The sequence below is a fragment of the Equus asinus genome, chromosome 12 (genome assembly GCF_041296235.1).
Source record: "Equus asinus isolate D_3611 breed Donkey chromosome 12, EquAss-T2T_v2, whole genome shotgun sequence".
Classification (NCBI taxonomy): Eukaryota; Metazoa; Chordata; class Mammalia; order Perissodactyla; family Equidae; genus Equus; species Equus asinus.
Window position 1 is genome coordinate 63003868 of NC_091801.1, and position 72089 is coordinate 63075956.

Genomic DNA, 72089 nt, shown 5'->3' on the forward strand with positions numbered 1-72089 from the left:
CTACTGTGTTCACGAAGCAATTAACTGTTGTCTTTTACACCCTCAGTTCATCTACTTTGTGTTTGGGAAAAATTTGAGGCCAACTCAGGGCTAGAATTCTTTGGGAGGGAGTCCATGTGCCTCTGTTCAATCTTCATAATTTAGACTGAGCTTGCAAACAAGAAAGAAAAGAAGACTCCTGGTCAATGCCAGGGCTCTGGCTGCTAGGGTAGCCTTCTCCATTTGCCACATCACTTTGGTCAAAGAGGAAGCAAAGGGGAATGTTAGGAGAATATATTCTCTTAAGAATTATTCTACCATCTTACCCTGAACACCCATGCTGCTGTTCTTCCTTCCTCTGTGCTGTAACCTCCCTGCCTCCCACTCCTCTATCACATTGTCTGGTCATAAGGGTGGTCATTAAGCATAAGTTTCATACTGCCTGGCTAATATCATGTAACACCCCATCCTTAAAATGCTCTCAGGAAGCCGAGAGTCTTGAGAGGTGGTAGAAGCTGTAGTACTGGGAAGGTTCAGTGCTATATTAACAAAAAATGTAAGACGTTCCTACAGTATCATCTATGGTGTGTGGAATTTTACTAAAATGGAAACCAGGGTATTAGAGTGGTCATTTACCTTTGACACTGCTTTATTGGGTGTTTACACTCAAGCTAATTACTTATTAGTAACTAAGGCTTAGAAGCAGTGAGAAGATTGACTTTCGTATGGCATGTAGACTCACTCTAATTGATCTATAGGAGGATCTTATGTGGGAAAGAAGTCAAGAGACCTATTTGCAGCTGCAAATGTTAGGCCCTGGCATCCTTTAAGAACAGGCAACATGTCTTGAAAATCTTTGGAGGTTTAGGCAATATTCTAAGCACTGTTCAAGCATTATCTCATTTAAAAATCACAACGACCCAATAAATTAGATGCTATTATAATCATCGACCTTTTACACATAAGGAAACATTAAATGCTTTCCCAAAGTTACCTACTTCATAAATGACAGAGCTGGGATTCAGACCCAGATTTTCTGCTCTTGGGGTTCATTCCCTTAACCACTGCCATAGAGCCTCTCCTTGTCTGTACTGATCACAACTTCCAACAGCTGGGCTCACCATCTACGAGGACTTCATCTGAGGGCTGACATCCTCTGGGAGCCCCAGGTGAAGCCATGGTTGAGGCAGGCAATTTTACACATTCTCATACTCTCATTTAGTAGGACTTGGTATTAGGTTTCACCCCACACTTGAGCTCTCGGTTTTCCACGGAAGACCTCTGGGCTGCCTGATCACTCACTGAAGCCTAAGTCTCCTTTCTGACAAGTGAGGACCAGAGAGCCTTGCAGTATCCTTTGCATCCCTATTGATGGCCACACTCTGTCTTTACTCCAGAGAGGACCTCAGTCTCCATTCTCCTCCAGGGGTTTCTGCTCCTTTGTACAGAAATCCTTGAGCTTATTGCTCTTAAAATCATGACTGAGTTTGTCACAGTTTTTGACATTAGACCTTTAGAATATGGACTTGGTCATCATTGCAGTATCAGCATTGAGCACATTGCTGGCATAGAGTAGGCATGCAATAAACATTTCTTGAATGAATGAATGGGAAGTTTCTGCATCTTATGTTTCAATTTAGACGGCAGACCTGAGGCCAGGATCAAGCTCCCGCACCTTCACTACTTGGTCTTTGCCACTAGGAAATTAACCATCTTCTCCTGGTTCTAAGTTTTAACACATGACAATAAACAGTATGTGCCAACATTTAAACTGTCCCACTTACTCAGATAACACAGACACTGAAGGTCTACTCCCCTGACCAGAACCCTTCATGTTTTAAAAATGTGATCTACCTGATTTTATGTAATGTGTGAACAGACATAAGAATGAGACTAATGATGACATTGGCATAAATAGGCTATCAATATTAAAATAACATGATGGACTCGTTAAAATGTAACATTAATTAGAAACCTGAACTAATTTCATTGTTAGCCATTAATACTCTGGGGACATAATCATACTTCTTGAAATACTGAAATGAAAGTTTATGGTATCTTTTTTGTGCAGAGTAATATGAAAATTTCATAACATAAAGTCATACTTGATTTTTAAAAACATACTTTATTTAAAGCAATCATGTTTCACTTTATTTTAACAGTTTTTTGAGTTATAACTTATCTACCATAAAATTCAAGTTTTATGTATACATTTCAAGGATTTTTAGTAAATTTACACAGTTGTGCAATATTATCACATTCTAGTTTAAGAACACATCCTCCTTAATGTACCTCACATACAAGACAGTTGCTCAATTTTAATTTCTCAACTTATCTTCAGACGTGGTGGTACAAACCACAGAAAAGACTCTGAAGACATTGGGAACTATTGATGAAGAAACTGAGCAAAGAATCAGCATTGAGTATTGGCTAGTACACCTGGTATATTGAGCTCCTTTGGGGAAACTCCCTTCTCTCACCTTTTTGTTTGCACTTGAGAAGCGCCTGGTTAGTTTCAACTTGACAAGCTCTTGATGGGTAACATCCAAGGCAGAGGCAAAGCTGGGGAGAAGAGTGGAGGGGCAGAAGGATCAAGTGATTACTATGAGCAAATTCTCCAAAAGTGGTGCCTTTTCAGGCCATGAGACTCAGAGAGAACATTTTCAAAGTGTAGAACCTGTTTTAAGTGCTCATTCCTCTGATAGTAAAATCTTATATAAGGGGATGCAATCTTTTGCCATAGGGAGAGGAGAACAAAGAGTTGTGTGAAGCCTTTGTGATAAGAATACCATATTAGTCAGAAGAGGATAGATTATGCTGCAAAAACAAACAAGCCACAGAGCTCAGATGCTTACAGCAACAAAGATTTGTTTTTCCTCATGTTACGAGTCTGACTACGTGAAAGTAATTCATGTGACTTTAACCCTCAATCTATTGGGAAATAGCAAGATGACCACATCCAATTTCAAGGGGGCAGAGATGTCCTCCCCCATGTCCAGAGAGAGAGAGCAATTGAAAATCAGTGAATGGTAGTAAAGATTGCCACATATATAGGGATATTTAATGAAATGAGGGGAAAAAAGGTCAAGATATAAAAACTTTAGCACCAAAACTCTTTTTAGTGAAAGAGTTCTTCTCATTTGGGAGACTATCTTGATAAACATCTCAAAGTGAGGGTAGAGAAGCCTTTGACCAACTAAATAACTTGCCTGGTAACTAACCAGGCAACAGAAGATTATCCCTGAATTACCCTGAAAGTGATGTTAAGAATTTGCTATGATTCCAAGAGGAAGAGAAAAGAACAGAAAAAAGATGAAGAGACAGAAGTCATCTAAAAAGACTGAGACAAAGAGAATGAACAACTGGAGAAAACAAACCTCTTAGTAAAATGACCGAATTATCCTTTCAGAACAGTGATGTGCACAGTTCCATTTCAGATTTTTCACATGGCTGCAATTTAATTTCCTCCTTCATCTTCATCCTCAATCTTTAGTAAGTCTGCTACGTCCATCAATGCACTATGTGCATAGATTTCTTCTGTGAAAAAATGAAGGAGGGTTTCTTTTCTGGTTTAATGCATTGCTAAATGAAGATGGCTTACATGGAAGCAGAGCTTGGAGGCAGACACCGTCCTCCTCCTTGTACTCTTTCTGTTCCCTAAGAAAGTTGCCAAAATATCAGAAAGACTTTGGATTTCCGTAGATCGTGGAACTTGGGGTTGAAGCCAATTATCTCAAGGAGCCAGGAGCTCCCCATTTGTTTATATCAGCGTATATCCAGAATTTTTAACAGGGTAAGAAATTTGAGTCTTAAAGAAAGTTTTTGTTGTGTTTATTGAGATTCTTGAATCTAGTCACCAAATTTGGAAATGTAACATTGTCTTATGGGTTTTGATTCTTTCCTTTACAATTTTTCCTTTCTCTTGTACTTTTCATCATTCCTTCTCCATTTCACATGAAGAAACACCAGCCCCGGTTTGCATAACTCTAATACAGTCAGTGGAGGAACCAGGAGTTTATGCCACCAATTTTCATTCCTACTTCTGGAGCCTTAGATTACACATATATTTTAGAAATTTCTTTTCAGCTGAAGGAAAAAATTCACCAAATACTGTGAATGGAGATGGGCATGGGAAAGTGGTGCATCAAGGGGGTGGCATTGCGCAGAGTAAGGGACCTCTGTCAGCAATGGCTCTTGAGGCTTAGAAAATCAACGTGGCTAGGATGCTTGAAAACGCAAAGGTTCCAGCTCCAGATTTTGCCACGTGGTTGTGCCCTTTTCTAATTTAAGCTGTGAATATAAGGATGATAAAATGGAAAAATAAATATTTGTGCAATGACTGAGAAGAGCCAATTAGTTTTGCACCAGTGAGAAATAATGCAGAACTCCTCATGTCTTGTAATAAACTGGCTCTCTACACGTATATTTTAAAATGAATATATACTGTCCAAAGGTACTTAAAAGTTTAAATAGCACTTGAATAAACATATTCTGCAACTTTTAGTAAAAGACATAAGCAATACAGTATCTGTATTTTGATAATAAAAAATAATTAAAATAGGATCTAGGTGTGTAATAATTTAACTAGTAAATGTCAGAGTTGTCTTTTTTTGCTTCCATAATGCATTGGCTTCCATGACTTTCTCCTCTCTCTTTATTTTCTCCCCTTCAAGGAAGCATAGATATAGCTAAGACGTGCCAGTTAACAGTGAAATTTCAAGCTTAACATCCTTGCCAGCTCCATTTGTTTTTTAAGGCAGGGAAGTCCAGTCTGTTATACCCTTTTCTCCATGTTAATTGACCTGACAACTAGATCTGAAAGTACTTTGAGATTTTTTTCATATTTGATCAGGCAGAATTGCCTATCTGATTACAGGTTGGTTTTATATATGAAGAGTTAATATGGATATCTTTTATTTATTGAGTAATTAGTATTAGCTTTATATGCGAAACGCATTTTATATAAATTATTGCATTTTACTCTTCCGCAATCCTTTGAGAAAAATCTAATTATCACTATTTTGTAGTTAGGAAAACAGGTTCAGGAAGGTTATGACAACCCAGCTGGTGAGTAGAGCGATACTCAAGTCTACATGAGTTCAAAAGGTTTCTCTGAATTGCTGTGTAATATTTTCTCACCAGTATGTTCCATCCATCCTTCCATCTATCAATTTAGTCATTCCTTCCTTCCTTCATTTATTCCTAAATTGTATTATTCACCCATGATATACCAGATACCCTATACCAAGAAATTCGGGATACAAAAGTGTGAAATGGCAAAACCCCTACTTACCAAGAGCTTGCATTCTTGTAGGACTAGACAAGCCAAGAAACAAAAAAATAGAGTAACACAGATAGCGCTAAGGGCTCTGAAGGGAATGAGGAATGCAACGTGCAGGAGAGAAATTGTCTGTGGCTGAGGTCTCACTGCTTTCACAGGGATACCTGAGAAGTGCTCTCTGAGGAGGTAACATCTGAGCCGAGACCCTCAGGATGAGAAGGTGGCATCCACATGCACAGCCAGAAGGTGGAGTGTCCCAGGAAGAGGAGGCCGTCCTGGAGAGATGTCTAAGAGAGCTATTTCTAGGTAAAGGTAGCTTACTCTTTTGAGTGCCAATTTTAAAAACAAGGTAACTAGTTCGGTGGAAATTATCTATAATCATTTATATACCATGCTGCTCTCTAGAAGAGAGGCCACTGGACGTATCTTCTGGTTTTTGTTGATTACATTAAGGCAAGTATTACATCCTCAGGTGTTCATTTTAGATAAACAACTTTAAAGTCTATTTATTATATGCACCACATTTATTTTTGAAACCTAGCAAAAAGAAATCTCATGTGATAGTGCTTAGGGGAAAATGATAGGCAAGTCACACTTCTAATTAGTCTTTTCACATTACTTAATGTCTTAGTTAAATTACTTTTTTTGGTAGCTTTCCCATTTCCTCTCATCTACTGAATAATAAGTTTCTGAGTGTTTGTAAACACTATGCTGAACAGTAATAACTGAAACTCTTGGTAAAAGAGATCTGCAATGCAGAGCGACAAGGATGATTTTGCCCTGAGGCTGTTGGGAGAGATATTATTTCTTGTGCACTGTCATTACTTTCACAATTAGACTAAGCCAGAAAAGATTCACCTTCTTATGACATTTCCCTGAAAGACAGGAAAATATTTGCATTCATATGACAAAGTAAACGTTTCATTTTAAGTTGTCTAACTACTCAGAACAATGTTATAAGCTTCAGTGTCTATAATTTCAGGCTCTAGAGAGTGAGATTTCCTCTGTAGAGCCATGAGAAACTGTAAGATAACGTGCAATGTGTAATATTGTTTTGATTGACAGAGCCAGATCTAATAACCCAAGGGGCTACAATAGCAATTTCTAACTTCTAGTGTTGGCATTGAAGGTAACTGGGCTGGTGATAATCACTTTTCTCCTCTCTCTTTCTTCAGGTTTTGTGAATGAATGTTATATACTTTAAGTATAAATGTGTTGGCAGTACTGCTAGTTGGTGATTACTATGGTATGATACGCTGTACTGAATGAATTGCTTTTCAAAGACATTCTCTCTTAGATTATAAATTCTCAGAGGGCAGGAGTTGTGTCTGTCTAAATTACTAGAGCTCAGTGTGAGCTTACAGTTTAGCCATTCGCAGTAGGAATTTCATCAAGGCTTGGGAGGAAGAGGAGATGGGATGATGTGCCAGTTGTTGAGTTGAACAATGAGCTGAATTGCCTCCAAGGGCTTCTTGCTTTCTTCTTTCACTTTTCTCCCAATGAAAAACAACTTCTGTGAGCTTTGGCCTGTTCAGTTTGATAGTAAACAAGACGTGAGATGGGATGTGGAATTGTATGTACTGACTCATGGGGGAGTTATGGAACAGCGGCCACAACCATCAAATCTTCTTGGTCCAGTAGGTAGAGGACAGGCCTGGGAGTCTCCTAGCAAGAGCAAAAGGAAAGAAAATAGCTTTATTATCAATGCTACTTTAGGATTCACCAGACAGTAGCCTCATAAAAATCGGGCAAATTTGGTTTAAAAAGATGTGTGTGAAAGAGTTTTTAGGGCAGTGAAACTACTGTGTATGATACTATAATGGTGGATACTTGTCATTATACATTTGTCCAAACCCACAGAATGTATCACACTAAGAGTGAACCCTAATGTAAACTATGGACTCTGAGTGATTATGATGTGTCAGTGCAGGTTCATCAAGTGTAACAAATGTACCACTCTGGTGGGGGATGTCGATAATGAGAGAGTGCGAGCATGTGTGGGGGCAGGGAGCTTATACGAAATCTCTGTACCTTCCACTCAATTTTTCTGTGAACCTAAAACTGTTGTGGAAAATAAAGTCTATTAATAATTAAGAAATGACATGTAAATAATTAACTGTTGACAGGCTTATAAATCATTCCTAAAATACACATTAAGTTGGACAGCAAAAATAAACAAGAAAGTGTATATGTGCCCATAAATACACAAAGAATTCCATGAAGGTATTCGGGATATTCTTAAAATTGATTTGTTCCCTGGACCTTAGCCTAGGATCTTAGGTAGGAGGACTTATTGTCCATTGTCTACCTTCTTGAACTTTCAAGATATTTTGCTGTGTATATATGGTACTTTTTAAATTAAAAATAAATTAAAAGTTTAATTTAGGTGGTATCTACTTTATAGTACATTTTATTTGTTTTATCCATAAATGACTTCTCAGTATTTAATATGAATATTTTGCAATACTAAATACTTAGGAAGTATTTTGTCACCTCTGAAGGAGGAAGGGGGTTATTTTTACTCACAAAAGTCTTCTGAAGTGGCTCAGTACTGTCCTTCAAAATTTTATGGTTAGGAAATTGGGGCAGAAGGAAGCAAATTTATTCATTGACACACTGAAAATTGGTAAAAAGGACAGAATTAGAACTTGCAGCCCCCAGATTTACCGACTGGGTGCATTCAGCAGGACAGCATGGGCAATTCAGCAGTAGTATCAGTTAAAATAGGTGGTGGGCTGGATTCAGGTGTCTAATAAGCTAGCCCTAAGGAGAACTAGCCTCAGAGAAGAGTGTAACATGCAGAAGTATGCTATATTGTCTAAGCCATTGGGTAGAAATTAAATAATCACATCTACCCAGCAAAGAGTTTGACTTAGTAGCTAACGACTATGTGGATTAGAGTGGAATGCCCAAAGGCCTGTAATCTGGCCAGTCGACAGTGAGAGGGAGGTATCTGAGCAGACAATAATCCAGTGTGTTCAAACCTCAGGACTAATCAGTGTACCTGACTTTAGCTGGCGGCCTGGTCTTTATTAAAATGTTAAGGAGAAATGACTACATAGTATACAACAGATTAAAAAGAGCTATTCCCTGTTCACTGACAGCAACATCCATAATAATGATGGTTCTAAGAAGTGATGGAGAATTAGTATGCGTTGGGACATTACATTAATTAAAGAATTGATTTCTACTTATGTTTTCTTCAATAGAAAATAGCCAAGGGCATCTGGGTTTACTATTTACTAGCTTTCTTGGAAACTAACTGGTGACTAGAAAATGCAGGTTATGCCAAATCCCATTCTAACCAACTTCTGTCAAAAACTGTTCATATGGTTTTGTCATATTGATTTTTGTTGCATAAATAATACTTAAAATATGAGGATATTGTCAATGTCTGTGTCTTCGATATTATTTTTTGTAGCAGTTTAATCAGAACATTTATAATGTTTAAAATGAAACTTTTTTCTCTGTGAATGATGACATATCACAAGTCTAGTGAAGACTCAGAGAAAAATCTTAGTTTTAGATTTGGAAGGGAATGTTATTCTAGGTGCATAAGTCTTTTAAAAAATCTGTTGCCAACTCTAATATTTTCAATAATGCATTAAGTGTTTGCTCGTTAATAATTAAATAAATGTTTTTCTTCTCTTTTGGAGTTAGCTGATTGTGAAGGAAATGGAAGCTCCTATCATCTTCTCACTGACCAATATCAGGATGATGGAGAAGAGAGTTTAGGGTTTCAAAAGGTAATACGATGCCTCACTGGTTGGAGCTGGATGCAAATTCAAAGAACTCATCTTCTGATGGTGGTGATGAGATTTGCGACAATTGGATCAGCAGCATTTTAAAATGTAGACTCACTGGCTGCAAATTCATTAATACCAAAAGAAGAGATGAATTAATTGCAGTGCCTGGTGGTTGTGCTTCCAAGCAGAAAACCCAGCTGCCGTCCCTTGATGCATTTGGAGTTTGATGTGAAAAGCAATGGCTCAGTGTTTCAGGGGAAAGCTTCCAGGCAGCTTTTGTCTTGTCTCCTGGACTATCTCCTGAGAGGCAGTCTTGTCAGCCTCAAGTCAAATAAATCCAGGCTTCGAGATTCAGAGGAGAAGATGAGCTATGCCTTTGCTCTCTTGGCATTCATCTGGGGACTCGCTGTGAAAATCCTTCTCCTAAGACAAATTATCAGCCCCTCAAGACTTTCACTAAAAGAAAGTAAACTGTACTCATGAAAATTAAATGATAGCATTCCGGATAATGACAAGAGGACCCTCTCTTTTAAGTTCAAGAATTCAACGCTTTAGTTTTTAGTGATGCTCTGTGCATTTATAGACCAAGGAGCCAGAACATTAGAGAGTATGTTTTTGTCTATCCTTCTTATTCTAATGCCTTAAAATCATGGCATAGGTCCCTGGAACCCTCTCTAGCTTGCCAATGTAAATAAAATAAACAGAGACACATACACAGTTGTGGGAATGTGAAACCAGCAGAAAACGCCTTTGTAGTTTACAAGACACAGACAACCACATCTAGCTCAGAGGGTGAATTTAGGGGTTAACTAGTTTAAATTTGCAGAGCGGAAAGGAAGCATGGGACATGGAGACTAATCAATAAAATATACCCTTTGTAAACGCCTTAACCACCTAGCCCCAATATTTCCCCCCACCGCTAGTTTATATTTGTATTATTCATTTGAATCTATCAGGCTTAATAAAATATTTCTTTTATTGTTTCAGTATCAATATTTTATCAAGCCCTTCTTTTCTCAACAAATGCAAATTGCATTTGCGCTGGAACACTTCTACAGCTCGATCTCTTTAAAAATAAAAATGGCAAAAAAAAGAGAGAGTTATATAGTCCCAACTTATCAAGAAGAAAATAAAGTTCAGATGGCTTTCAGTCCATTTTCAAGTAAAGTATAAAATGTCAGGAGATGGTTTGTGTTTTATACATGTTTACTTTAGATTAAAATGAAATTTTCATAACATTCTTTAAAATGCAATCCAATTAAATTTCCAATGTCTTTGTTTTCACATTCCTGGGATGGAACTTTTGAAAAACTCACACTGTAATGATAACTATAAAACCACCTTGCTAAGGAAATGCTACCCAACTTAGAAATAATATCTTTATGGTCCATATGGGAATATGTAAGTCCAGAATCTTCAGCAGGTAATTAAACTGATTGAGTTTGCATTTCCTCTCCTGTTGCGTCAACAAAAAGGGAGAATTCTAAAAGGCACTCTACTGCTAAGCAGGTAGAATGAGGAAGGCACAAATCTATTATTTGAGAAGATTGAGTGCACAGAGTTGGAGGGATCTATCCAAAGTCGTGGAGCTGACGGCAGGTTCAAGGCTCCAGGTCTTCTTCCAACAACCTCTACTCTCTTGATGGATTCTTCCTTTCATGGGTAATTCTTAGTCTTCTGCTAACCCAGGGGCCAATTTCTCAGGGACAGCCAAGACATTTTACTCAGACACGGCCAAGTACAGAGCAACTCATATGTATATAAAATTGGTTATATGCCAGAGACTGTGCTAAGAACTTTTACACGCATTATCATTTTCACTCTTCAAAGAGCTCTGTAAGAAGGATTCTATTAATGCCAGAATTTTGCAGATGAGAAACGGAAAACTACAGAGGTCAGGTAACTTGTTCAAGGTCACACACGTAAGGAAGCGGTCAAACCAGAAACTGAAACTGTCTATCTAATTCGAAAGCCCATGCATTAAATTACGTTACTATACTGCCTTTCCACACACACAAGAAAGATATAAACAGGATGAAAATTCACGTTTATTTTTTAAAAACAAGCACATTTTCATATCTCTTTTTAAGGGATAGTTACATGCAAACAATGGCAACATGAAGCATTTCTGAAATATGAGCTTAAATTTTGGGAATGCAAATTGTGAGAACTCAGTACTTCAGTGATCACTGTGGTTTTGCATAAATACACACATCCTTTCTGCAAGTGAAATATCAGACAATGTGTAAGACACCTGTGTAAACTATTTTTGCACAAGTATTAACAACTGCTTGTAAAATCCTATTAAGAAATTTATCCCGGTAACAGTGAGCACTGGGGAGCTGAACCAGGTCTTTGGTTGTGTCAGTGATGTTCTGCCCTGACAGAATATCTATTCCCAGAGGTGACTGTTATAAATTGCATTTTGCTCCTTCAGTTGCTACAAGCTTGTGATGGAGAGTGGGCGGAGAGGACAACCTGTAATTCAGGATGATTTGGAAGCCGGTTGCCTAGGAAACTAGGATGAGCAGCATAATGCCCACCAAAACCGACTGTCAACAAGAGAGGGGATTTTCTTTTTAGATATGAGTTGCTTTCCAAATACATATTTTGTGACTCTTGTGGAGTCCGTTTAGGGCCATTAGCCCTTGGGTGGCAGTGCATGCCGAAGTGGCCAAAGGTTAGTCAAGGAGGATGGGAAATTTTTCATAAATGTTGTGCTGACAACATATTGGGGGCTGGGGAGGATTGTTTGGTTAAAATGAGTTTGTGAAACAATAAGGTGATCAACAGATGAATATTTTACACAGTGTATGCAATTATTCAGCTTAACTCATGTACATCTAAATATATAGCAGCAAAACATTTTTAGCACACAAGTTTTATTTGCTGTAATCCACTGTTCCGTGCTCTTATGCTACTTACATCAGAAGCTTTGGTTTATAGTAGTTATCTTCAAGGGTAGCACTTAGAAATTCACAAACATTTGTTGAAAACAGTACCTAATTTCCCAGTACTTTAAAAAAATGCACATTTAATTTTTAAAAGTATATGTACACATATACACTTTATAGGTATGTATATTTGTGTATATATATTTAAGTCAAATTATATGAAATTACTGATTGTAGACCATATTGGGTCTATAAAGTGGCAATTTTTTTAATGTTTTAATTTTTGAAACATTTTTTTCATTTTTATTTAGTTATTTATTTTTAATTGCAGTAACATTGGATTATAATGTTATATAGCTTTTGGATATACATTGTGATATATTTCAAATTCTGTGTAGATTACATCATGTTCACCACCCAAAACTAATTATAGTCCATCCCCTCACATGTGACCCTAATCACCCCTTTTGCCCTCCCCCCCTTCCCCCACGGTAACCACCAATCCAGTCTCCATTGCTATGCGTTTGTTTGTCATTGTTTTTATCTTCTACTTATGAGTGAGATCATACGGTATTTGACTTTCTCCCTCTGACTTATTTCACTCAGCATAATACCCTCAAGGTCCATCCATGTTGTCACAAATGGACGGATTTCATCATTTCTTACAACTTAGTAGTATTCCATTGTGTATAAATACCACATCTTCTTTATCCATTCATCCCTTGATGGGCACCTAGGTTGCTTCCAAGTCTTGGCTATTGTGTATAATGCTGCGATGAACATAGGGGTGCATGTATCTTTATGCCTTTGTGTTTTCAAGCTATCCCACTGCTGGGTATTTATCCAAAGAACTTGAAAAATGGCAATTTTATATAGTTCAACTTATAAATAAGCGGGAGAGATCATAGAATGCATTTTTCTGGCACAGTATTTTCTTTTTCTTTTTTGCTTGGGTCCCGAATCCCTCTTTTCCCATCTCTATCTTACCCTGTCCTATATCAGTCCTTCCCTACTCTTCTCATTTACCCTCACTCTATCCTTGCCTCACAGGAAATTCACATTAAAAAACTAGTGCATATCTCCATTCTCATAGAATCATAAAATAGACACCAGTATGTCTGTTCATCTATTAATGCATGCAATTGACAAAATTTGTGGTCCAGAATCTCAAACTTCCAGATTGTTTTCTTCCTGTTGATGTCTACAGCCAAATATTCTGTTTCCTGCATTTGAATATTGCTTATCCTTTCTTCTTTGCATTTATCCTTAATGGATTTCAGCCTGATTTTAGGTAGTTTCCTCGCTTTTTGACATTCATTCACTTCAATTCTATTTCTCTCATACATGCTAGGAACTACTCACAAATGATTCAAGCTATAAAGTGTGACAACGTGTCACACGGATGGATTAGGAATTCTTTTCTGGCTTCCTACTTTTGTATGCACAGAATAACCTATTATTTTGCAAAGCTAAGAGTAAAGATGTGTGAGAAGGAAATCCCTTGGTTTTTACTCTGCTAACGCAAGAACTAGAATTTCTCCTTCTAGGAAAGATAGCCTCTGAGAGCCATTTCTCTGGTTTCCATCAGTCGGAGCACAGCTGATGATCAGTTAGGCAAGGGGGTCACTTGAGAAGATTTTAGAATTTATGTTATAGATGAGAGTATTTGAAGTCTTAAAATAAACAAGAGGTACAGCTTCACCACAGACGTGACAGGAGATCCGACGTTCTCACTCTCAGCCAAAGGTGACGTCTCCCCTCACTACCTATTGCAATTGCCATTGAATCCCATTGTTCTTCTTGGGGGGCAATAATTATTTTATTAGGTTGTTGTGGGAGATCTCTGCTCAGCAAGATAGACAAATTCCCAAGGTGCTGAGCCACTGGGCTCTTCCAGGACCACACTACCCTGAGCTTTCTCACTAGGAAATTAGTGTCAACAGAGGGAGAAGGAAATGAGATCTCAGTGGTCTGGGGTTTATGCCCGCTTCCCAACTTTGTACTCACCCACCCTGCATGCATCTGTACAGGTCTTGAATGTTCTTTGGCCCCCATGCAAATGCCTGCCATTTGACCAGGCAGTTGCCCTTGGACTATAGTTTTGGAAAGGAAAGTGCTTTGTCATGAAATACAATGTCAATTCCTAGGAGTTTGGGGGCTGAAGCTTTCCCTGCAGCAACTCAGAAGGTTCCATTCCTAAGAATTGTGATTGGTTTGCCTGGTAGCGTTTCCTGGATGAGTCTTTTATCCTCAGCAGAGGGTACCCTGGCCAGGGAGAACAAAGGTCATTCTGGTTCTTGTGTGATTGAGGGCTGTTAGCTATTTAGAAGCTGAGTCTGCCCTTCTCCTGCCTGTCAAAAGGGTTTCAAAGCTGCCGGGCCAGGAACTGTTTCAGATTACAGACTTTGGGAACTAATGACCCATGTCCTTGCTTCAATGGCGAAATCCCAAAATGGTCCTAGGAGAGGAGAGGTAAATCCTGAAAGCTGCTTAGAGGTCATCTTAGAACTAAATCACAGGAGAAATGCGTTTAGGTTGAGAGAAAAACCCTCCCAAACAAGGAAAGAAAAAGAAAAGGAAAAAATGAGATTAGTGTACAGAAGGGTGAGTGTTTGCAGCTTACCCAGGTGTGCTCTGAAGGCCAAACCCCTACATCAGCAATTAGTGGGAAGCCTTGAGGTCCCCTACCTCTTAGAAAGCATAATAGAACCAGATAGCATGGGGAGTGTGTGTGCGCGCATGCACACACACGCACACACCCCCACACTTCATATGATCCGACCTACAGGTCTCCCTAGGAAAGGAGTTTCTGTGGGTGAGAGAATGAGGCCAGGTGAAATTCCAAGGAGGCTGTAATTTTAGCAGACCTACCAAGAACATTGATGTAGGAGGCTTGCTATTTTCAGTCTCGGAAACCTTCTTATTTTTTTTTTTGGAAAGTGTGTGAATAATTGTAATGCTGCTCTGCTTCCAAAACTGGACAGTGAGTTAAACAGCAGCAGTAGCAGCAGCAGAAACAACAACAACATCAAAGCTCTTATCCTGACCGCCATGGAGTTTCTTGAAAGAACGTATCTTGTGAATGACAAAGCCACCAAGATGTACGCCTTCACACTAGACAGGTAACAGACATCTGTTTCTGCTTCACAATTTTCTGTGTCTTGAATATTCAAAAAATCCCTAGATTCTATTGCTTTAGAATTGGAAACTTTTGCTGTGCAACTCGGGGGCATTTTGTAAAATTCTATAAACTGTTGACTGACGTGGATAATTCATATCCTGAAAAATGTAATACTCTATTTGGTTGATTTAGTTACTTAAGTATCCTAATTGCATGAAGGACATATTTTATTAATGTATTTTGCATCTGTAGATTTTCTTTCAGAAAACAGACATATACAATCTCTGCTTACCCTTCTTTTCCTCAATTATTCCCACTTTTAAGATAGATAGTAAATTTTACTAAATTATATTTAGATAGTAAATTTTTATTGAATTTATTAATTATATTCATTAAATTATACTTAGAAATTTTATTAAATTATATTAAATTATATTTTATTAAATTAAGGCTTTTCAACTATGTGGCAAATTGTGGTTACACTGATCTTAAAATTGATTGCTGTTTTCTTAAATCATATAATACCACTATCAAATATACACACTATATTAAAAATAGCTGAATTTAATGTTTTACATAGTTCTAGTTCCAGTATCTCCCACAGTCCCACGAGCAATATATATTCATTTTCCCTTTATTTGACAATTATTGATGGAGTACACCTGGATGTATAATGGAGAAGAAAACATTCCCAGTCCTAGATCTCTGTCCTCTTGAAACTTCGGGTCTCATGTGGAATGCATATAAGAAATAGGCAATTACACAATAGCACGTAAGCGTCACTCCGAGGGTGTTCAATGAGAGTACCTTGAGAGAACCTAGGTCTTAGCTGGACTTTGGGGGTCAGAGAAAGCTTTTATTTTTTCTGCTTTAGCTCCCCAACCTCCCTCCCACCCCCGTACACAGTTGCAGGTCCCCCTAGCTGTGGCATGTGGGGTGCCGCCTCAACGTGGCCTGACGAGTGGCGCAGTGTCGGCGCCCAGGATCCGAACCCTGGGCTGCCGCAGCGGAGCGCGCGAACACAACCATTCGGCCACGGAGCCCGCCCCCAGAGAAAGCTTTTAAGAAGTGATAGGCTGAGAACTGAAAAATAGAAAGGAGTTAGAGGAAGGTTAGGGAAACCCTACATGAGATGTAAGGTTAGGGAAAGTTTTTCAGGCTGAGATAACTGCCTGGTAAAGATGGAGGCAGCATATTTGAGAAGTTCAATCCAAGTGGGGAGCAAAGAGAAACACACTCAGTACATACGGATGAATGAATGAAAATCTGAAATGAAGTCCTGTTAGGAGCAGAATTGACGAGAATACTTACCCACTAATAATATACGTAACGTTGTTGTTTGTTTCATGGAACCAGATTAATATTCTACAGAGTAGCAACGTTATGTTTGATAGCATCAAATGTTTGAGCAACTGCAGAGAGACTTTTTCTCAGGATATTTATAACTTTGTTTTAAAAATGTATGACCAAGAATCTAGCACACCTATTATCTCACATTATAAGAATTTTTTTCCCCTAGAAAATAATATTAGATGTGATTTCTTGAGATCATAAACAACAGTCTCATTTTAGGTCAGGCAGAAATTTTGGACGACAAATCGTTAACACCATGGATGCTATTAAGAGAGCATCTCTACATTGTTAAAATAACGTATTTCCCTCCTCATTAAAATACATCATTAGTACTCTGTTATGCAAATAAAGCCAACTATTTTCAGTTACAGGGTCTCATCCACTTCATAAATGGGTATGGTTTTCAGGATACTGTGACGATAAAAATTGTCAAACTCATTTTTATTTTCTTTTCAAATTAAAACAATTAAACCTAGAAGAGATGATTCCTCCTGATCCCTCATTTTACCAGTTAGGAAACTGAATTCTATAGAGAATAAATGCCTTTGTTAAGGTCAGAGGTCTAATTCTGGCAGAGTTGGGGTCTGGACCCATGCCGCCTGTCTGTGAACTTGGTGTTCCCCTCCCTCCCCCCCCTTCCGCACACACACTCTCACCATGTGGCTTCCTGGATCCTTAATCTATTTCCTGGTGAGGTCACGTGTACCTTGATTTCCTCACCTATTCCCTTCCTTTTGTCACCTCCCCTAACCTCCTTTCTCATGTTTTGGTTCTCTCTCTATTTCTTAGATAACTTTGACCTCTGATATTCCTTCTCTTTTCTCCTTCCTTCTCTTTTTTTCTACTTATCATCAGCTTTCTATTTAAATTGTTACCAGCTGTTAAGAAACTTAACCTGAAGGAATCTTTATCATCTAATTCTACAAAAGGAGTATTTCATTTATCTATTGCTGTGCAACAAACTACCCCCAAAACTTGGTGGCTTAAATGACAATCATTTTATTACTGACAATTCCAAGGGTCAGGGTTTGGGCAGGGCTCCAGGTGGAGTCAGCTAAGTTCACTCATGAGGCTGCATTCTGCTGGTGTCTGGGCTGTGCTGGAAGGTCCAGGATGGCTTCACTCACATGTCTGAGGTCTTTGTGTTGGCTTTGACAGGTCTTTGTTCTCCTTCCCATGGCTTCTCTCTCTGTGTGGTGTCTCATTTTATCAGATTAGCCCGGACTTCGTTATGTAGTAGTTCAGGGTAGCAAGAGTACAATAGTGGAATCTGACAGTTCTCAGACAGCTTAAGCCCAGAACTGGCACGGCATCATTTTTATCTCATTTGATTGCTTAAAGCAAGTCCCAATTCCCAGATTTAATGGGTGGGACAATAGATTCCATCTCTTTATGGCATGTGCATATAGGATGACTAAAATTGTTGGATGTCATTTTTACAAACATTTTTACCACAGGAAGTAGTAATATTGGGCCCTCTAGGTGCCATGAACACTATTGTGTAGCCTCCTATGCTGTCCCCCCAAATTTGCATTTCAGTGATGTGATGCCATATGCTTTGGGCTCATGGTAACAAAGAGATACTTGTATAAAGTTGACCTACACAGTCAATATGGTTTTCTTGGTGCTGGATAGGAGGGATCAAGTTTCTCTTTTTCCCAAGTCACAAATTAAAGAAGTGCAAGAGATGTGAGGGCAGGGACAAATGGTGGGGACAAATTGCTAGAATCTTTTCGGTATGAAGCTTTAAAAGTCTGTGTGTGGGGGGAGGATGGTAGGACTTTTGGAATCATGTGTGAGGAGCTCAGTGGACCTCCTTCTGCAGTGAAACAACCATTTAACTGATAAAAATTATATTTGAAACAAAACCCAAACAATGTAAAGTCTTTGGAAATTGTCTTAAGGGCATAAGGACATACAGAAAACTGGGAACTGTGAAAATCTACTAAACCTCAGTAAGAAACAAGAGTCTGTGGCATTTGAGCCATGATCTTGAGTGTGATGGAAGCTCTACTCTGGGTGGGTATGACCAAAAGACAGGGATCCCTCTGCCCTCTGTTTCTAGTTGAGGGCTACAGTTCACTGCTACAGCAAAAGGCTGCTGAAATCTCCCATTGTCCCAGCTCCATTCAATGCAGACATGGCCAAGATGACTGGAGTCCCCTTCCTCTACCCAGTCCCTACTCATAGGACAAAAATCTCTAGTCCAGGAGCAGCAAGGTCGTGAACATCCCTGCCCTGGCATGCACTTCAGCACCCACTTATGGAGCAGAGGTGTCACTCCAGGAGAAGTAGGTCACTGCACCTTTTCCCAGTTCTGGTGCAGTGATGCAGAGGTTCTACCCATGGGAAGAGGCAGGACATAAGAACAGAGAGCTATACATCTTTCCGTTAGAGGACTGATGACACATTTGCTCAAAGTTATTTGGAACGGAACATGGAGAATTTCAAGCATAAGGGCACTGTTGAAAACAATGAAGATTTAGCTGGTAAGCAATCAAGTGTAGGCTGGTTGCTCCATGAGAGCAACAAGCTAAATGGTAGACTGGCTGGATGTTTAACAGAAACAGCCAGGGAAAGACAGAGATAAAAAGAGCCCTCCTGGAGTTGGCACAAGCCAATAAGATTGGCCTCAAAACTACCCCTGTAAAGGAAGCTGTTACAGACTGAATGTTTTTGTCACTCCCAAATTCATATGTTGAAGCCCTAACTCCCATGTGACTGTATTGGAGATAGGGCCTTTAAGGAGGTAATTAAGGTTAAATGAGGATATTAGGGTGGATTTCTGATATGATAGAATTGGCGTCTTTACAAAAGAGGAAGAGACACCAGAGATCTTTTCCTCTATCACTGGAGTACATAACGAGAAGACAGCCATCTACAAGCCAGGAAGAGATTTCGCACCAGACACCAAATTTTCCAGCATCTTAATCATGGACTTGTAACCTTTAGAACTATCAGAAAATAAATTTCTGTTGTTTAAGCTATCCAGTCTGTGGCATTTTGTTATAGCAGCTGGAGCAGACTAATACAAGGCCCAACTTCAATTGGACCTGAATGTGGAGCTATTTACGCCTCAGGGCATTGTTGAAAACAGTAGAGCAATCAGCGAGTGATTAAGGAGGCCAGCAGATGGGTGTGAAACCCATACAGCAGAGCAGCCAGAACCTTAACAGTGAGACCACGGAAAAAGATAGTCAAAGCAAACATGATTAAAGTGATCACCATCCCTGGGCAAAGGGGTGGGGGCAGCTAAGGATAACTGTGCACATGCCCAAGGCTGCACTCTCTGGGGAATGATAATAGAGGCTGCACATGCAGGGAAAGTCAGAGGAAATAGACTCCACTGAACTAGACAAGCCAAGTCACTGAGCATACAAAAAAGCAAACAAGTAATAGCAACAACAACAAGCCCATGGGGGATCAGTATCCAGAATTGCTACAATGTATTATCTAAAACATCCACTTTTCAGAAAAGTATCATAAGATGTACAACAAAACAGGAAAGAATAACCTATACACAGTAAAAAGATCATGTAATAAAAACTGCCTTTGGGAGGGCCAAGATATTGGACTTAGCATTCAAAGATTTTAAAGCAGCTATTATAAATATGTTCAAAGAATTAAAGAAAATCATGTTTAAAGAATTAAAGATAGGTATGATGACAATGTCTCATAAAATAGAGAATATCAATAAAAATAGATAAAAATTATAAAAATGAACTAAATGGAAATTCTGAAGTTGAAAAGTACAATAAATGGAATGAAAGCACTCAGCAGTTGATATGAACTGGCAGAAGAAATAATCAGTGGACTTGGTTTGCCTTCTAAACTGCCCAGGATAAGTTCTCTCTCCTGGTCACTTACCGCCTGGTTTTCTCTAGCCACAAAGTTCACGAAAAATATAAAATAAAGTAAACTTTCATATGACCGCAGTAAACCAGTGATCATATAAACAGGGCCAGAACACTTGGTGACCCTGTCTTGCTCATGCTGCCTTCTAAGCATAAGGAAAGAGGAAACCTCCACCAGGTTTTCTTATTAGTTGTCAGGCTCCTCTGAGTTGATGACCATTGATCACCCACACCGCTACATCATATGGTTGTTTGTTATCAGAGTATGTATCACACTACAAAAGCAAAAATTTATAGATATTGATACTCTGTGTGCCTCTTGCCAAATTGTTCTTCTTCCAATATGAATATTATTTGGAACTGCGCAAAATCTAGAGTGCTATTAACATCATCAGTACAAACATCTCAAAGCCAATTTGGGAATATACATCAAAATTCTTACAAATGTAGGTACTCTTTGACCAAGTAATTCCCCTTTTAGGACTACATTTTAAGGAAATAATAATGTATTGAGCAAGGATTAACTATAAGGATATGAATCACGGTGGTGCTTATATGAGCAAACAATTGGAAATCAATGAATTGTCTAATAATAGGAGATCAGTTAGTAACATTGGGACGTATCTATATTAAATGTAATGCTATCTGTATGTTAGAAATAACAATGTAGAATATTTAATAAATTGAGAAAATGTTAACAATATATACAGCTAAGAATAAGGTTCCAAAGCTGTGTCTTTGGTAGGATTTTATTGCGACACTGTCATTTCACCCACAATCGATTCTAGCCCATCTCCACTGAATTGCAGCTATGTGATGTGGTAGCATTGGCTCCACTCTCAGCTCTAGGAGTCAGCACGGTTGGGTTTAGCCAATCTTCTGACTGTAACAAAGTTTAAGCCAATTGGCCCATCCATTTTCCTCTGACTATAGAGATTGGCTCTCATTTGGTCAAATCATTATGCAACTCAGCCGCATAGGGAGGAGGCTGCGGAGGCCTCAGGGCAGCTGTGGAGGGGGCCCCCTTCCCTGGGAATCACAGGCCACAAATGGGCAGCCAGTGGATTTGGCCCCTAGACCTGTTTGATTTGGCCCTGAGTGGTTTTTGAAAATTATGAATTTGTAGGCAACATTTAGCAGCTGGGAAAAGGGACACTCTCCCTGTATAAGAAAAAGCAAGTAAGTAGCCCTGATTACCTTGGGCAACCATTCCACCACCATGAGGAAAACCAGGCTGAGGCTGAAGCATGGTTAGAACTGGAGAACAATGGACCAGCAGCCCTGATAAATGAGCCTAAATCCTGATAGCTCTAGATGTTTTCAGCTGCAGAACCAACAATTCCCATTTATTAATTAATTTAGCATGAGCTTTGTTTTCCGCACTTGCAATCAAAAACATCCTAATTAATATTGGCCTCTAATTATGTAAAAAAAAAGTATGTTTATATATTACAAAGCTAAATAACAAAATAATAATAGTTGTCTCTTGGAGGTAAGGTTACCAGTGATTTTTCCCTCTACTTAGTGCTTTTCTGTAATTCCAGATCTTCCATAATGAATATATGTTATTTTATTCAGAAAAAAAACAAATACAGTGATAACTAAAGTCATAATAATCAAACCCTCCAGGTCTTTAATTCCAGATGGTGATAAGACAAATGAAAATAGCTCCTCAAGTGGGGACTAATTTATTTCTGGTTTTATACCTTTCAAAGCCACAAATGCAAAGTTCTTAATTCTAAGAATCTTACTAATGTCTTCTAATAAGTTTAATTAAAAAATTAAAATTTGATTAGTTCAAGATCCGAGGACGTTGACACTTGCATCAGTAAAGACTGGTTTTGGGTAACTGATGTTCAGGTGCAGAGGCAGTGTGGGGCGTGCCGGAAAAAATACCAGGCATGGAATCCCAGCTCAGCCATTTCCTGACTATTTGAGCTCAGGCAATTACTTGACCTCTCTGAACCTTAAATTGCTTCAGCTAAGAAACTATGGGGTTAGACTAAATGTTATTTACAATCTTTTCATCTGTGAAAATCTCTAAATCTATAAAAGACTTTAATTCTTTATATTTGAACAGCACTGATATGCACTGCCTACTTTAGGGAGTATAAGGAGGTTTAACTCTCACTACAACTTTGATAGATTGGTAGAAATTGTCAGCAAAGCTGTGTTAAGAAGGTTTCTGCGGATCCACATGGACTCAGCAGGAAGAAATGCTGTGATCTATTAACAGTGTTGCCATGGAAAGAAAGGGAGGGTGATGGCATGCAATAGTGGGTATTTGAATCATCAGGCTGGCTTATATACACATATCTAACATTGACCCCAGTCCTTTTTTTTTGGTGGTACAATGTCCAAATTTTTTCAAAGGGAAGTAACAGGGAAGGAAATGCATCAAGGTGTATCTGTTTTTTTCTCCTGTTCCTTTGATATCTCTTAATCACTGGTGGTATAGACTGATGACCTTAACTGAATGAAAGCAAAACGTTTAGTAGTTGCGAATTCAAAAGGAAATTTCTCGCTTGTTCCTTACACTTGCTGTTTCTTGGAGAAGCAGCTATGAATTATAACTTCTAGCTCATTAGCAAATGTCCTAATAGTGGTTCCCAGAGTGGGTAGGGCTCAGTAAGGTGTTCGCGACCATGTTTACTTCGTGCTTCTGTCAAATTCATCCATAGTGTGGAACTCCAGCAGAAACCCTTGAATAAAGATCAATGTCCTGGAGAGAAGCCAGAGGAGCCGGAGTTGGGAGCCATCTATCACTGCCACAGCAACTCCAAGGCCACAGAGAACAGGGCAGACGAGCACGTCTACGCCAAGTGGAAACTCTGCGCTGCTTCGGGAATATGCTTTGTTTTCATGATTGCGGAGGTTGTGGGTGAGTGTTTCTCCAGAAGCCTTCTCTGATTAAATAAGCAAACAAACAAAACCCTGCATCATATGGGAGGGTTACCTAAGTCCTTCTTTTAAAAAAAGATTTAATATTTTCTGTAAATATAAAGTAACAATGTGCTGGTTGTAGATAAGTTGGAAAATAGAAGGAAACGAAATAAAATTCATCACTATCTCACTTTTCGGTGATAACCTCCAATGACATTATGGAGTATTTTTGTACAATATATTTTCTATTCATAGCTCACAGGTTGTTTTTTCTTTAAACATAACTGAGAGCATACTGAATGCTTCTGACCATGCCATGAACACTCTTCAAAAACATTTTATGCCTGAACAGTATTCTATAATATGCTCCACTGTGATTTACATAACCATCTCTCTATTGTTAGAAATTTAGGGAGTTTTTTCCTACTTATGGACAATGCTGCAATGAAAAATCTTGAATAAAACTCTGCCTGCTTTTCTCGTTAATCCCTTCAAAGAGCTTCCTCAAAGTGGAAACAATTGGTTGAAGGACATAAATATTTTTATTACTTCTTGATGCAAGCTGCCAAATGTTATCCAGAAAACTGGAAACAATTCATAGTCTGCCAGCTCTACATGAGAATGATTCTCTCTCCAAATCTTTACCAGGTCTTATTTTAATCTTTTAAAAATCTTTGTTAATGCAGAGTGACTATGCCTTATTTTAATATAAATGTCTTTAATTGTTACTCTTAGAATAGTTTTTGCATGCTTATTGGTGATCTGTATTTCCCTCTGTTAATGCATTTCCTGCTTGCCTATTATTGTCTGTTGCTCTTTTTTTAAAAGACAATTTGTAATTCTCTACATTGATCTCTGGGAGCTCTTTATATAGTTAGGATATTAAACTTTTTGTTACATTTGTTATAAGTACTATTCCAATATGTTGTTTGCTTTTTAATTTTTGGTTAATTTATGGTTTGACTTAAAGACGTCTCAAATTTTATATAGGCAATATCAAATATTTCATTTTGAACTGATTTCTTTTACTCCTCTTTCCCTATTTTAATGCTTTGTAAGCTTTTCCTATGTATTGAGAAGATAAGTATCATTTTGTTGTTCAATTTTTTGCATTTAATTTTAAATCAGTGTGAAATTAGATATTCTCTAAAGACTGAAAATTCTTTTTCTAAATAGCTAACAAAATTTCAGCATCATTTGTGGACTAATTAATTATTTCCTCCATTGATTTCCTCCATGTTTCTTTTCTCATTTATCAAATTTTTATAAATAATAGGGCTTGGTTCTGAGGTGTTTCATTGAGCTGTGTTTCTGGTATCTGTCAATAGTAACATATTTAACTAATGTAGATTTACATGTTATAATATCTTTTTTCCTCATTGTTCTTTGTTTAGCAGAAAAAAGGTAAAAGCTATTCATTTCTGCTTATTATTCTAATTAAACATGAAAATCATTTTGTTCAGTTCCCTCCAAATCTAATTATGATTTTATTGGTATATAAATTAATTTGAGAACACAAATCTCATTAAAATACTCAGTTTTCCCCTGCAGGAATATGGTGTGTTTCTCCATTTATCCAAATACTCTACGTCTCTCTTTAAGGTTTTGTGGTTTTAGTTAGTTTGTTTGTTTTAACACAGGGACAGCCTATTTCTTGCTAGACTTATTTATAGTTATTTTACATGTTTGTTTTATTTTTTCCAGAGGTGAGTGGTGGTTTCCTTTTCTCGTGTCCTGTTTTCTAAATGGTTCTCTTTGTATTCTGGAAAGTTGTCATTTTGTATATTCACTTTGTACTCAACAGTGTATTTGAATTATTGTCATTCTAAATCTATCTCAGTCCATTTTCTTTGTTCCCCTCTCATTCATCCTCCCCATCCTTGGAGATAACCTTCTCTTGTGCAAAAAACGTATTTCTCCTCATTTCTAATAGTTATATCTATTCTGCATGTTTCATTTTTTTATCGTGTTAAATAATATCTTATGCTAAATCAAATTGTATGTTCAACTGTTTAACTGTTAAGTAATATGTGTCCTAAGGGGTTAAGTATTTTTATTATGTTAATGAAGTGCTCTCCTTGCCCTAGCTTTTTAACGGTTAACAAATAATCAAGGATGAGTGTTGACTTTGATCAAATATCTCTTCTTTTAAATATATTCTTTTAAAAAACTTTTTGACCCATTATTGATGTGTATTATATTCGGACATTTCCTAATATAATATGATCTTTGTATTTCTGACATTATGATGACAACAGCTAATATTTAATGCTTACTATGTGCCAGGAACTCTGGTGAGTGCTTTCCATGTGTTGCCTTAGTTAGTCCTGATGAAATTCGTGAGAGGTAGATCCTATTATTAATTGCACTTCACAGACCAGAAACACGAAGCACAAAGAGTAGAGTACTCTTCTTCAGTAACACCCCTGGAAGTGGGCAGGCAGTCAGAACTCCAGAGCTCATGTTCTTAGGCTCTCATTATGGTGCCTCCCAGATTGATCGTGGTGGACGGTTCTTTCAATGCATTGGTCAATTGGAGTCACCAATACTTTTGTTTGGATTTTTACACCATTTTGATCATTGAAATTTAACTATAGTTTTCTGTTTGAGAGCTATTTTTCCAAATTTTTGAATCAGAGTTATGCATATTAAAATGGAAAGCTTAGTTTTAATAATTCCTTTTTTATTAAAAAATGGAAACAGTTTATACAACATTGTAATTATCTCTTCCTTTTTAAGAACTTCCTCATAAATTGTCTGGCTTTGGAGACATTCTTGGAAATAATTTTTTGATATGCTTTTTAACTTCTTCCTCACTCTTTGACATACTTAACATTTCTACACCTTGAGTAAATTTTGGACATTTATGTTTTTCCCAAGTCATTCATCTCATGGAAATTTTCAAATGTATTAATCATTCAATGGAACGTGATAGTCTCATATTGCCATTCTCTTATTTATTCTAGCTCCTTTTTCATTTTAATATTGTTTCATATTTTCTCTTCTGTTCCTTGGTTTAACTTGGTAGATGTCTATGTTATCCATATATGAATTCATTTTTGAATATATTATTATTTTAATTTTTCTTCTGTTTTTCTAATTCATAATTTTGGCTTTAAAATTATTTTTACTTCCTCCATCTTTCTTTTGTAAGGGTTGTATTCCTATTGTATATTTTAGTATCTTAAGTTATATCCTTATTTAATATATTTTCTCCTTTCTTTTTATTAATAATAAAGTTACATGCAGCTATGAGCTTACTCAGTCTAAAGATTTTGAAATGCAATATTGTCTTATTTATTATTGTTTTACCAAAAATAAAAAGCATATTACAAGCTATCTGGCATATAGTACCATAAAGTACAACCACTCTGTTACCACTATTACCTGCTACACTCTGTCACCAATATTTTAGCTTCATTCTCTCTAGTACCCAAAAAGAGGCCTAAATTAATCATAGTCTGAGATTGTAGGAAAATAGAATCAGCTAAGCTATCTTTTTGCACTGTAATAGCAAGCAATCAGAATTAATTGGTTTCTTCAAACTATAGAATCTTATAACCTATATACTCAGACTTCTACAGCTTTTGAAAACTGGAAAAGAACTTAGCCTCATCCAGTACAAGACAAACCCAGGGTTGGTAAATAACATTTCAGTCAAAGTTTATGAAAATAATTGATACAACATAATTGCTAGAGCCAGGGTAAGCCTTTTTAATGAACTGACTTAATAACTTGATGAAGTTGCAAAGAATTTACTTTTAGCAGTTCCAATCTGGAAAACTACCTTTGGAAATCCATTGACATCTATGCTAGAGGGGTATTCTTTTTTATTATTGAAATTCATAAGATTGTGGACAATATGCAATTCCTCATATAAGAGATCAACAAAATAGACTATCTAAAAAAAAAACAGAATCCATTTGAAACATGATTTGAAAAGGTGATGTTCTGGAAATTCATAGCTTTCCAAATAAAGTACTGGAACCACCCCATACAAACACAGCTTGGGAAGATGTATAAACTGGCTTATTTCCTCCAAGATTTTCTTCCTCTGCTTTTCCCTGAGTCCATGTGGATGTTGAGAATATACGGCATCTTCTCTCCAGCGGATGTCTAATCAATAGTTAGAAAAGAGATGGTCTCCCTATTCACAAAACTCACTTTTCTCCTGGTACCTTTCCTCATGCCCTGTTATTTTGCTTTTAAAATGACTTATATTTTTAGAGGTAAAATGGGGAGCTATTTAGTTGGAGTGAGCAATCAATCTTCTCCTTTCGCTCTCATTCCTAATAATTAGTCTATGAGTTCTAAATGGACTTTAGTTTAGAGTCAGAAGAAAGAGATGTTGTCAGTAAAGGAGTTAAATGGACACTGACAATCATTTGGAATTAGAGCTGTACTGATTTTGAGCTGATTGTCCTAAAACTTTACTCTCATCATGTTAATTCTGTCTTCAAAATTCTTCAATGGCTCCCCTTTGCCTGGTTCAGTGCTTCACCACCTTGTCCCCAGCACGGCAAACATAGGAAATTCTACTGAGTACTGGGGAAAACTGACAAGGGTGCTGGTAGCAGGAAGAGGCTGCTTCAGGCGCTCCTCTGTGCCAGGCCCCACTTGGTTGCTCCAAGTGAAAAAACACCACTATATTGGAAAGCTCTGGCATCCTGGACAAAATGAAAAATTCTTACTTTGGCTTTCAACTCATTCCACCATCTGACTGCCAAACTGATTATCAACCTTTTTCTTTTACTACTTTCCTGAAAGACTCTTCTGTTTCAGCTATTTATTCATTCTACACAAAATAATCACTCTACCTAAAGTCTCTGAGGCTTTTGCTTCTGCTTTTTTGTTTGAGTGGAGAAGCCCTCTCTTCATTCCCCACACTCACTCACCAAAACCCTGGCCATCAATTGCAACCCCAACCCATAGCTCCCCAAAGCCTTTTTTTTTTTTTTTTTTTCCATGGAGGAGAAAGTAATTATGATTCTCAGATCACTTTTGGGAATCTGGGAGGTCCTCCTGCAGGATGTGGGATTTGAGCAAGGCCTTGAAGGATGGTTAGGAATTGAGAGGCAGCTAAAAGGGAGATGAGAAGGGCTTTTCAGGTGGAGGGGCCTGAATGAGAAGTACCTGATGCACCTGGAAAAGACTTGGAAAGATTTTGACTGGGTAGGTCTGCATCAGGACAGGAAATCTGTGTTCTTAGAAAGCAGTTCAAGTGACTCTCATGTGTAGCCACATTTGGGTGCCACTGTTTGTAGTGGACTGGTACTGCCTGTTCAGTAAGCTTTCTCATACTCATTGTGTTGATTGCTGTTCTGGTCCTCCTGGCACAAGGCTGGGTATGAGATGCCAAGCTTGATTAATCAGAGTCTCTGGGTCTCTATATAAGGAGGCTGGAAAAAAGCTCTCTTTCCTCTAAAATGCTATGCTGAAATGATATAAACCTGGAGCTTCCACAGGCCCACCTTTCTTCCTGAGGGAGAGGAGGTCTGTCTTCAGTAGGACATTAAATAGCCATTGTTGGAGACAGAGCAGAGCACCAACAAAATTTTTTGAACCTTTGGATTAAGCTGCAGCTGACCCAATCCTATCCAGAATTGTTCTCAGTTATTTGAGCCTATAGATTTTCATTTTGTTGTTGTGTAAGCTAGTTTGAGCCAGGCATTTATGACTTACAACTGAAGGAACCTATCTAAGGCAGCGGTGTAGGGTAAAACACGGTTGGTGGAATGGTAGACAATTACCTAGAATGGTAGCTGGGGGTCAAGAAGGACCATGAGGCCTGACTGAGGAATCTGGATTCATTTTGTGGGCCTTGGGGAGTAGTTGACATTTAGAATAGGGAAGAATCAGGTTATAGAGTTGTGTTTAGTGAGATAACTGGACACAGGAGGCAGAGCAGATTGGAGGAAGAAATTAAAGAAAGCTATAAGTTTCAATCCTTCCGTTGTTAATGGGCCTTTGAACCTGGTGAATTGGGACTCTGTCTGATTTCTTGTGGAAATTCCTAATCATAGAAAGTTCATAAGGAGGAGTTACATTGTAGATGTAAACATGTATCTCTATTTAAAAAGATAGACATAGGGGCTGGCCCTGTGGCCAAGTGGGTAAAGTTCCATGTGCTCCCCTTCAGTGGCCAGGTTCGTGGGTTCAGATCCTGGGCACGGACCTACTCCATTCATCAGCCATGCTGTGGAGGCATCCCACGTACAAAGTGGCGGAAGATTGGCACAGATGTTAGCTCAGGGTAATCAAAAAAAAAAAAAAAAAAGAGGAAAATTGGCAACAGGGTAACTCTTCCCCACCAAAAAAAGATAGACATACACTCAGAAGAATAAGCTCAAGTATGAACATTACTGGAAGAAATAGAGAGTGGTCAGAGAAAGGCATCTTGAAGCAAGACCCTTTAGAGTCAAGCAAGGATGGAGAAAACACCAGATTGATAGACAGGAATATAGAGCTGGGAGCAGCTCCCTCTTGGGGGCAGACAGGATTTTTTTTTTTTTTTTAAATCTCTCTTAGTAAGAGAAAGCTATAGCTGGGTAGTGTGATAACCACAAGCTTTATTGATAAGGGAACTGACTTTGTGCCAGAGCCAGGGTGTCTCAGTGGCTTAGGCTACTCATATTTTTGAAGTTACTGGAATTAAAAATTTAAGAAATGTCAAAACATGCCTATGCAAATTGGGGTGTATTTTAAATATTTGTTCAATAATAACTCCATGAGTTTTTGATGTAATATGGTGTAGAGTATAATAATGCTATTCCAAAGACAGGTGGTGTGGTCCACTAAGGGGACACAAGGCTAATGTTGTGAGATGAACATTTACTTCTTTCAATCCTGTCAGTATGCCCTATTCTCTATGGAAAATCTCATGTGCACTTAACACCAACTCTCTAAATCTGAGGTGAATACAAGATCCAGGACGAATGGTTCCCCTGCTTTCCTACGGTTATCTTCACCCCACAGGCCCTAAGAAGAGTCTGTTTCCAGGACTTTGTCCTTAGTTCCTCTCCTATCTTGTTATAAGTGCGTTGCTTTCTACATCTTGCCAAGTAATCCAGAAATACAACTGCTACAGCCTCCTTCACAGGTTTATCATAATTTCCTCTGGTTATTACTATTGTGCCTTAACTTCCAGCTTCTCCTCCCTCCAAGTCAGCCTCCATATTTCTGGCAAAGATCTCTCTCTTAAATATTGATCTGAACATGTGAGAGCCTTGCCTCAAAACCATAAGTTGATCCCTTTAAGCCAAAGGATAACATTCAAATTCTTTGGCATGACACATAATATCCCTCACAAGGGTCCCCAACCCACCTTTCCAGTCTCATTTCTCATTATTCCTCCAACACGCCATATTTCTTGCTTTTCCATAAGGTGCCACGTTCTTTCTTTTCTCTCTGTTTTTGTTCCTGCTTTTGTCTCTTCCTGAAAAACCCTTTTCCTCTAGCTAATTCTTACCCCTCTCTCCTGTGAAAAGCTGTTCAGTGGTCCCAGTGAGAGTGGCTTTCTGATCCCCTAGTCCATTTACGCGTGTCTCAGGACAGTGAGTGATAGACAGTGATATCATTAAAGACAGGGACGGTGAATTGTTTAACTTTGTTTATCTGTGTATGCCCTATCCCTGTACTGTGCACAGTAAGGGCTCAATAAATACCGGCTGGACGATTGAATTAATTGTCAATAATACCTCATGCTTTCAGAAGCAAATGCAGGTTCAGTGACAAACTACCTCTTGCAAACAACTTGCTCCATAGGATTTAGCATGATTGCCCACAGTTTTCTGGATTGTTCCTATAAGTACCTCTGAGGTTGCAAAATTGTTCTCAGTTACCTGGGCCTCCATATTAAGACGCTTCTTCCAAAGCAAGCCCTTTTCCTTCCTCAGTTGCCTCCTGACTCAGCTGAGCTTGTTGAAGAAACCCTAGACGACTTCGTTTCCTTGATGTAGGCTACAATTTTAGCCCAGCACATAGAATCATCGCCCTCGCTCATTGCTGAGACTGTGGCATGCTGCTTATCTGCATGTAGTCAATTCTCTAGGCAAGAAATAATGCATTATTAACACAGTTTTATTATCAGGCCCAAGTTTGGCACATAGAGCAACATTGGAGGATAATTGGAAGGACAGCTGATTTGTTAGCAAAATGTTGCTTTTTGGCTAATGAATCATTCTGATTTTTGTACTGACAGCTCAGTAACAAGCTTGAAGACTACTTTGCTTCAGACCATTAAACTTTGACAAACCAGTTATTAACTACAGCTAGAGCCAGCAGTCTGTGGGGATTATTGCAATTAGGAGCCATATATGTAATTTTTTTAAATCATTAGCTGAGACAAGGTGAGTCTAATGATGGAGGGGCTGATGACTGACAGTCTCCATCACTTTGTAGTACACAAGGCAATAAACAGCTGCTGGGAGCACTAATCAGTCAGCAAAAGCTCTTTGCTGGGAAGCTATAGTAAGAGCAACAGAGGTTATTGCTTTCAAACTACAAGCCCTGTTTGGGAAGGAAAAGATAAGGTTTTCCTTTGACTTCTATTTTGGAGGCTGGAGGTCTTTCCTCAAATGATAAGAAGAGGGAAGTAGAGGGCGGACATCCGATGGAGCCATGGCTTGGGTTCTCTTTCAGGCTTTATTGGATTGCTGTTGCGCTCAAGAACCCCACTGGAGAGTGCCTGCCCCTTCTCCTTATGGCTCACCACTATTCATAACAGGGGTCTCGAACTCAGGTGGATAATATAAATGGGTAGAGCAGAAGGAAGTGGTAAATACTATGGTAAAATTACAAGTCAAATAAAAACACATCACTGGGCCAGATTGTGGTATCTAGACTACAGACAAAAGTCCAGGTCCTCAGTCTGGACGAGTGTGAGACTCTTTGAATATGGCCTACACCTCTCCAGATGCATCCTTTTGTATTCCTCTTTTGAATCCTTATGCCCTGGTCTAAATGAGATGTTCTCTAAATGTGCCCCACACTTTCCAGTCTCTGTACCTTCGCCCCCCTATGAATGGCCTCCCCCTTGAAATTCATTTCAACATGTTCAAATCCCCCCCACTCTCTGGGTCTCAGTTTCTTTACTTGTCATATTGGGAAGAAGAGTTGGATTAAGTCAACATACAGACCCTATCTCTTCTAAAGTTCTGTGAGTCTGTGGCATTTTCACCAACTATGATTAGTATGCATATGAATCTCCTTGCCCTCCGGGGCCCTAACCCTGTGTAATATTCTGCAACCCCTAGGTGGGCACATTGCTGGGAGTCTTGCTGTCATCACAGACGCTGCCCACCTCTTAATTGATCTGACCAGTTTCCTGCTAAGTCTCTTCTCCTTGTGGTTGTCATCGAAGCCCCCCTCCAAGCGGCTAACATTTGGATGGCATCGAGCAGGTACAGTACACCATCGAGCATCGACACAGAGCAGTGCTGCAGAGTCAAACCAAGGATAAAAATGGAAGGGACAAAGAAAAGCCTTGTTCGAAAATCCCTTAGAGGCACATCTGTGGCACACTGAGTAAAATAGATGTGTATATGAGAATGTGTGTTCTCAATGTTAATTCAGTTAACAGCCAGATTAAAGGTGCTACCTCTACTCCGATGGGACAACAGGAACACAGGTATCACTTTAGCAATCACCCCAGCCCAAGGATGTCAGTGTGTGGTAAGAGCCATGATATTATTCATTACATCACTCTGCATCTTGGAGAGAGGATGGGGTAAAGCTTGTACCATTTGGCAAAGTAGGGCACAGACAGCCCATGAGAGTTGGAGAAACTGAACAACTTCTCATAGGGGAGTTGGCAATAGAACATGGGCTTTCAGTGAATGGCTCAGCTGAACATCTTGCTCATTCAATCATCAACAGTAACAACAAAAATAGAAGAAGGAGGAGGAGGAGGTAGAGGAGGGAATGAAATATGACTTGTCTTGCTTTCTTAGAAATGGTTCTTCCTCTGAGTAATTGCTTGTTCCTCTCTAGGAAGTGGCCCAGGTCATGATGAGGGTTTATTATCTGGTAAATTTTTACTTTTTTTTTACAATCCACTCTTCTCCCCAACACACACATTGCCTCTCCACTTCTCCTCTTCTGTGTTATTCCTTATATCAACTGGAAGAGCTTCTGGCTGAATGTTTTGTGCAAATCATGTGAATCAATAGTCACAATTCTGTATTTGCACACTGGTTGAGAAAATCAATGTGAAGGAGATCTGAGGGCAGAGCACGTGTGGTCAACATGCTAACATGGCCAGCCTTCACCGAAAGGTGCCACTAGACACAGAAACGATTCGTAGACTGACAATTGTGGACTGTGGTTTTTCAAGTGTAGAATGATAGGAAGTTCTAATTTCGTACCCAGCAATTTATCATCACAAGTGTTTTGAATTGCCTTTCCTTTAACATTCAGAGAAAGATGAGGCAATAAAGAGAGTTTGTGACAATGTGATCTGAGGATGCTTTTTCAGTCCCTGAACAGAGCTGTACTTGGAAAATATGTACCTTTGGCTGAGCACCCGTCATTGGTCTGTATACGTTTTTATTGCTGTACCCTTTCTGCTACCATTCATCAAAGCTGTTTTGTAAAGGTAGAGTGGACTCAGAATTTAGATCACTGCTTGTACTTTCTCATCCTGGCCATGGAAGTCCATGAGCATTGACACTCTGGAAGACTAGTGTTGTGCAATAGAATTCTCAGCTTTGAGGGAAATGTTCTATAATATAGAGTATAATGTGACTATGGAGCACTTTAAATGTGGCTAGTGCTATTGAAAAACTGGATTTTTAATTCTATTTAATTTAAATAACCACATATGATTGGTGGTTACCACATTAGGCAGCACCACTATAGACATACAGGTGAACTAGCATAACCACAGACTGGTGATCAGCCCGATGACCCTGCTATTCTAACAGTTTTCTTAGTGATAATTGTAGCACCTGTTGATGGTTCCTAATGTGTTTCCTTCCCTAACTAGCTACTTTAAAATTCTTGACTCTTTGTTTAGTCCTATGTTTGATCCTACTCCTGACTTTTGGAATGGCATTTGGGCTTTGTCATGTCATACTCTACTTCCATACCCTGATTTAGACTCTCGTGGGTAGGAACCACCATAGCTGACTTCTACAAACCCAAGCTCCATTTCTGGCTAACCAGAAACCCTTGAGCCTGGTTTTCATAAATTTCTGCAAAGGGGTTTTTAAATAGCCTGGCTAGACTAATAAAATAATAAATACTTCTTGAGTGTTTGCTCTATATTGTATTAGTTTCCTAGGGCTGCCAGATCAAAGTACTACAGACTTGGTGGCTTAAACAAGAGAAATTTATTTTTTCACAGTTCCAGAAGATAGAAGTCCAAGATCAAGAGTTATCAGGGTTGGTTTCTTTGGTTCCTTTAGAGTTCTGTGAGGGGAAAATCTGTTCCATGCCTCTCTCTTAGCTCTCTGGTGATTTGCTGACAATCTTTAGCATTCCTTGGTTTATAGCTTTCTGCTTTCATTTTCACATGGCATTCTCCCAGTGTGCATGTCTGTGTTCAAATTTCCGCTTTAAATAAGGGCATCAGCCACGTTGGATTATAGATCTATCCTACTCTAGTATGACCTGATTTTAACTTAACTAATTACATCCACAACAACCCTATTTCCAGATAAGGTCATAATCTGAGGTATTAAAGGTTTGGACTTCCACATATGAATTTTAGGGGACACAACTCAACTCATAAAATACGCCCACTTGTTAGAAATTATATGCTATTATTAAACTCACTATATAGACAAGGAAACTCAGGCTCAAATAGGTTATTTGTCTAAAGTCACACAGCCAGTCACTGGCAGATCATATATGTCTGAATCTTGACCTCATGCCCTAAACATCTGCACCAGCATTTCCTATAGCGTGAGAAATGTTCCACTGGTAGTGAGACAGAGGATTTTAAGTGTCACATGAACAATAATTACATGTCCTAGGGTGCATTAGAAAATCAACTAGCACATCAAACATGTAATTTCATGGAGAGCTTTGTTTAGGAAGAAGCTAAGCATAAAAAATGAATTTACTTAAAGAAAGTATAAGTGACTAGTAAGAGACGTAGCATGGAGATATGGAAAAAATCATGAAAGTTGTGCATAAATGACTGGAGTCTGGGAAACAATTGTCCCACACTAGGAAACAATGTTATATTGCTCTGCTTAAAGGGGGAAAGTCAGAATTATGGAATGTGCCTAACCACTGACTCAGAGAATGTTTCTAGACCCTTGGAGGCTTTTAGAACCTATCTACAAGGTTGAGTTCAAGGTCGAGGTGAGGCATTAAGGAATTCCTAAGTGAGCAAATGTACTTAACTCAGCAGCAGATGGAACCCTGACTTATCTTTAAATATTAATGTAAATGTCTCCATCCTGATCCTTCTTTTCCTTATTGTTGTTCTTAAAATTCAGTTAGAGTGTTGATACACCTCTGAGCTTGCCTCTGTGTTTATAACATGTTGAGTTGGCAAATGGAACTCATTTTCATCAAGTACCCTCCGAAGCCTTCCTTTTTACTATTTATTCCACAGAAGGGACTGGCACTGGCAAGTTGTAAATATTTTATGGCGAACTTAAGAGTTTCTAAACACATTTTACTCTTTGTGTCTCATTATTTCATAGCCTAATAAGTTTCAATCATTTTAGCACCCATTTAAATTAAAATCCCCGAGGAAAATAGCAAGGGCAGGCAGCAATTAATATGCTTTAAAAATTTGCTGGAAATTACTTAGTAACATGGAGCAGAATGAAGTCAGACACTGGTGTTTTACGAATGCAGCATTAAAGTGCCTCATCTTAGTGTTAAAATCTATCCACACTCTTGCTTTGTGAATCACTGAGTGAACTAGTTTAAAGCCTCTTTTTTGGGGCGGGAGAAAATATTAATGTCTTATGACTCTTGGGGAGGTTAAGGTGATGCACAAATTCTTTGTATATGAGTATCTGTTTGTTTGAATCCCCAGAGATCCTTGGTGCCCTGCTGTCCATCCTATGCATCTGGGTGGTGACTGGTGTGTTGGTGTACCTGGCATTTGAGCGCCTGCTGTACCCCAATTACCAGATCCAGGCCACCATGATGATCATCGTGTCAGGTTGTGCAGTGGCAGCCAACATTATGTAAGTCACCCTACACGTTGCCCATGAAGCTTGTCTTTAACTTAGTCTGGACATAGATTTGTGGTTTTCGTTTTTGTTTTTGTTTAATTCCTCCACTTTTGAGGATGGTAGAGACCTGACCGAGTGCCCAAATGGCTCTAAGACTGAAAATAAGGCTGGTTGTGCTAGTTTAAGTTAAAGATTGTTTTAATACCAGCTTCTAACAGCTACCATTTTGAATGCTTCCTATATGCCAGAGACTCTGCTAAGATCTTCTGATCTACATTATCAAGCTCAATGATCACAACACCCTTGCTTTACAGATTAGGAAACTGAAGCTCAGTGAGGTTAAATAAATTGCCAGTGAGGTAGTACAGAACCAGGATTTGAATTTAGACCCACCAGATCCAGAATCGAGCTCTTAGACATTCTACTGTCATGCATATTGATGGTTCCACAGGACATGTCACTTACTCTTGTTCATTTTTTGTTATGTGAACACATTATGGGTTCCCGGAGAGCTGGGTTAGAAAGGATCTTAAATTTTATTTCTTTCAGTCCCCTTTCTACTTTTGAATTCTCTTTTGCAGCATTCCCATAAATGGTCATTAGTTTCACACATTTTAACAGAACCAATAAGAGGGAATTTATTTCTCTTAAAAGCAGCCTATCTTATCTTTGCATCATTGTGACTGTATAAAAATTCTTCTGTAAGCTGTGTTAGCTAAATTCTCTCTCTGGTTTCCACCTGTAGGCCCATTTCCTTATCCAGGCAGTCTTGAATCATTCTTATAGGACATGTGATCATGTCCTATTGGATATGTGATCATTTTCATATTGATCTACTCTTTCCAAAATAAACTACTTGATTAACTCATGACAATGGGGTTTTGAGGCCAGAGCTTTGATCCTTTCGAGTCAATTCATGCCTTCTCATTTGATAGTCTGATTCTGGACAACCTTACTTAAAACTCTATCATCTATCTATCTATCTATCTGTCTGTCTATCTATCTAGCCATCTATCCATTCATCAACAGTGGGTGACAGAACAATGGCCCCTCAAAGATTTCCACATTCTAATCCTTGGAACTTTTGAATATGTTAGCTCTCATAGTACAAAGATTTTTGCAAATGTGATTAAGATTTTGCAAAGATCTTGAGATGGGGAGATTATCCTGGATTATCTAGACAGGTCCAATGTAACCACAAATGTCCTTATAAGAGGGAGGCATGAGGTCAGAGAGGAGAGAAGATGCTGCAACGGTGGCTTTGAAGATGGTGGAAGGGGCCTGGAGCCAAAGAATGTGAGTGACCTCTAGAAGCTGGAAAAGGTAAGAAAATGAATTCTGCCCTAGAGCCTGCAGAAGGAATGCAGTCCTGCAGATCCATTTTAGACTTCTGACCTCCGGAACTGTAAGATAGTTAAGTTTATGGCATTCTAAGCCACAGAGGCTCTGTGGTAGTTTGTTGCAGCAGCAATAGGAAACTCATGCACTATCTGTCCTCTATCTGTCTTGCAATGTAATGTGATACATGCTAGGAGGTAGGTTTATACATGAAAGTGAAGAAGACAGAGACAGAACTTTGAACAGTGGTTTTTAAGAGAGGGCACAAGGGAAGTGGAGGAAAATCTGAGCATGGACACTTTGAAAAAGCTCCTCAGTTCACTCCAATGCCTTTACCTCGTGCCTGCCTCAGTTCCTCACCTCTTAGTTTGCAAACTTTTGCTCCAAATGTCTGAGCTAAACAGTTAGGAGTGGTATTTGATCTGCTGTCACTGACTAGATCCCTATTTCCACCCAGTTAACTTGAAAGTGTGTTTCACATTGGCACTGGGAGAAAAAGTGTGGGGAGATCGATGCAAATCTGTCACCACTGGAGACAAATAAGCCAGCGCACATGTCCTGCTTACCGGGGGTCAATAACATCATCTTTGTGTAAGGAGAACAATATGTCCACAAGGCAGCAAGAAGAATAAAAATATTAATACTTTCTCGAGAGTCATATGTCACATAGTTGTGTCGATGCTACATGAAGATGAAGGGTATACCTAGCTAACTGCCACATAAATCTGGGACCTCAATGATCGAGTTTGACTTTCCAAATAGATACCAGCCAAATTTTCTTTTTACTGCAACTGCTTTTCAACTTTGACCTTAACATTTCAGGTGCTTTTCTTACTTAGAAAGACAAGGGAATTGAAAAGCATCGACTTCCCCGTACAAGTAGGTAGTTATTTATGGATAAAAATCCTTAGTGACACTAATGTTTTCTCCCAGAACTGGGATTACAGTTTTCAAGTGCTGTTAGATGCTGTGTTATCTGAAAACAGAGACATCAGAACCGTAATTTAGGAATAAATCTATTCCTTGGGGACCCAAAATCAGGGCAGAAAGTTCTAATAGAAGTTGCAAAGGCATTCTGGGATGAAGATTATTGACAGAGACTTAAGGCTGTTGCATGCTAAGGTTTCTCTGCTTGAAACATTCTGTCCCTTTCTAGTCTATTTAACTCTAACATAACTTTTCAAATCCGGCTCAATGTCTTTGTCTGTGTAACTAAATCAGACTCCTCTGTTGTACTATCCATAGCACCCGTTGTTAGTAGACTTATTATAATTAGAATTTTCCATTTATGTTTGTCTTTTAAAAATCTTTTCCATCTCCATCACCCTTAAAGCAACACTAGGGAGGAACCATGTCTGCTTTCACTCACCTTTATGCCCATTAACTGTGCCTGACATACGAGAATCCCTAACTAAGTTTTTTTAATAAAATGAGTAAAAGAATGCATGACAATGTGATGAGCACACATGGCAGATCTAAAAAGAGAGCCTATTAACTGCCAGCTATATCAGGCTTTCTGAACAACCTTAAATGGAACTCCTAATTGAGGGTGAATTTCTGCCCAAACACTGACAATCTGAAAACTTAACATTGTGCAATGATCAAATCTTATTGGGTAGCAGTAATTCCACTTTGTAGAGATGGATGAGATTTAACAGACAATTTACCTGCAAATAGACTGGGGTGCATGATAGTAAACAACGGTTTTTTTTAAAGCTTTGCTCCAAAATGTTCAGAAAGAGTTTCTAGGCAAAATACTCCTTGTGGCCATCAGTAAAAAGGTTCTCATTTTAGCTTTGGTCTAATACCTTTTAAAGTTGTAGATAAATAGAATCAGGTACACACTACTTACCACTTTGACTTGGATAGAAGATGTTAAATTTTGCAATATCATATATAAATATAAACATTTGTGATACGTTTATATATTTGAATCTCTTGATAAATAGGTGCATATACATAAGCACAGTATTCTCATCATTGGCCATTAGAAAATTATTCAAATTTCAAATTCTCATGGATATTAACAAAGTTAAGTAAAACAAAAGAATAAAAAATCCGACCTTCATGAAATTCACTGCTTCTTATTTTGTTTTATCCCTTTCTGCTGCTTTTTGCCTTTAAAACCAGTGCACTTAATCAACTTCCCACAAAAGTTCAGCTTTAAGCCTAGCTCACTGCCTGACATTTCGCAGACCCTCAATAAACATTTCCCCTGCTCACTGTGAAGTTCTTGGCTTTCATCTAAGAAGTGATGCTTTCCAGTTTTAATGTGAAACAGAGTAGTATTAGATGGATGGATGAGAAAACTGAGGTGAATCTTTCTCATCTGTCATTGTGTGAAAAATTCTATGATACACTTGTGTTCAAAATCAGTCCAAAATAGTACATTTTAGAGCACTAATATTTCAACTATTTACCACTGTGGATAATACACGCTAATGTCAACTCCTCCATTATTCTGCCTAGATTTTTAGGGGTTAATTTCCCACGTGCTGAGAATACTATTCTCTCCTTTAGGCTAAGTGTAATTTTGCACCAGAGACACCCTGGCCACAATCACCAGGGACTGCAAGCTAATGCCAGTGTCAGAGCGGCTTTTGTGCATGCCCTTGGAGATCTATTTCAGAGCATCAGTGTGCTAACCAGTGCACTTATTATCTACTTTAAGGTGAGTATGTTTGCGTTTACTCATTGTCATAGTAACTTTATAGATTAGATAGTATAGAAGCTGACCCTCTAATATTAACTTAAACAAAGGTGGACAGCCTATCTTTGCCTACACAAACTACTTTGCAAGATTAAACAAACAAACAAACAAACACTCAAAGACTGAAACCTTGAACTTTCCAAATTCCTAAGAGCTATGTCGTTAACTGTATGGCTGCTAGTTTTTCAGGAAGTAGTTCCTTTTGTCATGGGGTTAAGATGGACAGCAAAGGAACCTTGAATACCGTTGGGTTCTTGGGTTGTAGGCAACAGAAAAGATCTCTAGCTCACTTAAGCAAAAAATAGATTCATTGGCTGAAATTTATTGAATGTAGTCCTGGACAGAAATGAAGGTAGAAATAAGGCAACTTTTGGTCTCTAGATTTCAGAAACTATCCAACTTCTGTTCCAGCACCATGCTGAAATGAATGTGACTCAACTAGTTTTTCCCCTGTTCTTGTCACTCTGCTGAAGATTCATATTTCTGGGAAAGGGAGTCCAATTGACCTAGCTTGGGTTGTATACCTGCTGCTTGGCTGGGGAGGGTACAGTACCTGATTGACTGTCCTGCCATATCACTCACAATGGGGGAGAGGTAACATCTCTCCAAAGAGCCAGGGCTCTAATGGGAAGTGGAAATGGATCCTGGATGGACCTCTGACCCTAGACAAGTATTCACTACAGATCTCTATCTGGTAATAGCAAGAACTAACAGAGGTGGGGCAGGGTGGAGGTGTTGGGGGAGTAGCCAAGGAGAATAGCATTTAGCTCTGTCTGTTCACATCATGATTGTCCAGTTAGCAAGAACTCTTTATTCTTGCCAAAAAAGTGAAAACATGTAAATTAAAATTACAAAGACATACATGAATTTGGTAGAGCAAATGCTCACTGAAAGCTGTAAGTTTAAGACAAAATAGTTTAAAATTATACAGGTTGGGGGAGTTTGAGAGTACTCTTACAAGGGTTAGGTTGATGCTGAGTTTCTTAGAGGTAACGGGGCACAGACTTATTTAGTGGCACACAACTTCATGAAGGGCAGAACAGCAGGTATTTCAACCTGAGGCTAAGGGCTAAGGAGGAGAGATTGCAAGAATGAGGCTTCTGCTCCTACTCTTAGGACTGTATGAAAGATGCCTGCCTCCAGTATGCACCATACTTGGGAGAGAAAGAAATAGACTAACCCCAAGCTGCCAAACCAAGCTCCAGCTATACCTTGGTCATATGCACCTCTGGGCAGATGATACCCTCTCTTCTCATCATAATTAAGACTGAAAAGTCATTGCATATTGTGCAAATTTGTGCATATTTTCATAACATACTTCCGTTAATTTGAGAGAAGTTAAATCAGGCCTCTTGAGAGAATACTCAAGGATATCTTTCCCTCTACTTCTTAAATTACAGGGAGGGCAGGTCCTGTAGTCTCCCTTCAGTCACTGATAGTTTAAAGCTTAAAAGGAGGATTGGATCTTCAGGAAGTCTTCCTTGAGTTGGATGTCAATTGTCAGGAGGGTGAGAGGGTAACAGAGAGGGAAGGAAGCAGGAAGATTTACTTATTTTATTAATCAGACTTTCTGCATGGGGGGCCTGAATTCAGTTAACCAAAGCCCCTATATTTTCTAGCCAGACTATAAAATGGCTGACCCAATCTGCACGTTTGTCTTTTCCATCCTGGTTTTGGCCAGCACCATCACTGTCTTAAAGGACTTCTCCGTCTTACTCATGGAAGGTAGGAGCGATTTTATTATTATTTTAGGATCAATGTCTTCTCTTCTGTATAATCACAAAAAGGAATGGCCTCAAGGCATGCTCACTGTTAATTTGCATTACAGGGAAAATATAAACTTACAAGGAATTTCTGTGAAAACAAATATGAGTTTTATTCATATGGGAACAAATAAAAAGAATTGACTTCTGTTTTTCCTCCAGCAACTGTTAAATGATATGGCACAGAGTAAAAACAATACGTCCAAACACTAAAGATAGACATTGGGGGAGATATTGCAAAAAGACAAATTTGTCTCTAAATATATGGCAAGAACCTAAGAAAGATTGCCTAACTCTATTCCTCAGGCAGCATTTGAACTACTAGGAAGGACTTGCCTAAAACCCTTGTTAGACTAGCCAGCAATTCTCAAACTTCAGTGTCATGGGAATCACTTGGGGGGTCTGATAAGACAGAGATTGCTGGGCTTACCCTCATAGTTCCTGAGACAGCAGGGCTGGGTGGCTGAGAGCTTGAATTTCTAACAAGATGCTGATGCTGCTAGTCTGAGGGCCACACTTTGAGAAACACCGGACTAGTCTTGTCATCCCAGTTAAGGGATTCCTACATGAGGGCACTGGGAATGGCACCTAGAAAATTCAATCAGAACTAGAGGTTTCATTATATCAAACATTCAGATGATCAAAAATATCTGGACATTGGCTGAACTTTTCTTTTCTGTCCAGCACATTTTGACAGAAGATAGATACAGTCTCAGAGTGCCCTTGCCTTCAGGATCAACTCACACTTCCTTAGCATTCACTGCCAAGTACACATTTAAGGGTTTAGTTCTCGGTGGGCACTACAGTTGTTGGCAGATGATCGTGTTAATAGTGAAACAGAAGATGGAGTCAAACATCACTGAGTAACAAGTGCACTTCCTGGTTCTCAAGGTGACAATATTTGGTTCGTCAAGTCACAGATACATCCATTTCCTTTCCCAAGGGCTGAGTGCTGGGTGGCAGCTGTTTTTGCTATTATAGAACTTAGTGACCTAAAGGGGGATAAAAGAGAAAATTGTGTACAATTTGAGATGACCATATTCCACTTTCTCTGTCTCTCAGTATAGCTCTTCTCTGGCAATTATCTTTTTTTTATGTAAGGAAGAGTGTAGCTAATTATTGAAACTGGCAGGTAAACTCCTATCTGGAAGATGCTTAATTTTTAAACTAGGTTTTTAAATTAGGTTAGCATAAAATAACATTTGTACTTGGTAAAATCTTAAAATGATATGGAAAGGTATGAAATGATAATAAAAAAAATCTCCCTATTTCTCCACCTTTGAATTCTAAGTCCCATTCTTCAGGGGTAATACCTACTAATAAGTTGAAATATATCTTTCCAAAAATATCTATGCACTTACATACGTATGTACATGTAATATATATGCATGTATATATGGTGTGCATATGCCTTTTTTTAAACAAATGGTATTACACATTGATATATTTTTTGTTTTGCACCTTGCTTTTTTTCATTTGGAGATCTTTCCATATTATTATATACATAGATACACCCCATTCTTTTTCGTAGCTACAAAGTATCCCACTATATGCATGCACTTGCTTGTTGATGGACATTATACACAATGGTGTAATTACCATTCTTGTACATATGTATTTTTAGCACTTATCTATCTGTGGAATAATTCCTAGAAGTGGTATTGCTGTTTCAAAAGTTATGTGCATTTAGAATTTGATAGATATTGCCATTTCTGCCAATGATACCATCTCAATTTCTTTCCTGCCAACAGCATATGAAAGAGCCATCTCCTCACATCCTCACCATCACTGGGTATTATCGAGCTAGTGATTCTTTTTTAATTTGATAGGTGAAATATTATACCTTATTGATTTCATATGCAATTACTTAATTATAAGTGATATTGAGTGATTTTTCATATATCTGTTAGCCTAGATAATTATTTTTTAAACGCTAATTTGGGTATTTTCCTGGATACATTAATATTTTTGCAGGCTCTCCCTCAGAAAAAAAGGTTTCAAAGATGTGATGAAGCATTGGGGCCAGAGGGAGCACATCCTATTACTTGTCAACATTATTTCATAAAGTAAAAGAAGTAATAGTGCACTTGTGTTTTCCATAAAGGTAAAGAGCTAAAGGAGGCAAGAGAGAATAAGCATAGAGGGATCGTGACTTCATCCCAAGGGCCCTAGGTGAATGACAGCAGGTCTTTAAAGGGTCAGGTGAGACTCCCCAGAGACGACACTCCCCCGAGATGACACATTAGGCATAATAGTCAACTTTGGGTTGCAATACCTGGAGTTTAGCATTTGCATAACAGTTTACACTCAGAACATGGACTTTAGAATCTGACGTCCTACTTATCTGTGTGGCCTTAGCAATGCCTCCTAACCTTTCTGACTCCCAATTTCCTCTCCCCCAGTTAAATAGAAATTGTAATACTGATAACCCTTAAAATTCTTATAACTATTGAATAAGATAATCACTATAAATAAAGTGCTTAGCATAAACTTTGAGATGTGGTAGGTTCTCAATAAAGTTGTGTTATTGTTATTATCACAGTATAACAATTGCATCCATGACTCCATAGACATTCTATGGCTAATGTGAGACAAGAACTCTTTTAATTTGATTCTAGTAACCTGAGCTTTGGGCAGCTCATGGGGTAAAAGAAGAGGATGATCGGCTCTGTGTTACTTCCATGAAACAATATGAAGCGGGATTAAACTAAACTCAAACTGTACACAATTTTAAGTTAGCCCCAAGAAGTAAATCCCCAAAAGCAAGGTTCTTAAACACTGAAAAAGGAAGGGTAAGGATTCCCTATCTCTTTAAATAAGTGGTTCTTGACTAGTTATTCATTACAATCACCTGGGAAGCTTTTAAAAAGTACTTAAGCCCAGGCCCCATACCCAGAGATTCTGATTTAATTGACTGGGGTGGGGGCTGGCTTTGGTGTTTTTATAACATGCAGCCAAGCTTGAGAACCACTGCAAGGTAGAGCTTCCCAGTGGCTCATAAATGTAGGTATGATGGTTCTCAACCTTGGCTGTGTGTTGGAATCACCAAATGAGCTAAGAAAATACCGATTCTGGGTTATCCCCAGAGAGTCTGATTTAGTTTTCTTGGGTGTATCCTAGTCATCAGGATTTCTAAAGTCTCCTCTGGTGATACTAATGGGCATCCGAGGTTGAGTGCCACTCTGAAAACATGCAGATTCAGAGCCTCCTCCATAGAAATTTTCTTCAGGAGGATTGGAATGGAGCTGTTGCATATTTATTTTTAACAAACACTCCAGGTGTCTGTGTAATATATGTAAATGAAGTAGAGGCTAAAAAGTGGTCATCCTTAGGGATCTCTTCTACAGCATCCTCTTTGCATCATCTTTAGTTGACAGAGATTGACCTATTGCATCAAATGGCTTTAATATGGTTGTCCTGGTTGAGTTGATTTTTTTAAAAAAAATCTTGTATTGAACTCGTGTCTTCTGTGGTTCTGACCAACCACTGGCTCGGTTTCTCTCTCTGTAGCCAGCCAAAGCAAACACCCTTACACTTTCACATCCTCCCATCTTCTATATGACAACCCTTGCAATGTTTGGAAAAGAGTGATCCCACCTCCCTTAGCCTTCTCTTCTCCAGGATAGAGACTCCTCAGTTCTTTCAGCCCCAAAGAATAGCTAATTGGCTGCCAGGCTCTCCACCTTCCTGTGTGCTCCACACCATTCCTTTAACAATAAAGATGACAGTCAAACTATTACATTCTGTGACTAGAACATTAAACTCTAACTAATGTACCTAAAATAATAGAAATTTTATAAGCCAAATAATAAGATGGTACTACAATGTTAGGATCCCCTATTAACACAGTTCACTAAGTGACCTCTTGGATAGCTAACGTTTGTACAGCATTACAGTTTGCAAAGGGCAGATATTTTCTGATTTGTTCCTCAAAGAACTCTGTGAACTACATATTATTCTTATGACTTCTATTTTACTACAAATATGCTGAGGATCAGAGAAGTTCCATGATTGGGTAAATTCACAATAGTTGTAGTCAGAATGCTAACCTGGAATTATTTGATTCCAAGCCCCATGTTGTTTCATTTTGCTTTTCAGAGTGTATGCAAAGGTAATTGGGAAAAGCTCAATTGGTTTAATAATACACCTTGAAAATGAAGGATGATTACTGTTGTTGGTTATTACACGATAAATTCTTCAAATATCCTTTGTTTGATTGATGGTAAATACTTTGAAACAGTCAGGTGACTGATTTATAAACATTTGAAGTAAGAAACCAGAGAAGGGGAGGGCAAGTTGATATCTTGGTGAGGACTTTGCGGCCCCATTTAGCCATGTTAATGAGCTATATTTAGTTGAGTAACAACAGCCCCAACTCTTTCCTCTTGTCAGGTGTGCCAAAGAACCTGAATTACGACAGTGTGAAAGAGCTCATCTTAGCAGTGGATGGGGTGGTGTCTGTGCACAGCTTGCACATTTGGTCTCTAACAATGAACCAAGTGATTCTCTCGGCTCATGTTGCTGCAGGTCAGTGAGTTTTGTAAACACTCGGGACAAAATTCAGTCCTTGTCCTGTAAAGTCAGTAATTTCCTTCTTTTTCATAGAGCTGGCTTTAGTCTCTATTGCCTGTCAAAACAACTGTCAAGTGTCTTGTATCACCAAGGGCCTTTGAAAACACCCCCTTGTTGATATTGTCATGGCAACAATGATACCGATGACATACCTTAAGGCCAGCTGCAGAGGGTAGAAAGTAGAACAAAGAGCTAAAATGTCACCCAAACTTCAAGGCCTCTGGCTCTACCTGTTTAACTTACTGTTAAATAATAGGGATGAATTCAACAAGAAATCCTCATTGAGTATCTCATGTGTATAAGACACTTTGCCTATCATTGAAGATAGAAAGATGAAGGAGACATAGTACCATCCTTAAGGTTCTAACAAGATGTGCTAGTGGGAATTAATAATGGCTCCCTTACTGGATGTTTGGAAATTCTGTAAACCATGTGGGATCATTCTTAGGATGTTGGGTTTATTCTAAAAACTACTTTCTCATGTAGCTGATTTTGTCCAAGACATCTCCTACGGCTGGGAGAATGGGGAGTGAGAGGTCTTTCACTGCCTCAGGAGACAGCTCAGGCCAAGGATGATACATTAGGCTGCTAAAAAATTACTCAAGAAGTTACCTAGAGGCGGGGTACAGGAACACCAATGATAGGTATTTGAGGAGTGTGCTTTCTCAGACATCCTCATCTTCACTGAGAGTCTCAGATCTGGCTACAGGGAATTTACAGCATCCACTGCACCAATATTTCACTGAAAATGGAATAACCTAGTAAACAATTGGGTCACTATGGAGGGAACTTTACAGTCTCCTGATTCCTTTTGGGACAAGAGAAAAGATGGCACTGAGGGTTGCTGCTCTAAGAAAGGTCTGTGGGGAGTGCTAAATGCTTCCTGGTTCCTATCACCAGCCTTGAGATAAATTCTGATTACATACAAGGGCTGCAACTCAGAGATCCCTGGAGACTGGTGAGCAAGACTGTATGAGAAATAATAGCTCTGTCTTAGCTTTTTCCAGGGCTTATCTCCCCTTCCATACTCAGCTCTTAAGAGGACCAGACCCCAGAGAGACCTGTGGGCAGGAAGAGTTCCCATAGTGATGGGGTACACTGCTGCACTAGAATTTCCCTTGCTTTGTCTGTGTGAATGTAGCTGATTGTCAGAGCATCGTGGCTCCTTGTAAGTGCTCTGCCTGTGTCCCACCCTACCAGGTCAAAGACAAAGTGATGCTGGAGATTTAGCAGTCACCCGTGTGTGTGCAATCAGTGTCAATCTCACTGTGGTTCTTTATCAACAGCAGCCAGCCAGGACAGCCAGGTCGTTCGGAGGGAGATTGCTAAAGTCCTCAGCAATAGCTTTATTGTGCACTCACTCACCATTCAGATGGAATCTCCAGCCGACCAGGACCCTGACTGCCTTTTCTGTGAAGACCCCCGGGATTAGCTGAGTCACATTGTCAGCTTCCAAAGTTTGACAGGCCACTCCATGTTGCTCTGCAGTTTCTGCCACATGAGAAATAAGGAACAACAGGAAGAAGTTTGAGACATTCGTGATACAGTACAATGCACATATTATCCTTCTTTATTTAGCTCCATCCGCCATGAATGAAGATGTACTCAGATTCATCAATCAGTTGGGTTATCAACTCATCAGTAGCTGTGTTCAAAGTCAGGAGCATGTGTATAGGTTATTCCAGACTGGGGCTGATACAACAGTTGTTTGTAACCATAGGCAATAAAAATCTCATCTTCCTTCAATAATACATCCTGAGTATGAGTAGGTAAAGTTAAACTCAGGAAAGTCTTATCAGGAATTGGTGGCAAGGAAAAGAATCACATAATTTTCCTAAAACACATGAAGCAAAATTATGAAGAGCCAAGTCAGGGGTAAAAGAGAATCTGGAGGCCTAATACCCCATCATAACTTGACTTTCCCACCAAACTTTATTATTATTTGGGGCAATATCTTTTGACTCCCTGTCTATCTACATGACTATTCACTAAATGGGGTAGAAATGCCCTCTTTCCATCTTGCTTACAAATTATGTTCTAAAATGTCTGAAGCTATGGAATGATATTTTACTTTTCTGTATAAAAGGCCTAGACAAATAAAAAATTATGAAATTGCTGCTTTTCGAGTCTTTTCTTATGGTGTGACCTAATAATAAAAGAAAATGAGGAGGTACAGAGAGGCAGAGTTCTTATCCAACGTCACATGGAAAATAATTTTGTCAAAGAATTATGATAAGAACTCTCAGGTCTTGAATAACATTTATGGAATACCAACTATTGGCCAAGTATTGTACTGGGCTATTCAGATATATCACCTCATTTCATTCTAATGATAACTTTGGGAAGTTGGAATTAATACCATCATTATATAGATAAGGACATAAGGTTCATAGAGGTTAAGTAACTTAACCAATGTCATTATTCATTCATTCAAAGAATAATTTTGCAGTACAGGCTATGGGCTGAGCATTGATGAACCAAGCTGATACAGCCTTTGCCCTCATGGACCACTTTCCCTTTTGTGGGGAGACAGGCATTCCATTAATAAATATCACCAAGGATATACTGCAAACAGTGGCAGTGATAGGAAAGAAGAGAGGCTGATTCAGATTGGGGGAGGTCAAGGGAGAGCCTCTCTGAAGAAATGGCATCCAAGTTGAAACCTGAACAAAAAAATAGGTGATAGCCAAATGGATTGTAGGAGGAAGCATGTTCTAGAAGAAACAAGAGCGTAAAGGACACCCTGAAGAAAGAATTTCGTGCTTTTAAGGAATTGAGGAAGGTCCCTTGTGTCTGGATGGTACTAAGTGAGGGGTGAGTTCAAATACATGAAGGACATGAAGCAGGAGAGATAAGCAAGTCCAAGTTAGAAAGTAACAGAAAGCCAGATCTATTTTATCCAAAATCCCATCTACACTTTCTCTTTTGGACACTTTTTGGCTGTTTCTTTTTGATAAATTATCTGCATTGTCAATTAGCTATTATTTCAGAAGTGCATGCAAAAGTTGAGTCCACATTCTTCGAAAGAATGCGATGAATAAATTGCTGAGTTTGAAAGTGAACTGACTGTACTTCTGTAATGTATCCTGTCCTAGGTAGCACTAAAATTGTACCATCTCTACACAAGAGTCTGGCTAAGGAAAGAGGGAAGCTGAACTAATTGAAATGGTTGTGGGTTGACCTGCCAAAAGACCTTGCCCAAGAGAACCGAGTTATTTCAGTGACAATGGGGATAGGAAAGGGAGACATGACTGACATGGCAGAAATAGGGAACTCTGTGGTAGAGGATTGAACTTGAGAGGGAATTAGAAACCATGGCTTCAATCTCTTTCTGCTTCCCTCCGGATCTGTGACCTTGAGCTGGTATTCAATTACTCTGAGCTTTAAGATTCCTCATCTGAAAATGAGAATTGTATTTTCATCAAAGAGTTTCTGTTAGAATTACCTGGGGTAATGAATGTAAAGAACAAGTTTCTTTGTGTAGTAAAAAGTGGGTGCTCAATAAATGTTCTCTCCAGGGTTTCTCAACCTGGGCATTATTGATGTTTTGGGCCAGGTCCTTCTTTGTTGTGGAGGGCTGTCCTGTGCATCATAGGATGTTCAGCAGCATCCCAGGGCTCTACCCACTAGCTACTACTAGAACTCTCCACCCCTGGTTTTAACAACCAGACACACATACACAAACTTATAGGCTATAAGAGAAGATTGGTGGTTGATTGGGGCATGGAGACCTGGAGCTTGGGATGGTTGCCTTTTGACAAGAAGCCAGCAGGATAAGAAGTAACTTAAGGCTGCTTTACTTCTAGATCCACTTCTGCTCACTTTGCAGATCCTCCATCAAGGGGTCAGAAATATTTATTATGATTTATCTGGGACTAGGTCATTCTTTGGACTGTGTTTTACTCCTGAACAGGGATACTGTGTCTTACAGCCAGAGATACACACTCTCATTTTTTTCTCTTCTTTCCCCCTTGGTAAATAATTTTAGACAGAGTGTGTCTTCTTGATCCAGGCCCAGGCATAATTCTCTCCTTTTCTTTTCCAACTCCTCTGAGCACAGAGCTGAGAGGGGAAGTTAGACGAAAGCCTTCTCTGCAGATCTGGCCATCCGTCTCTCCCTCTCACTGCCTATTTGCACAAGGAGAATTGAATGTGCTGGTCTCAAGATTTAGATTCAAAAGAAATGGAAGGCTCACTTCAGCCTCCAACCCAAGCAGTGTGTTCTAAATCATGACACATTTCACTGGGTTATTGGATTCTGACTCAGATATTAATGATGTGGTATTGTGATTCGTATTCTGCTATTATTCTTTGTATGGCTACTTCTCTTCTCCTCAGGGAAGAGAGGCAAGTGGCATGGCAAGATTCTATCATTATGAGTCCTTGATCATGTAATACCATCTCACACTATCCAAACTTCAGCCCTTACCTCTAACAAGGAGAACAACTGTTAGGGAAGGTTTAATAAGTTCCATTTTGAATGTGACCTCTAAAAGTGTGAATGTCCATTGGGCAGATAGAAAGTTGATCATAGACCTTAGAATAGAAATTTCTTGGTATTTTTTTCTGATCTAAATTTGGACATGTGCATGAATATACAGAGAAGCCTTTACAATTAATTTTTATTCGCTTGTCACATTTTGGCAATAAATATCTCTTATCTTTAAATTCTAACCTATTTACTGTAAAACTTCATATAATCAGTGTTCAAAAGAAAATATTTCACCTACCAGAATGCAAAAACACTGAGATCCACGAAAGAATGTGGTTGTAGAAACCCAGAGATCTTTAAGAAGTGTCCACAAAAACATTCTAGTTGACCTCAGCAAGTTGGTGCCATGGATAATTTAGATATTTACCTGCAAAGAGAAATAAAGTGGCTACAAGTAATTAATTCATTCCACAAGCATCATCTGAGCACCTGCTTTGTGCTAGGCATTGTACTTGGCATTGGAGCTGTAAAGAGGAATGAGGGCTAGTGGTTGCTTCAAAGCTCTGACTGCAACTCAACATCAAAATTAAGATGCTCAGGCCTCCATGGGTCTGGTTTGGAACCTGAGCTTCTCTACTTTTTAAAACACTCAGAGATGATTCTAAGAGATAGCCAGAGTCTAGAAGAATCTGAAGTAAATGAGACCATTAAGCGGGGGATTCAGGGTCAAAGCCAGATCCATACAACAACATCTTAAATTGCAATGATGTGAATAGGGTATAAAGGGAGCACGGAGAAAGTGATGAGGATTGCCATGTGGGCCTGGCCGTTGAGGCTTCATGTCATTGAGGTGACAGCCAGGCTGGACTTTGAATTATACATGGAGTTTCTCCAGGCAGATCAAGGCAAGGGCGTTCTAAACAAAGGGAAGACACGCGCAAGTCATGCTCGTGTTATCTGTTAGTTTTTAATTTGAAAAGCAGGATATATGTGGCAGAGAAAACAGTCAACTCTGTCATTTCAAAACCTATATAATTTTTGCTACCTTATCATTATTAATATTATAGAGAACAGGAATTATGCCTTTGATGATTTTTATGTCATTGTCAGCATCTAGCAGGATGCTGGAAACCTAGCAGGCATTAATAATTGTTGAGGCAAAGACTCTGGGGCTATGTGTGGGCCTTGTCATTAGTTTTCATTTATGTTTGTATTTTTCTGAAATTTTGAGGGCCAAGAAAACATTGACTTTGACTGAAGAAGTCACACCCGCGCCATCTCTGCAAATCAATCAGCACCACTGAAATAGCTACCTAGTGTTCTGTGCACGACTCGCCCTGCTCAGTGGAGATGAATAGACTTGTCTCCCACCTCAGTAAGCGTGTTTAGGCAACCAGTATTAGAGCCACTCAGTTTCCTAATTCTTTGCCTCAGCTGGCTCTAAAAATGTGAGGAACTGTTCACACCCAATCATTTCTCCTGTCTCAAGTGCCACTGAATGGTTTCTTTTTTTTGCTTTTCCATAGTTTGTGCAGGACAGAACCCTTAAGAGCAGATGACCTGGCAAACACACAAGTTCTGCTATCACTGTTTGCTCTGCTGTCTTTTTGAAATCACGTTTATCTTTGATTTGATGTCAGAAACACACTGAATACCAGGTAATCACAAGGGAGGCAGATTTGCTTGTCAACCACAGGAATTGCCCCATGGCTCCTAGCCATTTCTGCTATTTCCCTGAAATTCTACTTTTTTAGTTGACCCGATTGAAAACTCTGGATGGTGTATGTTTTTGTGATAAAGTACAAGACAATCTGGAATGGGGATTTTAAGGATTTAAGATGAAAGAGCAGATGCCACCAAGGAACTTTGTGCCCCACACATCCGTTCTGAAGGTCTGCCTCTCCCCTTGCTCCTTCCTTGGCATGGTCAGAACTCCAGGCCTTTGAAGTCACTGCTATAGTGTGGTAGAATTCTTGACTTCGTTGCATTGTATCCTCTCCAGCTATCAAAACATTAAGGATCTTCATGTCTTTCAGAGCAACATGCTTTATTCTTCAGAGTACTGAAGTAAGGCTAACTTTACCGCTACCCTCCATCCTTAATATGCTCCTTTGTCATCCAGCTCCCAGTCAAGATTTATCTAGGGCTCTGTGGTGATGTTAGGGCCCATAAAATAAATTTATGTTTTCCATATGTTTGGCCACAGATGGGAAATGGGAATGTTGAAGGACATTAAGGAAAGAATGTTTATACTTTGAACATCAGTTCTGTTGTTAGATTGCCTGAGTTTGAATCTTAGCTTTTCCTTTTATTAGCTCTGTGACCTTGAACCAGTTACTTAAAAGCTCTGTGTCTCTATTTCCTGATCAGTAAGACTTCCCTATTCAGATGTATAGGAATTTAATAAAGAGGTTGAACTTGTGCATAGCACATGGTTAGCACTCCAGTAAATATTAACTGTTATTTATTACTATATATAAAGTGAGTGTGTATCATGGGTACACAAACACAGAGATTTATATCATCCCAACTTTTAAAAGGTTTTGAGTCATCAACACAAGTCCCACAAGAGAGTGGCAAAATTATTGGTTAGATGTAAGCAGCCCTTTCTCTCGCATGGAGCCATTGAGGCTTGCTGAGATAAAGGCATTTATCTAAGAGTGTTACCTAGTAGGGGAGGCATGGATACGTTAAAATATTTGAGTCCCTTTCTGACACACTCTGGAAACTTCGACTTTTATCTTTGAAGTAAAAGCTGAATTTGTCACTCAAAGTGCATCTATTAACAAAATATTACTGTCCAGTCAAAGGAAGGCAGAGTTATAGATCTCTCAGACCTCTTACTCTGTTCCTGTGAAATATCACTTCCTTGCTTTCTCTTTCCCTCTCTCACACAGCCACAATTGCTCTAACCAGGGACATTTCCTTCTTCTGGTCTCTCAATTGTCATTGGCATATTTGGATCGTTTATTTATAGGTTAAATTTTGCAATTCAACAAAGGCCTTTAGCACTCTGGTGTCAAAAAACAAAAAAGTGTTCCTGCACGTATACGTTTTATAGATTCTTGGAGAATATTGCTCTCCAGATCCCTTCCCACTCAATGAAATATGAGCCAGAGAACCCCACAAAAAGACAAACCTCATTTTCCACAGTCAGTTTTAAAGTACCTTCAGGAAATGATTTTTCTCAGCTCATCTCCCTCCATTCCCTGTTTTGGATCACAGGGCAATCTGTTTAAACGACTAATTACAGAAATCATTAAAGGTACCGAGCAAATGTTTTCTTTGAATGCCCACCTCCCAAGTTTTACAAGTCCTGCTTGGCATGACAGTGATGAAACCACTTAACAGTCCAGCGCAGGCGAATGTTAAGAAAAAGAAAAGGTGACCATCTGTGGTTCAGTTTCCTAACTTCAGACTTCACACTTAACGTTTGTCGTTCTGTTACTGGGCACCTGTTTAAGTTCTATTTTAAAATGTGAATGTGTGTTGTTTAAAACAAAGTCGGGAAAAAGAGAGAATTTGGGTTAAGTCATCATCTTTTTGTCACTAAAGTCATGTCAGAAAATGCTTCTCGTGGCACCAGTCAGGACTGTAACAGAATACACTCTTACACTCTCAGCATTTCTTGGAGGGAAGAACCCAGTTGGGGAGCAGATTGGTTTAAGAGAGACTGAAGGTGATCTGAGAATCAGGGACACTTTTGAAATCATCCTGGTCATTGATATGAAACCCCAATAGGAGAAGAGGCAGTGGTAGCCTGTGACAGTAGTTGAAAAACAAACTTGCACTTCTTCAGTCATAAAGGCCAGGAAGTGTTGAGAGATGTCAAGCTGAATTGCACCCCTCTCAGGTGTGTCAGGGAGATAATGTATCAATATAATTGCCCTTTATTTCCTTGCTTCAAAGGGGTACCCATTTGCTAAAAACATAATTGTCCTATTGGCAGCCATTAAAACCATGGTGGTTGTACACAGTCCAATGGTACCGTTCAAATGTTATTTCCCTAGATCTGTAGAGTTTAGGAGTGTTTTGGGGGTATTACAGAAGAAGAAAGGGTGCCAGCTCTACTGAAGATATTGTAAACCACGGTGAGTTAACCCGTACAATAAAAACAGGATCACATGCGACTTTGGGTGTCATTTGAAGTTGAACTGCAGTCTTCAAACTGGAATCAGTAGGAACTTAATAAACCAACGCCCTTTCTTTTCCATCCCCTCCCCTATTTTTTCAGAGACGAATAGGGGATTTTATTTGACATATACACGGGATTTATTAGCAAGAAATTCTGTTATTGTCCCATTCTCCACTCAAAATTTGTCTCTGAATTGGCAGAAGTCCACAATCAGAAAAATATGAGTACCGTGTGTTGACATTTTGTTAGAGCAATACTTTCTATGAATAATTAATGGCCCAGAAAGATGAAGCCTCCTATTCTGGCTTCTACTTCCTCATAGAGTTCAGCACCTTGTATGAAATTGGATGGGAAAAGGACAGTTCAGATTTCCCTGGCTCAGTAATCTCTGAATTCATAAACAAGAAGCAGAATCTCTTTCCATTCAATCTCCAAACCTTTACAAACACAAAATCATGGAGAAGAGTTTTCAGGATCTTAGATTAGACGATCTTTAATGTTGACTAAAGAGAAAATTCTGAGGGAGGCACTATGATCAAGCATAGCTGATGAAGACATGAATTTTATTTTCTTCTTATTATTATTCTTACCATAATAATTACTATTTTGATAGCTTTTAAACACCTTAGAATTTTCCACTTATTTTCTAACTATGGAGGATGTTTTACCTGGGTATAAACATTTGCATGATAGTAGAGACACTGCAATATATAGATTTTAAAGAAAATCTCTAATCCCCTAACCTGAGACTTTTCATTAATTCATGTAATTCATTTTTTTCAACTCACTTTACTAATATTTATTGATCAACTACATGTCAGGTAGTGTCAGGGAGTGACATATTATTTTTGATACGTTTATGTTAGTCTAGAAGACTTTTATTTATATCAAGGATTAAGAAATGACTGAATAACTAAACCCTGAAGGTCCTGAAAAAACCCTAAAGTCATGTGTTAGGCATCAACTCTGAGAAGTAAACATACCTGCCTTGCTTCTCCCTTGAAAAATATATTTCATAAAGATATTGCTCAGGTGCAATCAAATCATGAAATTAATCATATTTCCTGATGAAATTTTACCACTTGTTCCAAAACTTGAAGTTTCATTTCACTTCTTTCTCCAATTACTGAGATGTCAGTGCCTCTCATTGTACAATAGCAAATTTTGGGCAATGGCTTGAGAATTAGATGGGCTTGTAATAGATAAGAATAAAATACTTAGGAATAAATTTAACCAAGGAGGTGAAAAATCTGTACACTGAAAACTGTAAGAAACTGATGAAAGAATTTGAAGAAGACACAAATAAATGGAAAGATATCATGTGTTCATGGGAAGAATTGATGTTGTTAAAATGTTCATACTAACCAAAATTATCTACAGATTCAATGCAATCCCTGTCAAAATTCCAATGGTATTTTTCACAGAAATAGAAAAAATAATCCTAAAATTCATAGGAACCACAAAAGACCCTGAAAAGCCAAAATGATCTTGAGCAAGAAGAACAAAGCTGTAGGCATCACACTTCTTGATTTCAAAATATATTGCAAAGCTACAATAATCAAAACAGTATGGTATTGGCATAAAAACAGACCAATGCATCAGAATAGAGATCCCCCAAATAAATCCATGTATTTATGGTCAACTTCTTTTCAACAAGGGCACCAAGAATACACAATTTGGGAAGGGCAATCTCTTCAATAAATGATGTTGGGAAAACTGGAGATCCACCTGCAGAAAAATGAAATCAAACCCTAATCTCACGCTATGTCCAAATTGGATCAATTCAAATTGGATTAAAGACTTAAAGGTAAGACCTGAATCTGTAAAACTATTTGAAGAAAACATAGGAAAAAAGCTTCTTGATACTGATCTGGGCAATGATTTTTTTGGATATAACCCCAAAAGCATAGGCAGCAAAAGCAAAAACAGACAAGTGAGACTGCATCAAACTAAAAAGCTTCTGTACAGCAAAGGAAACAATCAATAGAGTAAAGAGACAACCTACAGAACAGGAGAAAATATTTTCAAACCATTCATCTGATAAAGGGTAAATATCCCAAATGTATAAGAAACTCAACTCAATAGCAAAAATCAAACAACACGATTAAAAAATGGGCAAAGGGTCTGAATAGACATTTCTCAAAAGAAGACAAGCAAGTACCCAAAAGCTATGTGAAAAGGCTCTCGGCTTCACTGACCATCAGGGAAATGCAAATCAAAACCACCGTGATAGCACCTCACACCTCTTATAATGACTATTATCAAAAGACAAAAGATAATGAGTGTTGGCAAGGATGTGGAAGTAAGGTACCCCTTCTACACTGTCGGTGGGAATGTAAATTGGTACAGCCATTATGCAAAACAGTACGGAGGTTCCTCAAAAAATTAAAAATAAAACTACCATATGATCCAGCAGCCCACTTCTGAGTTTATATCCAAATAAAATGAAAACAGGATCTCAAAGAGATACCTGTGTTCCTGTATTCATAGCAACAGTATTCACGGTAGCCAAGACATGGCAGCAACCTCTATGTCCATCAACAGATAAATGGATAAAGAAAATGTAGCATATATAAGGAATATTTTATATATACTTTTTTATATTTATATATATATTTTCCCTATATAATGGACACATAATGGAATATTTTGTCATGAGAAAGAAGGAAATCTGTTTTCTTCTCTATTTGTCATTGAACAATAAAACCTAGCATGTGGCCTACACAGAATAGTATTCAATGAACTACCTTGTCTGGAGTAACATATTCTTGTCTAGCAAATCTAAATAGTTACTAATAAGAAAGTGAGGCATTCTAATTCTTCCACATGTTTTGTTATAAAGACTAGATATCTGCATTTAAATTCTAGCCTTGGATTCACTCAGCCCCTTGTTCTAATCCAGTACATTTTTTTAGCTGCATGGTTTTGGGCACATTATGAAACAGAGTTAAGTTTCTCACAACAAAATAGGGATGATGACATTTATATTCCAGGTTGTTGTAATCATTAGATAACTAATGGGACACTCTTGGCCCCGTGGCTTGCACACAGCTTGGACTGAGAACATAAAAAGTTTCTTTCTCTCTGAACTAAATCCCTGCTCTTAAAACATGAACTTGTGAACCACACTGATGGTGTCATAGAATTTATGGGTTCTTTATTTAAAAAGAAAGATTAATGGACTTATTTAAAGAGTCAAGTGATCAAAATATGCCATGAAAAATTTTCCGGCACATATCAGGGGATCTTTAAAAGGTAGATTCATTTTGTTGAATATACAGTTATTTTAAGGAATTAGTAGAAATAAATAAGGAGTGGAAAAGATAGAAGGAAAAAAGAATTTTCAAAAAAAAAAGGAGTACAGCATTTATGCAAATTTGTAGGCCTGACAATATTTGAAATGTGTTTATAGCAAAGTGCATTAAAATAATGCATATAAAATGCCTAGCATAGAGCCTGGTGTGCGAGGGCATATTCCAGATAATGGGATAAGTGTAAATTCCTTTCCTTTCACATACAGAAATAGAACTGACTGGTAGAATGGAGACATGGGGTGGAGAATGAGATGGGGTAGGAAGAGGGATAAGAGGTTGGGGACAGTAGAGTAAAACTGATTCACAAGTTACAGATAACCTGTATGGAGGATATTGACATAAATTGATGTAAGTTAATAATACATGGCCATTTGCCTCCATACTTAGCAAAGTCAAACAGAAATTGGGGTATTTTAACTACTAATGTCAATTTAGGGCAGAATTTAAGTCACCCTAAAACTGCCTTTTCTTTTTCATTCACTTGTTTATTTAATGAGCATTTAATGATCGCCTAATCTGTGCCAGGCTCTGTGGTAGACATGAGGATCCAGGAGTTATGATAACGCTCAAATTCTAGGGGGGGGAGATGGACAATAAACAAATAAATAAAGACTGAAATAAGACATTTTCAGATGGTGATAAGTGGTAGGAAGAAAATGAAACCAGATGATATGGAAAGGCCTGGGGTGCAATAGAGGAAGGCAGACAGGGTGGTCATGTAGGTCCTGTACGAGTAGATGACATCTGAGCTGAGCCTGAATGTTAGGGAGGAGCCAGCCATGCAAAATGGTGGCGGAGAAGAGAGGATAGCATGTGCCAAGGTCTGAGGGAGGAAGAACTTGGCACGCTTGAGGAAAAGAAAGGAAGTCGGTGTGCTCGAGCATAGTGAGCAAGGCTGGGGGAAGAGCGACAAGCTGGGCTGGAATGGATAAAAGCTCTGGAGGCCATGGTGAGGAACTGAAATTTTAGTAAATGCAAAGCTCTTCACTGGATGGAAGGTGAGCTGCGTTAGAAGCTTGGTGTGCAGCGTTTCTGTAGGTTTATATTGTTTTGGTAAAATACATTTTCAAACAAATTCATCAAAGATTTACCAAGTACCCAAAAACCCCTTGTAAAGAAATGCTTTGTTTTTTAAAACATGCACACACAAACACAGAAAGCAAAGCACTACACTCAGGGAAATGTGACCCACTATCAGTGTCAGGAGACTCATCAGGTGGAGGTGGGAAACTGGATGACTAATCAATTCCATCTCCATGCTCCTGAGATGCATCTCTGGAGCCTTTCTCCTACCTGTGATGAAAACTCTTAGGATCTATTCTCTTAACAAATTTCTTATATGTCACATAGCAGTGTTAGCTGTACTCATCACATTGTACATTACATCTCTAGTGCTTATTTATCTTATAACTGGAAGTTTGTACCTTTTGATCATTTTCCTCCAATTCACGCTTCCCCCACTCCCCACCTCGAGAAACCACAAGTCTGATCTCTTTTTCTATGAGTTTGATTATTTTTAGATTCCACACATAAGTGAGATCATACAATAATTTTCTTTCTTTATCTGATATTTCACTAAGCATAATGTCTTCAAATTCCATCCACGTTGTTGCAAATGGTAGGATTTCCTCATTTTTTATGGCTGAATAATATTCCATTTTGTATATACACACCACAACTTCTTTATCCATTCATCTATTGATGGATACTTAAGGTTGTTCCCATGTCTTGGCTACTGTAAACACTGCTGCTATGAACATGGGTGTGCAGGTATCTTTTCAAGTTAATGTTTTCATTTCCTTTAGATATATTCTCAGAAGTGGAACTGTTGGATTATATGGTAGGTCTATTTTTAATTTTTTGAGGGACTTCTTACTGTTTCTGTAGTGGCTGCATCAATTTACAATCTCACCAACAGTGCACAGGAGTTCCCTTTTCTCCACATCCACACCAGCATTTGTTGTCTCTTGTCTTTTTGATGACAGCAATTCTAACAGGCATGAGGTGATATATCATTGTGGTTTTAATTTGCATTTTCCTAATAACTAGTGACGCTGAGCATCATTCCATGTGCTTGTTGGCCATTGTATATCTTCTTTGGAAAAACATCTATTCAGATCTTTTGCCCATTTTTTAATTGGATTATTTGGTTTTTTGCTCTTGAGTTTTATGAGTTCTATATATATTTTGGGTATTAATCCATTATCAGGATTTCAAATATTTGCAAATATTTTTTCCCATTCCATAGGTTGTCTTTTCACTTTGTTAATGGTTTCTTTTGCTGTACAGAAGCTTCTTAGTTCAATGTAGTCCCATTTGTTTATTTTTGATTTTGTTGCTTATGTTTTAGGTATAATTTCCAAAAAATCATTACTAAGACCCATGTCATGGAGCTTTTTTCCTAAATTTTCTTTTGGGAGTTTTATGGTTTCAGGTTTTACATTTAAGTCTTTAATCCATTTTGAGTTAATTTTTATGAGTAGTGTAAGACAGGGGTCAAATTTATTCTTTTCTGTTTAGCTTTTATCATCCCCCAGAATCCATCATTGTGCCTAGCATCTAAGTAATATGGGATAGTTTGTTGAATGAATAATTATGGAACACATCAACTTTTAAAATATAGGAGTGACTAAGTGATCCCTGACTGAGCCCTGAAGGAAGTGGAGTGTAGGGAGCAGATGGGAAGGGGTGGCAGGAAGTGTAACAGGATAGGCTCAACAGAGCCAACTCTCCCATTGTACGTTATCCACAGCTGACTCTGGAGCTCTGTCTCTCCACGGGTAAAATGGGAATAGCATCCTGACCCTTCCCACTCCCTTCAGTCGTTATCGAGATCAAATGAGTTATCATAGGCAAAAGCACTTCGTGAATTGTAAACCATCATATAATCAGCAGTTATTATTCTTATTGCTAAATGCAATGATTACTGCATGACACTGTATTGGAGAAATTGTACAATAGATTTACCTCTTTCCACAGGAGTATAGCTGCCCCTCCTCCCCTGTCTAACCTTCAACATATCTAAAACACACACACTCACATACATACTATTAGCTTGTCCGAATGGTGGGGAATTGTTTATTGAGGTCTTCCTGTGAGACTACTTGACCATGAAGTTGCTAATACAAATCCGCGGAAGCTGAAAAATCATTCTTTTGGTAGTAACTGTTGTGTTCAACTGAGCAAACATTGACCGAGCAGCTTTTAGATTCCTGGCACTGTGTCTGGGGAACTCAAGGTAATTCAGTGGAAAATGAGGCAGAGGGTCTGATCTCAAGTGTCCCCCAGCACAGCAGGCCAACTTTATAATACAGAGCTTTAATGGGAAGCTCTTACTTAACTTGTTGTGGGAACGTGGACACAGTTAGACTTCTCTGACTGCCAATTACCTGGCTGAAGTAGGTAATGAGGTAAAGAAAGTAATTACAGGATGCATTTTGTGACTTAGAATAGAATCCTATCACAAATTAAGATGTTGGAAGAGATAGCTTCTGTACTAATGTTATGTTGGAATTCAGGACACCATTGGCCCTCAGAGAAGTTTTGAAAGGGTTTGAGGTCAAGGACTGGGTAGTTCTAGAATTTATGGTTGGCCCAAAGAAGACTACTTTCCTAACAAGAAGGGGAACCTGGCATCTATTCCAGAAGTATTATTGGAGTGGCAAAGCATAAGCCCCCAAATGTGGTCAGGCCTCTTAAAGTGAGGGTTTTGCAGTGGTGTTTATTCAAATTTGGGTTTTGCTTTATTATAAGGGAAAAGCCTCTGTTTTCCAGTGGATCAGTCCAGCTGACAGGAGTGAGGTGAGGCAGAAGAAAAATCAGTGGCCTCATTGATGTGGGCTTCTATACACACGCCTCTCTAGGAGGAGTTAGCATCTTAGACGGGAGGGCTTGGAGAATTTTAATGTTAAGTTGATTAGAAGCCAAATAATTTGGTTTAGTCAGAGGCCCCACAGGTTTCCTGGGAGCCCTGATTGCACTGGTCCAGATAGTCTTTTTTGTCTGTGCTCTTCTCAGCCACATATTCAGCCAACTCCACACTCCCAGCTCAATTCAGAGCAGGAGCGGCTGCCCCCATCTCCTTCTGTGCCCCCACAAATGCTGCACCATCTCATCATTCAGTGAATACTAAATAATAGAAATAGCAATAATAGCTCGAGCTTGGCCTATCCCTTCAAGAGTCTTGGACAGGGGACAGGAGATACTGAACTGGCTGCTGGAGGGAGAGATTAGGATCCAACCTTTTCCTCACTATAAATGACAATCGTAATAGTGATATCTTGTTGATATAATACCTATAATAATGATAATAGTAGCTGGCAAGGTGTCAGGTACTTGGATGAGAAATTAAATACGTTTTCTGATTTAACCCTCAACAAAACATCATGATGGATATATGATAAGCTCCACATTACAGATGGGAAACAGCTCAGAGAATTTAAGTGACTTTCCCAAAGCTAACCAGTAATAGAATGAAGATTCAAGCCCAGGTTTGTGTCATTCCAAAGCACGTTCTCTAAGACTTTATTCTGTACTCCTCCTCCAACTTATTTCTCATTATGGTTACACGAATAACATGGAAAGTGACTTGAGGGACAAGAGCGGGCCTTCACTTACCTCATTCGGCACCAAAGGAGCAAAATTGCTTGGTAGTTGTAGAAGCTGAAGTGATGATATGCGGGCTGGAGTGAGGAGAGTAGAAATAAAGAAAGTAAAGTAATGCTATTCTTTTGCATTCTGTCTCCTGAATTCTCTACCCTAAGGAGTAGTGAATTTTGCCTCATTTGAAAAAGCCCATTATACTAATAATCATGGTGATGTTGACGACCGCATAGCTTCAGAGAAAATTCTCCCAGTTGTTGAATAATACTCAAAATATTATCAAGGTTCATTAGCTATAGAATTGTAAATGGAGTCCACACATGCTATGTCCTGAAAACATTGAATGTCCTAAGAAACTTATTGGTCTTAAATATGCCTCAATTTATTCTACTGAAAGAATGGGGAACTAGAATTTTGTTTATGTACATAACGTATATACACGTATATATGTAAGTATGTGCATAATTTTTTAGTGGGATGGGTGGGAAATTGTGTTTGTATTGTGAATATGTTACTTATTTTAAAAAATAAACTTTGAAAAACGCTTTTAAAAGCTTAAAATGCTTAATTAAAATAAACTTATCATAGAGTTATACATCTATACTCTCTGAAATTTCCATATACAAAAATACACAAAACGAAATTAAATTAGTAGCTTTTTCTACTATATTCTCCTTGTTTCTCCTACTCAGGAATTGGGTGGGGCAGAGCTTTATCTAGAATTTCAGAAAAGGCACATTTGCATATGAGAGTGACTGTCACTGCTCTATTGCACAGGGCATTTGCGGGGAAGAAAAACCCAAAACTTTCACTACTTTCTAGCCATCATTAAAGGTTGGCTGTAGTTGCTAAATGATTCACAACCACCCAAGGGCCCAAGACCTGGGTTTGACCTTTGTGCATCTCATATTAAAATTATTAGACTGTGATATTGGGAGCAGAGTGCAGAATGGTTGGGCAGGTGAGAGGGGAAAACTTGCACTCAGTGGAGATCTTATTAATCCAAGGCTAGCTAGGAGGCGGGAAATGCAGGGAAGGTATATGACAGCTTAATGGAAGTTGCTAAAATATGGACTGCTTCCCATTTTTGCAGAGCATCTTAAGTGCAAAATGTCTAATAGGTGCAGAAAGTACTTCTGTCAGTGATGCTCACATTTGTCAAAAGGCTTCTCCGGCTGTGCATACCCAAGGCAGATTGATGACCAGTGATTTCTTCTTGAAATCTTCGTCTACTCTTGTTCACTCGTGAATCCAACTGATAGGATTGATGTATGGAACATGCTTATCAATTCACTCTCCTCTGAGACACAAAGCTAATCATGACAGGCAGTGTCAGGGAACAGTTCAGCTGGGTTCTGGAGCCAGGCTGCCTCAGTGTGAATCCCAGTTCAGTTTTTTGCTGGTTGTCTGACATCAGTTACTGCCATTTTCTAAGGCTGAACTTCCCCAGCATTATAAGAGGGATGATCAAATTATCCACCTGTTAGGGTTGTAGAGTTAACATATATAAAGCGGTTATAAGAATTCCTGACTTGTTATTATGATTTCACTCCCCAGCTTAACATGTAACTTCTCAGTGCCCTTAGAATAAAATCAGAAATGTAAACTGTGGTTGACAATGTCTTCTACAATCCATCTCTCCAGTCTTATCCAGTACTGCTCTTCCTTCCTTCTGTTCTTACTGCAGCAACATTTCCATTCATCAGAAGACCCAACTTTCTTCTTCAGGGACTTCACATATTCTATATTCTAGTCCTCTGCCTGGAAGATTCCCACCCTCTTCCCTACAGAATAAAGGCTAAATTCTCATTCAAGTCTTGATTTAACTGACACACAATTAGGCCTGACTTAGACCCCTTATATTACCCTCCCATAGCATCCTGAACTTCTCTCTTGTAGCACTAATCACATTTACATTTAAACATAGATTTCCGCATTTTTTAAACGTCTGTTCCTGCCACCTTATATTGACTGTATGCCAGTGATGAACATAGTAACTGACATTTAATAGAAGCTCAAGAAATATTGGTTGAATAAATGAATGAATAAATGTAAGCCTACCATGGGTAATGGTTAGTACCTCGTGTTACAAACTAATAAATATAGTTCCCAGTTTATCAATAGGGCCTGATATCACGAGTCTGGAGAAATTTTTGGAGGCGATAGATAGATTTATGGCATTGATTGTGGTGATGGTTTCGTGAGTGTATACTAATCTCCAAACTCATAAAGTTGCATCCATTAAATATGTACAGCTATTTGTATGTCAATCATAATTCAATAGAGTGGTTTGAAAAAAATATTTGACTCAATACTTCTAGCATGTTTTCTGATAGATCCCAGTAGCTGTTTATGTGCCTATCTCCTCACTAGAATCTATAGTCCTCAAAGACAGAAGCCAGTGACTGAAACATATTGAATCTAACATAAAGAATGCAGAAGTTATTTAATTAAAAATAATTAAAAAATGTGTTTATTCTGTGTTCTGCACAGCCTCCTGGCTTAGTGAACAACAAATATTCTCTATTACAAATACATGTATAATATGTATGAACTCAACTAGAAGTTGACACTTTACGGCTGTTGTTACTTATAATTATTAGAGTGCTGGTAATGCCCAGGGCTATGAGTGTGGCACCTGACCTCTCTGCGCCACACTCTCTATAAGCAGCTATCCCTACTGCTGCATGTCACCTGTCACTTTGTTCTGTTCCTTTGCTCTAGTAGCTGTCAAAATGCTTTCTGCTCAGAGTCAGCCTATCTCAAGTTACTGCATACTCCAGTGTGCCTTTCTGCCAAGGTGGGGCCTAAGCTGCATTATGCTGCTGCAAGTTGGGTGTATGGATCTCCTTTATCAGTGTTTTGGCCTGCCCTGTGTAATGTTGGTTCCCTAGGAGACGTGGCCTGAGCATCTGCAACACTCAAGTCAGCATGACTTTAGTCTCTCTAGGAACAACATAGAGAAGTAGTTAAAAGTGAGGACTTTGGGGGCCGGCCTGGTGGCACAGCAGTTAAGTGCACATGTTCTACTTCGGCAGCCCAGGGTTCACTGGTTGGGATCCCAGGTACGGACATGGCACCACTTGGCAAGTCATGCTGTGGTAGGTGTCCCACATATAAAGTAGAGGAAGATGGGCACGGATGTTAGCTCAGGACCAGTCTTCCCCAGCAAAAAGAGGAGGATTGGCAGCAGAGGTTAGCTCAGGGCTAATCTTCCTCAAAAAAAAAAAAAAAAACTTGGACTTTGGAGTCAGAAGGACCTGAGTTGAATCCTGCCTCTGCCATGTGTTAACCATGTAGTTTTGAAAACTCTGAGCCAGTTTCTTCAGCTTTCAAAGAGCTGTCTTACAGGTTGTCAAAAGGATTTAGTGAGACAATGCATGTGAAGTGATCAACATGGTGGCTGGTATTATCACTACTACGGCCACTGTTGCTACTACTACCACCACTCCGATTATTATCTCAGGTTAGCCCTGAGCTGATTGAATTTCACTAATCTATATGACACACAGCAGGTGTTCAGAGACCATTGTCGGACAATTAAAAGTACCCTAAAATATTGAAATAGATGGTTCCGTACTCCTTAGGGAAGCCTTCAGGCAATTCTTCAGAACCTTCATGCTGATGGAACTGCTACGGTTCAAACAATGTTGAAGGGAAGAAGGGCAGATGAGAAGTGAGGACAGATGAAAGACTTGCAAATTGAAAGTTATCCTTGAGAATCACACAGAAGCCCTTACTGTCTATTTTGCAAATTAGTTTGCTTTTTGAATTTCCAAAAAGCTCCACTTGGCCAACTAGCAAGTCAGCAGGAAGCAAGATTTTCATGAGTTTTCTATGCATACTGATGTTCATAATAATTCACTTCATAAAGTATATAGACACATATGTAATATATCCTTATGTACAAATATATAGACTCCTGTTTGGGGTTTGACTTTCAAAACCATTTGTTAGCACTAGACAATTTTGCCCCAGGGCTATTGGAAATAGAGGAGAACATAGACAGAGATATGGTGGGCTTATTTAGAGGGGGTTTTATCTCTGCCTTCCTGCAAATCCCCCTGGTTGTAGTGATCAAATGGAGGACCTTCCTCCTGGTGACAGCGTAGATCCAGGCAGCACTTCAGGGTCATAGACAGATAAGCCCAAAAAGGGTATTTCTTGTGAAATTTCAAGGTAGAGTGGCACCTACACATTTTTCATCATGGATGGCTTGTTTGAAATTTTAATCCACTCAATTGGTCATGGGTGTGATGATAAAGTGATTGGCTCAAGTCTTGAAGACCTATTCTAGGTGTTAGACTCAGAGTAGGGTCAAATTTGCCTTATCTACCTGTGGGGCTTCCATGCTCACCTTCTTGGCACTTGGGACCAACTGCCATGGTGATTTTTACTTAATCGTACAGATAACTTCTATCTCAGGAGAATTTCAGCCTGAAATTTATATTCTGCAGTACCTGTCACCATCGCAGGTAATTTACAGAGATGAATTTATGATACATGAATATATGTACACAAATATATATATGCAAATATATACAAACAAAAAATCTATAAATACATAGGAGGTTTCACATAAATATACAGTTTTTATAAATTTATTTTATAAATTTTACAACTTGCAAACAATATTGCCACATCTCTTCTCAACCAGACCAGAGATAGGAGGGCGTCTTCCACAAACATCCCTCTACACTGTACTTAAACTTTCACATTTATGTATATAAATATTTAGTGATAATAAAAAATATATTTTATATAAATATATTAATGCTATTTATATAAAATATTTATATATGAATGTTTATCTTTATTTTATATATGTATATATGAAAGGTCGAAAGAGAAGACCAAGAACACAGAAAGGGCCGAGTTGGGTTGTACTGATCTTCGATTCTCTATGAGCACTGTTGCTCAAATGAAGGAATTGAAGGCTGGAAGCTGCTGCTTGCATTTAGAAGTGATCTCTCTCAAGGCCCTGGCAGTCTGATCCATTGTGCATAATCTGAATCTGATATAGCACTATCAGGATGCCCCACTCTGGGGTATAACAAACCGTGAGAATTGGGAGTTTGTAAGTCCCATTCTTGAAAGTTACACTGAAAGTCAAAATAAGCTAAAAGTTGAGAAATGAAAAATGTTTTCAACTTCTAAATAAAAAGTAATTGTAAAGGTTTCCAGTACACGAAAGAATAACTTTGCCAACTGTAGCTCATACCAATGGTTTATAGAAACCATGCCCATTACAACTAATCTGTTCCACAGCTCCTATGAAGAGATGCAGTCTTTTCTCCCAACCCTTGAAACTGGACTGATCTTGTGACTTGCCTTAATCTATAGAATGTAGTAGAAGTGAAGGAATGCTAGTTCCAAGTTTAGGGCTTGAAAGTTCCTATGGACTTCTGCTCTCTTTCTTCTTCGTCTTCCTAGGCCAGTCTTCTTGAGGATGAGACACATGGAGCAGAGCAGTCAACCTAGTTATCTCAGATGAAGCATAGTCATGTGGCAGGGACTATTCTAGACCAGCAATCCCAAGCCAAACCCCCAGCTAACTGCAGAATCAGGAGTGGGGCCAAACGAGGTCATCCCAAGCCCAGAGAGGAGAAATCCCCAGATGACCCATAAATTTATGAGAAATAATAAAGCTTGTTGTTTTGAGGTACTAAGTTTTGGAATAATTTTTACCTAGCATTATTGATTAATTGATACAGCAAGTATATAGAAATTTGGAAAAAGAGCTACAGATAAGATGGAGATAAAATAATTGTCAGTGGGGTAGCTGATCATCAAAATTCTGTTTCCCACTGTATCGAACGTAAGGCAAGAGAGGTATATGGGCACCAATAGCTAAAATTACTTTTCACTCCTAAGACATTAGGGGCTCTTTGGAGAAGCAATGTCTAACGTGTGCTCCATCCTGTGATTCTAAGATTTGTCTGTAATCTGATATAAATTTCTGCCCACTGCACAAAACTCAGACACTCAAAAATCTTAATGCTGGAGCATAGACCATGAGAGGCCCAGGGGGAAGTTAATGCGTGTTTGACCAACTGCTCGGAGTGGTACATGATTCTTATGACTCAAAAGTTAAGTTCTTGGAAGTCAGAGATTTCTTATGCAAGGGGACACTCTGCACTTACAAAAATAAACACCAGAAAAGGTTATCTACTTGTTACAAATTGAATAAAAAATATTTTAAATGATTTCAACAACCCAAGGCAGGGAAACAGAGGCTGCTACAGACTGGACTAAAGCCACTGGGGCCTCGAGTTCTTAATAGTCTGGCCGTAATCCTGATGCAAGTTCTAGAGGCCTCCTGTCATAAGGATGGAGGTTAAGGTCTCCACCCAGCTCTCTGTCTCACAAATCCCATTTGGGGGCTGTCTGTGCCAAGGGGCAGCTGTTCCACTTTTCACCCATAGGAAAATGATGCCTCCTGAGACTGCAAGCTGTATTCTTTGTCTATTTCTTCCATCCGCTTACTGGACAATTTCAGGACTGCAAGCTCTTTGTGACTATTAGGATTCTGCTTTCTCAACCTCAGCAGCCTTCTGTGGATTGATGCTTAGAAGTTTCCAGCACAGTAAATATGACTTCTGCTGTCTTTGCTCTTTTGACATCAGGCGAAGACAACGTGTTTCAGACCAGATGGTGTCAGTTTAATCATTGGCACCTAATGTAGCATGATACATTAGTGTTGACCCAAAGTACATTATGGGTAATTTTCTGAGATTTTGCTTTGGAAAGGAGAGTGGAGTTTGGAGAAAAAAATATTTGTAGTAGTGTGAAAATCTGATCGTCAATTTTTATTTTTCTCTAAACTGATGTAAAATATATGTATAATACTAATTTAATAGTAATACTAAGTTTTATTAAAAATCTAATATGTTCTATTGAATGTAATTGGTTTGTTTTATTTACTTTTAATCTTAAAAATATTCTTATTTTATTTTTTCAGATTTATTGATTTTACTTAATACAAAAAATTGCAGATATTTAGCATATACATTTTGACATAGATTTGGACATATGTGATAATGTTACTATAATCAAGGTAATAAACATATCCATCATCTCCAAAAGATTTCTTGTGTCCCCTTGCTTTTTTTTCTTTTTTTTTTATGTGTGGCAATAGCACTTTACATGAGATCTACCCTCAACAAGTTTTTAAGTGTACAACACCATATTTTCAACTATAGACACTATGTTGTACAGTAGATCTATAGAACTTATTCATCTTCTATAGCTGTGGCTTTATACCCATTAAGCAACTACTCCCCATTTCCCTCCAACTCATCCCCTGGCAACCACCATTCTATTCTCTACTTCTAAGAATTTGACTATTTTAGATACCTCATATAAAGAGGATCATGCAGTACTTCTGTTTTTCTTTGTGTGGTTTATTTCACTTAACATAATACCTTCCAGCTCCATTCACGTTGCCACAAATGGTAGAATTTCCTTCTTTTTAAGGCTGAATAATATTCCATTGTATGTATATACGACATGTTCTTTATCCATTTGTCTACCAATGGAAACTTAGGTTGTTTCCATATTTTGAATAATGCTATAAAGAACATGGAGGAGCAGATACCTCTTTGAGATCTTGATTTCAATTCTTTTGGATATATACCCAGAAGTGGGATTGGTAGATCACATGGTAGTTCTATTTTTAATTGTTTTCAGGACCTCTATACTGTTTTCCAAAGTGGCTGCAGCAATTTACATTCTTACTAACAGTGTATAAGGGTTCCCTTTTGTCCATACACTTGCCAAAACTTATCTTTTGTTATTTTCATAACAGCCATCCTAATAGGTGTGAGGCGACAGCTCATTGTGTTATTTATTTATTTATTTTTGAGGAAGATTAGCCCTGAGCTAACTACTGCCAGTCCTCCTCTTTTTGCTGAGGAAGCCTGGCCCTGAGCCAACATCGGGCCCATCTTCCTCTACTTTATATGTGGGACTCCTACCACAGCACGGCGTGCCAAGCGGTGCCATGTCCGCACCTGGGATCCGAGCTTGCGAACCCCGGGCCGCCGAGAAGCAGAACGTGCGAACTTAACTGCTGCGCCACCAGGCCGGCCCCTCATTGTGGTTTTGATTTGCATTTCCCTGATGACTAATGATGTTGAGCACTTTTGCATATACCTGTTGGCCATTTGTATGTCTTCTTTGAAGAAATGTCTATTCAGTTCCCCTGCCCATTTTTCAATCAGGTTATTTCCTTTTTGCTATTGAGTTGTAGGAGTTCCATAGATATTTTGGAAATTAACTTATTATCAGATAGGTGGTTTACAAATATTTTCCCCCATTCCATAGATTGCCTTTTCACTTTGTTGATTGTTTCCTTTGCTGTGGAGAAGCTTTTTAGTTTGATGCAGTCCTACTGTCTATTTTTTCTTTTGTTGCTTGTGTTTTGGGTGTCATCTCTATGAAATTGGTGCCAAGACTGATGGCATGAAGACTTTTCCCTATGTTGTCTTGTAATAATTTTACAGTTTCAGGTCTTACCTGTAAGTCTTTCATCCATTTTGAGTTGGTTTTTATATATGCTGTGAGGCAGGGGTCCAATTTCATTTTTCTACATGCAGATCTCCAGTTTTTCCAGTAAGACTATCCTTTCCCCATTGGGAGTTCTTGGCACCCTTGCAGAAGATTAGTTGCTAATATATGCGAGGGTTTATTTCTGGACCTTCTATTCTGTTCCATTGGTCTATATGGCTATATGATTGTTTTTACACCAGTACCATACTGTTTTGATAACTGTAGCTTTGTAATATATTTTGAAATTAGAAGTGTAATGCCTCCAGCTTTGTTCTTCTTTCTCAAGATCACTTTGCCTATTCTGGGTTTTTTTGTCATTCCATATAAATTTGAGGGTTTTTTTCTGTTTCTATAAAAAGTAATTGGAATTTTGATGCGAATAGCATTGAATCTATAGATTGCTTTGGGTTGTATGGACATTTT

General features: G+C 38.7%; 1 protein-coding gene across 1 annotated transcript; it reads left to right on the top strand.

Annotated features, from left to right (window-relative positions):
- The first annotated feature begins 14849 nt into the window (after positions 1 to 14849).
- SLC30A8 (solute carrier family 30 member 8) lies at positions 14850 to 48749 on the top strand. The gene is made up of 8 exons (XM_014853808.3): positions 14850 to 15022; positions 22910 to 23109; positions 32366 to 32512; positions 36109 to 36262; positions 40109 to 40259; positions 41918 to 42023; positions 46454 to 46588; positions 47920 to 48749. The coding sequence occupies exons 1-8, from the start codon at positions 14952 to 14954 to the stop codon at positions 48063 to 48065; spliced, it is 1110 nt and encodes a 369-aa protein (XP_014709294.2). The 5' UTR covers positions 14850 to 14951; the 3' UTR covers positions 48066 to 48749.
- The last annotated feature ends 23340 nt before the right edge of the window (positions 48750 to 72089 follow it).

Coding starts and splice junctions, on each gene's coding strand:
- SLC30A8 (XM_014853808.3), top strand. CDS start 14,952: ATGGAGTTTCTTGAAAGAACGTATCTTGTGAATGACAAAGCCACCAAG. Junction 40,260..41,917: donor CACTTATTATCTACTTTAAG/GTGAGTATGTTT, acceptor TATATTTTCTAG/CCAGACTATAAAATGGCTGA. Junction 46,589..47,919: donor CTCGGCTCATGTTGCTGCAG/GTCAGTGAGTTT, acceptor CTTTATCAACAG/CAGCCAGCCAGGACAGCCAG.